The sequence below is a fragment of the Gopherus evgoodei genome, chromosome 3 (assembly GCF_007399415.2).
Source record: "Gopherus evgoodei ecotype Sinaloan lineage chromosome 3, rGopEvg1_v1.p, whole genome shotgun sequence".
Classification (NCBI taxonomy): Eukaryota; Metazoa; Chordata; order Testudines; family Testudinidae; genus Gopherus; species Gopherus evgoodei.
Genome location: NC_044324.1, coordinates 67,007 through 137,991, shown reverse-complemented (window position 1 = coordinate 137,991; position 70,985 = coordinate 67,007). Strand labels below are relative to the sequence as shown.

Below are 70,985 nucleotides of genomic sequence, written 5' to 3'. Positions count from 1 at the left end.
AGCTGGATGGCCAGAGAGTGGCAGCTGTTGGCCGGGCACCCAGCTCTGAAGGTAGCGTGTGTCTCCCCCCACCCCTAGCAGCAGCGCAGAAGTAAGAGTGGCAATACCATACCAGGCCATCCTTATTTCTGCGCTCTGAAGGCAGCACCACTGCCAGCAGCAGCGCAGAAATAAGGATGGCCTGGTATGGTATTGCCACCTTTACTTCTGCGCTGCTGCTGGTGGTGGTGCTGCCTTCAGAGCTGGGTGCTCAGCCAGCAGCCGCCAGTCTCCAGCTGCCCAGCTCTGAAGGCAGCGCCATCACCAGCAGCAGTGGAGAAGTCAGGGTAGCAGTACCTCATCCCCTGGAAAATAACCTTGCAACCCCCCTCCCCCAACTCCTTTTTGGGTCAGGACCCTACAATTACAACAATGTGAAATTTCAGATTCAAATAGCGAAATAATGAAATTTACAATGTTTAAATCCTGTGAAATTGACCAGAATGGACCGTGAATTTGGTAGGCTCCTACACATTGTGTTTGCTATGGCACCAGATTCCTAGGGGTTCCCCTGGGACATGTGATATTCCTGTCCCCATGGGCTTGGGGTTCCTGAGCGCTGTGCACTTTAGAGGGATTAGAGAGGAAGGCCAGGCTTGGGGCTAAGGGACAAGGCTGGAACTTTGCCTGGGTCTGCCAGGCTCCCTGCGTCATTCTGGCAAAGCCATTTGATGCTTCAGTCCCTCATCTGTAAAAAAGAGATAATCATCCTCTGTGAGGCTGTCTTGTCTAGTCAGACTGTGGCACTTTGGGGCAGGGACTCTCTCTCACTCTGTGTGCAGCACTTAGCACAAGGGGGCCATGATTCTGCTCAGGGCCCGCAAGTGCTGCTGTGTTGTAAAGAGGGGCAGAGGCAGGGGTTGAAGGAAGGCTCTGCAGCTACTGGTGCCCTGTGGAGCCGGCACCTTTCGCCAGCAAGAGACTGACTGTAAAAAGAGAGAGTGAGCGTTAATTGATTGTATCCCTTTAAGGAAGCAAAAAATGGACAAAAGCTGCAGCACCTGGAGCCCAGCTGGCAGCCATAAATCCTGGTGCTCTGCATGCCCTGCTGGGAAGGGAAGGTGGCTGCCGGCGGAGGGGAACACAGTGGTATGGCTGGCGCTATGTGCTGGCCCCAAGCACCCGGCTAGGAAAGCACGCCGCTGCTCCGTTGTGGGGAGTCACGAGACAGGAGGAGAGGAGCCAAACGGTTCAGGGCGAAATTCCTGAGCGCTGAGCGCGGCCTGCGTGCTGAGCAGAGGAAGCCGCGCACTTTTCATTGGCTGCTTCCACGTGCACATCTGCACCTTGGGCTGGGGCCATAAAACTCAAACTCAGGGAGGGGAGGAAGAGGAAGCCCCTTCGAACAGCTCCAGCTGGCCAGGCTCAGACACAGCACCTTAGCTTGGGCTGCACTCCACCTCTTTGGCCTGGCCCTGCATTCCACGCTGAGCACGCTGGGTAACAGCATGCCGCTATGCCACATCTAGTGTCCAATGGAACGGAGAGTGAAGTGGGGGGACGGTGACAGTAGTAGGCACGGGCATCAGGCTCTGATTTTCTGATCAATCAGGAGCATGTCCCCTTACAACCACTTCACTGAGGTGGAATTCAGTCCCAAAACAAAGCCACTGCACAGCCTCACCTCGGCCCCACGAGGCATGCCAGCACCTGGCTGGGTTGCTCTTTTAGGGCTGGGGAGCATGGCCAGATCATTAAGTGTAGTTAGCCACCTAAGAAGCAGAAAATTGGTGCTTTTGAAAATCCCAGAAGGTGCCCATCTGCCTTGTTCAGTGCTTGAATACCTGAAAAGCCAGCTCCTTTTGCCTAAACTTCAGCGCCGGCCACAGGGAACCAGAGAAGAGCCCAGGGAGCAGACCTGTGCTGGGAGCAGAGCTGCAGCAACCAGAGCCAGAGAGGCCAGAAAAGGAAGCAGGTCAGAGATGGGACTAGAGTCACAGAAGCAGCCTGCAGAGCAGACCTGTCCTGGGAGCAGAGCTGCAGCAACCAGAGCCAGAGAGGCCAGAAAAGGAAGCAGGTCAGAGCTGGGACTAGAGTCACAGAAGCAGCCTGCAGAGCAGACCTGTCCTGGGAGCAGAGCTGCAGCAACCAGAGCCAGAGAGGCCAGAAAAGGAAGCAGGTCAGAGATGGGACTAGAGTCACAGAAGCAGCCTGCAGAGCAGACCTGTGCTGGGAGCAGAGCTGCAGCAACCAGAGCCAAAGGGGCCAGAGAAACAGCCCAGGGGGCTTTGAGGCAGAGCAGCAGCAGCAGTGCTGGAGCTGGGGCTGGAGTAGTCCGGAGCCGGGTGCAGTGAGCATCTGAGTAGAGCAAGAGGGACCCTGGGCAGTGGGCCCAGTGCAGGGAGATGCCCCCAGCCAAGGGGCCTTGCAGGCCAGACTTGGAGGGGGATTGTAACCCCAGTGGGGTGGGACGACGCTGGGAAGAAGGGTCTGGCCACCTACAGCCAGAGGGCACGTGGCCACCACCAGAGCAAGTGTCCGATCTGCAGCATCCCTGCAGCACAGACTGGGCCTAGGCAGGAGGCCTGGGACCTGTGAGGGATGGACTGTGAACTGCCCTGACATTCCAGAGACACCGGTTGTGATGTCCCCGTGCCACGGAGCAGGTGACGTGTTTTCCTTTTACCTTTCCCGATTTCTCCTTATTTTTTAAAAATTGAATGCTGTTTAATAAATTGTATTTGCTTTGAACTGTATATGATGATCAGTGGGTCAGGGAAGCGTCCAGAGCAGAGAGAGCATCCCGGAGTGGGGACACCCTCGCCTCTGCCCACAAGGTTGGGGGTGGAGCCCGTCACGAATCCTGGGCCCAGCCTTGTCGGGGTTACAAGGACTCTGCCACAGGAGAGTGGAAGTGGAGCCCTCGAGGGCAGGGAGGCCTCTGGGTAAAGGGAGTGGGAGTGAGGACACAGATCTTTTCACCAGCCCATTCCAAAGGGGTCGTGCATAAGCCAGGAAAGTTCCCCACAATAGCGGGGACCAATCGCCTGCTTACATAACGAGAGGCCCAGGTTCAAGTCCCTTCTCCAAGGTGGCAAAGCAGGGATTTGAAAACAGGGGCCTGCCCCTCACAATGGCGTTTATGAGAAAGGTGTTCGGAGCTGTGCATCCTGCGGCACCTCTCTCCCCTTAGGCCACACCCCTGCCCCAGGCACTTCCTATGGGCTAGCTTCTGTGAACTGCTTTCTTAGGCACCTCCCTTTCCTCCCTCTGCCTGCCTGGTGTGGGGTGAGCGTTCCAGGGGGCACCAGGCGCTCGGCGTCAGGCTCTGCACTGCTGGAGTCCCTTTGTGGATCTCACCCTCAGTTCAAACCCAGTCTCTGAACAGCAAGTGCCACACATGAAGGGCAGTGTGTCACAGCTCCTTCTTGTGGCTCATCCACATTGAGGACACGTCTACTAGTGCCGCAACTCCATGGAGTCACTTGCTTAACTGAAGTGGCCATGGTCTGTGCATTGGTGTTGAAGGTCCCAGGTCCCGCACTTGCTGCGGCTGAGGTTGCTACTCCAGGCCTGCGTCCCCAGAGAAGCTTAGGCAGGGTGATGATCAGCGTCGCAGCACCTAGAAAATCACTTGGATTCACAAAGCTGGAATTGGGCATCTAGGCTTCCTGTGCAGTGATGGGCGCCTCTGAATGGGAATCCCAAAAGCCAGCAGACCGGGCAGCTCCTCACTAAGGTCCCTCATGTGGGGTGCTGAGCTAAGGGACGTCCGTTAAGTCTTGCCCCTCTCCCAGGCCAGGTGCCTAAGTCCTGGCTGCAGGGAGGTGCCTCCCTCTGCTTGGCATTCTCAGCTGTGAGCCCTCTCCTGGCGTTAGGCACTGAGTGTCCTTGAAAGCTTCTCTGCAGGGGCCTGATCCAGTAGGTGATCTCTGAGCCCACTTGCCAGAAGGGCCCTGCAGGGCAGATCCATCTTCCCCTTGGACATGCACGGCTCTGGGCTTAGGCATCCACACACTAGGCATGTGGCTGCAGGGCATGTGCCCAGCGGCAGCACGTGAGCACTTTGGGAACTCTTACTGCAGAAAGGTAGGTGCTGAGTGAGTTCAGCCCTCAGCGGCAGCTGACCGGGGCCTTTGTGAATCCCAGTGGGGCCTGATTCTGGCTTTTAGATGCATAAAATCATAGAATATCAGGGTTGGAAGAGACCTCAGGAGATCATCTAGTCCAACCCCCTGCTCAAAGCAGGACCAACCTCAACTAGATCATCCCAGCCAGGGCTTTGTCAAGCTGAGCCTTAAAAACCTCTAAGGAAGGAGATTCCACCACCTCCCTAGGTAACCCATTCCAGTGCTTCACCACCCTCCTAGTGAAATAGATTTTCCTAATATCCAACCTAGACCTCCCCCACTGCAACTTGAGACCATTACTCCTTGTTCTGTCATCTGCCACCACTGAGAACAGCTGAGCTCCATCCTCTTTGGAGTAAAGTGGCAGTTGGGCACCTAAATCCCTTTGTGAATCTAGCCTGCAGGGTCTGTGACTGGAATAACAGACCTGGGCGCAGCTGCAGCTGGCTGGTTTGGCTGACTCAGGCTAGGGCTTCAGGGCTAAAAGTTGCTGTGCAGACATTTGGGCTCATGTTTGAGCCCAGGGTCCGGTCCCTCCCTCCTCTCAGGGTCCCAGATTTCAGGCTCCAGGCTCAGCCTGAATGTCTGCATAGGAATTTTTAGCCCTGCAGAACAAGCCCTAGTCAGCAGAGCCAGGCCAGCTGCGAGTGTTGAATTGCTGTGTAGATTTATCGTGGGTTTTCCCCTTTGGTCTGGAAGCTGGGCTGCATGCCTCACCAGATCCGGCTCATGTCAGATCTGGAATTCTGCATGCAAGTTGGGGTCCACACGGTAAGAAGGAGGTTGGAAAATTAGAGAAGGTTCAGAAAAGAGCTACAGGAACGATCTGAGGTCTGGGAAACCAGCCTGACGGCGGAGACTGAAGCACTTTGCCCAAGAGGAGGTGAAGAGGTGACTAGTCTAAAAGCACCTGCATGAGGGGAGTTTCTGGGAGCAGAGCGCTCTCTAATTGAGCAGTCAAAGGCAGAGCAAGATCTGATGTCTGGAAACTGAACCTTAACAGGTCCAAACTGGGAATAAAGCCCACGTGTTTCACATCCAGGGGATCCAACCAGGGGAACAACTTCCCCAGACTCTCCACTTTGAGCCTTGGCACCAAGACTGGATCTTTCTCCAACATCTACTCTAATTTCCCACATGTCCCTGGGCTGGATGCAGGCATCCCCAGGGGTGCAGTGCAGGAGGTCAGACTAGATGATCTGAGTGGCCTGTCTAGTGTTGGCGTCTCTGAGAAGAGCATCCCTCGGCCCCTGCACTGTTTGGCCCTGGAAGGAAGCCCAGAAAGGAGAAGCGGACTCAAAAACTCTTACCAAAGGCTCTCCAGAACAGCCCCGGGGTCTGGCCGCAGGTTCATATTGGGTTTTGATTTGATCCAAGCCAGATTCCCCATTCTCAGCTGTCCCCCCTGGACCACCCTGTGCGGGAAGCCTGTGGTGTGGTAGACGCTAAGCAAGCCCAGCTGCTGTGTGGAGGAAGTCCAAGGAACCAGCAGCTCCTGTTGGGTGATGCAGACCCAGAGCAAGGAGCAGCAGGGAGCCTTCTGGTCTTGCTCTACCTGCTTCCGCCTGACGCTTGACACAGAGCCCAGGAAGAGGTTTCGTGGGACCCATTGATACCATTCCTGGACCAGCTGCAGCAGGACCGTGAAGGTAGGGCCAGGCTGCTGGGCAAGACTGTGGAGGAGCAGAGGTCTGTGCCCTCCACCAGGGCTGGCAACCTGCCTCTAGTAGAGGAAGGGGGCTTGGGAGAGACTTCCAGATGTTCCCCATTTAAGCACTGCAGGGGAAGGTGTCTTGGGGCTAATGGAGTGTCACAGGGACAAAGAAAGGCAGGCATGCAGCAGGCCCAGTGGAGACTCCATGCTGGTTCATGGCTGTGGCTCCAACACAGATCGGCCCAAGGTCAGCACCCAGGGCACTAGAAAATGCCCATGACAACTGGGCACTCTCTCCATTGGCCGATGCCTTTGGAACAGCTGCGTCTCCAAGGGCCACCGGCAGTTCCTGGGTTCCATTCGCCCCAGCCCCAATGGGGTTGAGCAGGCCGCTGAGGAGGACAGAACTCTGTGCTGGGGGGTCCCTCCTCCATGAGCAGGAAGTGTCATCAGATGATGAGGTGATCAGATGTGGAGGGCTGAGTCCTTGCCCCAGGGGAAGGCCCCAGGGGACATGGGCTCCTGAAGGGGAGAGCATGCTTATCTGCATGCATAGGTGCGGGAACGAGGGGTGCCAGGGGTGCAGCAGCACCTCAGGTTTTACACAGGACTCCACTCCCGGCCCTGTACATAGGTTGCTGGCCTCTCACCTGGGGTCCTGGCTATCACCCTGCATCCAGGGTCCTAGCTGCCAGCCTCACGCCCAGGGCTCTGCTGCTGGCCTCACGCCTGGGGCTCTGCTGCTGGCCTCATGCCCGCCCCCAGCTGTGGTCCCAGCCTTGGCCCCTTATCCCAGTCCGGATCCCCCTCAGAGACATGGCCTGCTCCTGGCCCCAACTGGGGTGAGGGGGTGGACAGGGGTAAGGGGCTGACTTGCAGCATCCCCACTATTAAAAGTGTTCCAGCACCACTGTTTGCAGGTAAGGATCCAGCATGCTCTGCCCCCCACACCCTCCAGCTCTCTGTCTGAGCTCCAGACCCACACACTGAGCGGGGGAAGTTGAGTTCTCAGAGGTGCAGCAAACAGCAATCTCTGACCTCAGCACCAGCTGGGAGGGCTCCTGGCCAGGGCAGGAGTTGCTAAGCCAGACACCATTGTCACAGGTCCCAGCCGAGCTCCCCGTCCTGGCCACCCACTGGACTGCTGGGAGGAACCCCAGTGCTGGCTCTCTGGGTATTTTAAGCCTCCAGATCCTAAATAGAGCCCAGCCACTGCCCCAGTGTTGGGGTGCCTAGGCCAACGCTGAGGGCACAGAGCCTCTGTTTAGCGCCCTCTGCTGAGAGCTGCCCCCCGCTGTCCAGCTGCCTGTCCCCATGGCACAGGCACTGACCTTTCAGACATGCCCAGAGCTTAAACAGAACCTCTCCCAGAACTCCACCCCACGGGGCGGGCCTGCTGGAGACCAGGCAGCTATAAACGCTTCCCACGCCCTCACCTCTAACTCATTTGTACTCTTCAATAGTACCCAGAACAACCAATCGACAGCCCGCCCACCCCGCCCACCACCCCGCCCATAGTGTCAGCCGCTCAGCCTCTAGGCCCCTGCCGGATGACTGCGTTGCCAAGCGACCTTGCCCCACTAGACCCCGTTTGACTGTCCCTTGGTCAGAGCTATTCCCTCTCAATGGGAGCGCTCAGGAAGCCAACGACCTTCTTTCGTCAGCTATGGAAGTCTAGCTCAGGCTGGAGGTCTGGGGACTTTGAGAAGGTCAAACCAAGCCTCACACCCAAAAGGGTCATCGCAGCCTGATGTGGCCATCCAGAGTTCATAGTCACCCACAGCACTCACAACCGGTGCAGCCAGACTCCCCGGCTTGTCCCCCCCTCGCAGATCAGGAGGGTGACAATGATCCCCGGTGACCCAACGGTCCCCATGTGCTGGCTCTGTCCTGCACACACGCTGCACCAGTGTAGAACAATGGCCCGGCGTGGCCAGGGGTGTTATTGCTCTGTTATTGTCTCTTGCGGTGTCCCTACCCCGAAGAGCAACGGATCTGCAGCCTAAGTTCCCTGTAAGCTGCCTGGCCGTGCAGCAGGCTCTCAAGAGTGGTGCAGGCAGGGAGAGGAGCCTCTCCCCTGGCTTAGCCCAGCCCTGCTGTAGCTGCCAGGGAGAGGAGCCCCTCCCCTGGCACAGCCTGGCCCAGGCCCATCAGAGCTGCTGGGGAGAGGGGCCCCTCATCCGGCCCAGCCCAGCCCTGCCAGAGCTGCTGCAGCTGGGGACAGGCACCTGTCACTCGGCCTCGAGCTGCTGCATAGCCCCATGGCAGCCTGCACCCCAAACCCCTCAGATCCTGAACCCCAACCCTCTACCTCAGCCTGAGCACCCTCTCAGAGCTCAAACCCCTCTCCCCAGCCCCACCCCAGAGCCCACACCTCCAGCCAGAGCCCTTACCTCCCACCCCCCAACCCTTTCTGCAGAATCCCCTAGACTTGGCTTGGGCTCAGCTTACGTGTGAGGGGGGCAGGTCCTTGATCCTGGTGGCGATTGGAGATGGGAGCCACTTCAGAAAGTCTGATTGGGTGTGACATGCTCAAGGCTGCAGAGTGTGTGAGGAATTAGGACCCAGGTGTCTGGGCTCCCAGGACTGTGCTCAAACGCCCAGCACTTGTTCCTCAGTACATAGGGAAGCTCCTGACATTTCTTTGAATTCCAAGGCCCCAGCCTCACTGCACAGACCATGCATAAGCAGCGGTTTTAGGGGGGCACAGCCCCCCCCCCCCCCAGGCTAGGCCAAGCAGCCCCTATGACTCCCCCTCCTCCATGGCAAGGGCACTAGCACGCCCTCATCAGTCTCCCTTAACCCATGCAGGGATCACTTCCTTTCTCCCATCGCCAAGATGCAGCTGCCTCTGGGATGGTAAGTGGCAGCTGTTTAATGACACTCAGCAAGACAGGAGCTCAGGGCAGGAAACGGAGGAGAATCCTGAGGCCTCTGGGCTGAGCTGGGGTTGGGGAGGCCACTGAGGGAGACCATGGACCTGCTCCTTTAGAACTATGTGCAGTGAACCTGCTGGCCCCTTCCCAACCTCTTCCTGGGAACGGACGCTCAGGGCAGCGGGGAAGGGACAGGCGTTCAGACGCGGGCTGCGGGGAAAGGACGGGCGCTCAGGTGCAGGCTGTGGGGAAGGGCGGGCGCTCAGGTGCAGGCTGTGGGGAAGGGACGGGCGCTCAGGTGCAGGCTGTGGGGAAGGGCCGGGCGCTCAGGTGCAGGCTGTGGGGAAGGGACAGGTGCTCAGGTGCAGGCTGCAGGGAAGGGACAGGCGCTCAGGCGCTGGCTGCGGGGAAGGGCGGGCGCTCAGGTGCAGGCTGTGGGGAAGGGACGGGCGCTCAGGTGCAGGCTGTGGGAAAGGGACAGGCGCTCAGGTGCAGGCTGCAGGGAAGGGACAGGCGCTCAGGCGCTGGCTGTGGGGAAGGGCGGGCGCTCAGGTGCAGGCTGTGGGGAAGGGACAGGTGCTCAGGCGCTGGCTATGGGGAAGGGATAGGTGCTCAGTTACAGGCTGCGGGGAAGAGACGGGAGCTCAGATGCGGGTGGTGGGGAAGGGACAGGTGCACAGATGCAGGCTGAGGGGATGGGACAGGCGCTCAGGGGCGGGCTGCAGGGAAGGTACAGGCGCTCAGACGCAGGCTATGGGAAAGGGATGGATGCACAGGCGTGGGCAGCAGGGAAGGTACAGGTGCTCAGAGGCAGGCTGTGGGGAAGGTACAGGTGCTCAGACACAGGCTGTGGGGAAAGGACAGGCGCACAGGCGCAGGCTGAGGGGAAGGGATGGATTCACAGTCGCAGGCTGAAGGGAAGGGATGGGCACTCAGATGTGGGCTGAGGGGAAGGGACAGGCGCTGAGATGCAGGCTGTGGGGAAGGGACAGGTGCACAGGTGCAGGCTGAGGGGAAGGGATGGATTCACAGTCGCAGGCTGAGGGGAAGGGACAGGCGCACAGGCGCCGGCTGAGGGGAAGGTACAGGTGCTCAGATACAGGCTGTGGGGAAGGGATGGATGCACAGGCGCAGGCTGAAGGGAAGGGATGGGCACTCAGATGTGGGCTGAGGGGAAGGGACAGGCGCTGAGACGCAGGCTGTGGGGAAGGGACAGGTGCACAGGTGCAGGCTGAGGGGAAGGTACAGGTGCTCAGATACAGGCTGTGGGGAAGGGACAGGTGCACAGGTGCAGGCTGAGGGGAAGGTACAGGTGCTCAGATACAGGCTGTGGGGAAGGGATGGATGCACAGGCGCAGGCTGAGGGGAAGGGACGGGCACTCAGACGTGGGCTGAGGGGAAGGACAGGAGCACAGGCGCAGGCTGAGGAGAAGGGACAGGTGCTCAGATACAGGCTGTGGGGAAGGGATGGATGCACAGGCGCAGACTGAGGGGAAGGGACGGGCACTCAGACGTGGGCTGAGGGGAAGGGATGGATGCACAGGTGCAGGCTGTGGGGAAGGGACAGGTGCACAGGCGCAGGCTGTGGGAAGGGGGACAGGCACTGAGACGCAGGCTGTGGGGAAGGGACAGGTGCACAGGTGCAGGCTGAGGGGAAGGGACAGGCGCACAGGTGCAGGCTGTGGGAAGGGGGACAGGCACTGAGACGCAGGCTGTGGGGAAGGGACAGGTGCACAGGTGCAGGCTGAGGGGAAGGGACAGGCGCACAGGTGCAGGCTGAGGGGAAGGGACAGGCGCACAGGTGCAGGCTGAGGGGAAGGGACAGGCGCACAGGCGCAGGCTGAGGGGAAGGGACAGGTGCTCAGATACAGGCTGTGGGGAAGGGACGGGCACTCAGACGTGGGCTGAGGGGAAGGGACAGGTGCACAGGCTCAGGCTGTGGGGAAGGAACAGGCGCACAGGCGCAGGCTTAGGGGAAGGGACAGGCGTTGAGACGCAGGCTGTGGGGAAGGGACAGGCACTCAGGCTGCGGCAGAGCTGGGTTCTGCAATGCTGGCATTGGCGCTGTAAGAGGCACTGTTCTCACCTGCTCTGACTCCGGTCATTGTGCGGTTTCCTGTCGCTCTCCGGCACAGGAAGACAGCACTCAGACAATGATTGTGGAGGCCTAGCTGTTGCTTTGGTGCCATTTCAACCTCTGTTGCCTGAGCAACGATGGTGCTTTCGTTCCAGCCTGGGGGAGGGTTCTAGAGCGAGGAGACCCCCCTTGTCAGTCCCCCTCTCTGGGCGCAGAGTCGCAGTGAGTGACTGTACCCCTGGATTCACTCCTTGTACGCTATTGTCATCATCTTGGGCGGGCTCATCTGAAAACTTGCTTTGCTAGTCACTATTGTCTTGGTAAAATGTGGGTGGCACCATTGCCGAAGTTGTAAGGTTGCACAGCATGGGGTTATTAACATGTTCCAAACCACAGCAGCTCTGTGTGACACTGTCCCTCAGAAGAGCTCCCGGTAACCCTCACAGCCAGCCTAGTTGTGATATTTCATACCAAGCCTGCCATGTAAGGTATGATATGAAACGTCCCGATCTGCTGGAACCCGTTGTTCTGCCCAAATGTGTATATCTTTAGTGTGCAGGAGATTTTGCTGTTTGTGCAGGGAGCTGGGAGCCCCAGGGCAGCCCTGTTTAACCCTGAGGCTCGATGCCTTGCCAAGAAGCCCTGCAATGAGCATTGGGCTGAAACCCAGCCAGCTTGTTTAACATCAGGCCCAGAACAGTGTCAGATGGAGGGAACGGGCCAAGGTGAAAGCAGAGCCACGCCCCAAGCCCCTGGGAAAGACTGACCTGCCTAGGGGGCGGGAGTGCAATTCCTTACTTCTCCCCACCCCGCCTGCTGTTAATGGGAGGGAAACAGAGACTGCAATAAACCCGTCTGGTAGGAATGAGCCTGCGCCACTGGGGAACGGAGCCACCCGGAGCGGACTAAAAGACCTAGTTCCGTGAGCCAGAGCAGGTGCTCACCTCAGGACAGCAGTTGGGGAGGCCATACGGGGCTGCTTTAGAGCCCAGGGTTCTCATCCTGGCGCTTCAGCTGCTAGTTACCTAGGCCTCCTTTTCTGCGGTGCTGAGTCCCATAGCTGCACTGACGTCAATGGGGCAGATCCACTGCTCGTGTACGTGGCCATGGCTCCATGAACGGGGCTGGAGAATGTGCTGTGCCCCTGAACAGGGCAGGGCAAACTGCCCCAGCTGAGGTCTGCCCCGATGGGAGCTGAGGGGACCCTGGTGTCCCAGAAGCAGCTGTTGCCGCCCTGCGGTTTGTGATGGAGAATGTGCGGTGACAGGGGTGGCAATTCAGCCTAAACAGCTCCCAACCAACCCAGTCCGCCTGGCGACTCCCCTCCCCAGTCGATCAAAGCCCAAGACGGGGATCTGAGGCTAGATATGGAGTTAATCCTCCGCAAGCTGATGTAACCCACACACCTCCTGGGTCTGGTGTTGTGTCCCATCTGCTGGCAGGGAGACACACAGAGATACAGTGAGTCTGCTCTACAGCCTTAGCTGACAGCCGGTTGGATTTTAGCTCATGTCACAGAGTCACCGGGTGATGCTCTGGAACTACGCCATATGAAGCCAGGCAGGACTCTGGGGGAGCCTCCTCTCTGAACAGACTGTCTCCAGGCAAGAAGTTTACGCAGCTTCGACCTTCCTGGATCTGACCTGGAGCATTCAGCATCCCCTTCCACACTGTGCGCTACCCCCAGCGAGTCCACACAGGTAGGGTCCTGGGGAAGCCAGAGGGCCCTGCACCCCCCACTCTGCAGTCAGACGTGACAGAAGGTTTATTAGATGACAGGAACACAGTCCAAAATGAGCTTGTAGGTACAGAAACCGGACCCCTAAGTCAGGTCCATCTTGGGGCCTCTCTTTCCCCAGCCAGCTCCAAACTGAAACTCTCCAGCCCCTCCTCTGGCCCTTGTCTCTTTCCCAGGCCAGGAGCTCACCTGATCTCTTTGTTCTCCAACACCTTCAGTTGGCACCTTGCAGGGGAGGGGCCCAGGAGGGGCCTTTGTTCTCCAACACCATCAGTTGCCAGGAGACAGGGCGTTGGTTATTCTCTGTGCAGACACCATCACACTGGCCCCCTGGGGCTCTGCAACAATCACACACCCTTATCCCACCACCTAGATACTTAAGAACTGCATAGGGGAAACTGAGGCACCCACACAGTATTCAGAGAAAACATTAAGAACATTCCCAGTTTGTCACACTCATGCACTAATCTCTAGAGGCCGCAGGTTTGATCCCGCCTGCCGACGACCAGGGTCTGTCAGTGTTACACTGGCTGGCAAATGGCAGCAGGAAGGGTTTCCACTGAGGGTTAAGGGAAAGGAACTTGCTGGCCGTGGCACAGTGCAGGGCCCTGCCAGCTCACCATCTGGTCTGCACGCCGGGAAAGGAACATGGAGCAGAGCTCCAGCCCTGGTTGCGTCCCCAGCTCTTGTGTTGGCCTTGTAAAAAGCTAACAGATGTAGCACGAGGTTTTAAAGCAAACACACCATGTTCTGGGCCTGGAGCAGAGGCCGGGAAGTGTTCCCAATAAAAATCAGTGCCGGGATCCCTGTAATCAGCACCAGAGTGCAGGGGGAGGGGAGGGAGCTAGAAGGCCTTTGAAAACACAGACAGCTTGATGCCAGCCTTCCCATGCTGCCTGAAGCTATTCCTCCAGAACCGTGCCACAAAGAGCCCAGTCCTGCAACGGGACAGCAGGAGGGTTGGTATCGCTATCCTCCTGTTCTACGGAGGGGGAAACTGAGGCACAGAGATGGGTAGCATCAGTGCACAGCTGGGGATGGAGCCCGTCGGATCCTCACTAGCTTCAGCAGCGTTAGGGCTTGTTTCTGCTCCAGGTATAAACACAGGCACCTGTGGGCAGGTACAGCATTCTGTCCCCTAGGGGGCAGCAGTGCCCAGGTGGGGGCACACACGCACACACCCCCCCTCGGCTGCAAAGCAGCCGCAGCCCCACTCCAGGGTTACGTTCTCCTCTGCTGTCCTGTGTTCTGGCTCCCTCCAGGACCCTTCACGAGGCTGGCAGGGGAGTGCCGAGCTGGGAGCCTGGCCAGGCTGGAGCTGGCCCAAATGAAACACCTTCACATTCTTTCCAGGCACCACCGGTCCTCTGGCGCCTGCAGGAAGGTTTGGGATAATCACACACACGCTGGGCCTCCCAGTCACTAGCGCTTTGCCCGGAGCAGATCCAGTCCAGCCAGCTTTGACTTCCCTCTCTGTGGAGCTGGGAGAGCGCTTGGGCTGCCAGCCCAGTCCTGTCTACTCAGCGAACCGCTTGCTGCTGCTCTTTCCAGGGACGACTCCTCCCCTCCTCAGCCCTGGAGCCAGATGAACACCCACACACAGGCCTACTGTGCCCATGGTGGGAGCTCTCCCGTCCTCCCTGCTGTACAGCGGCTGTGGGGCTGCAGCGATCGTGTCCTGGACATATATAAGGGGAGCCTGATGGGATTATCCAGGCAAGGAGGGCATGGGATGGGGCACCGTCCCCAGGCTGCTGCATCAAAGCCAGCCATGGCTAGGAGCGATCAGTGATGGTGCACTGGCTCATAGGTGCCATGAGCTGGCTGGTTCTCATCATCCTTCTTCGGGTGGTGCTGCCCAGGTGAGCTCCTAGACCAAGGGGGAGGGAAACCGCCACAGGGAAGGGAAGTGACTGCACCCCCCCCCCGCACCTCAACTCTCTGCCCCAGTCCTGAGCCCCATCCTGCATCCCAAACCCCTCATCCCCAGCCCCAACCCAGAGCCGGCACCCCCAGCCGGACCCCTCACCCCCTCCCACTCCCCAACCCCTGCCCCAGTCCTGAGTCCCATCTCACACTTTGAACCCTTTGGCCCCAGCCCAGAACCCTCTCCCACACTCCAAATCCCTCATCCTCAGCCCCAACCCAGAGCCTGAACCCTCAGCCAGAGCCCTCACCTCCTCCCACAACCCAACCCAGGAAGGCATGAAGGGTGAGGAGGGAGTGGGGCTGTGGTTGGGGCAAGGAGGCGTGTTGGTCAGTGGGGTGTGGCAGGTAGGAGGCATGTTGGTCAGTGGGGTGTGATAGGAAGGAGGAGATGCGTGGGTCAGTGGGGTGGGCGCAGGGAGAAGGAGGCATCTTGGTCAGTAGGGTGTGGCAGGGAGGAGGAGGTGTGTAGGTCTGGGGGTGGGTGCAGGGAGGAGGCATGTGGGTCAGTGGGGTGTGGCAGGTAGGAGGCATGTTGGTCAGTGGGATGTGATAGGAAGGAGGAGATGCGTGGGTCAGTAGGGTGTGGCAGGGAGGAGGAGGTGTGTAGGTCTGGGGGTGGGAGCAGGGAGGAGGAGGCGTGTGGGTCAGTGGGTTGGGCGCAGGGAGGAGGCGCATGGATCAGGGAGGAGGAGGCATGTGGGTTAGGGAGGAGGAGGCGTGTTGGTCAGTGAGGTGTGGCAGGGAGGAGGAGGTTCGTGGGTCAGGGAGGAGGTGTGTTGGTCAATGGGGTGGGTGTAGGGAAGAGGAGGCATGTGGGTCAGTGCAGTGGATCAGTGAGGTGGGTGCAGGGAGCAGGCATGTGGGTCAGTTGTTCCATGCCAGTCACTGAATCATTCCTGTGCCCCCCCCCGTGTGCTGCATCCTTATTGAGGACCCCGTGCCCCGCAGGTGACCAGGCCATTGAACAAGCTGCAAGAGGAGCCAGTGGGTGCCCCAGCTGGCGGAGGGGTGCCGGGTGCCAGGGTGAGGGAGAAGCTCGGGGGGAGGGGTGCACTAGACTGCTCTGGCTGCATTTCTGTGCCCTCTGGCTCTGCGGGGAGTGGGGGGTGTCTGTGCTGTCAGCCCTGTGCTGTGGGGAACTGGGCTGAGACCAGCTCACCTCAGCGTCTTCCGGGTCACCCCTCAGATGCCCTCTCCCCCCAGAAACTGAGCAAGTCAGCTGGGGGAGGACGGAGCTGGTGCGAGAACCCAGGAGTCCTGATGCCCAGCCCCCCTGCTCTAACCCCCAGACCCTGCTCCCCCCCCAGAGCCGGGACAGAACTAGGGTTGCCAGGTGTCTGGTTTGCAACCTGAATGCCTGATTGAAAAAAGACCCTGGCGGCACCAGTCAGCTCTGCTGACCAGGCCACCAAAGGTCTAGTTGGCGGCTAAGGGGCTAAGGCAGCTGCCTGGCCACGCTTCCGTCTAGGAGATGCAAGAACATGCCGGCCATGTCCAGGAGCTGTCTGAGGTAAGCACTGTCTGCACACACACACACACCCGGCCCCAGCCCAGAGCCCCATCCTGCACCCTGCACCCTGAACCCCTCATCCCTAGTCCCACCCCAGAGCCTGCACACACAACCACACACCCCAACCCGCTGCCTGGTGAAAGTGAATAAGGGCGGAGGAGAGCGAGCGAAGGTGTGAATCAATGAAGGTGCTGGGGTATGACTGGTTAAAGAATTGTGTTACAATGTGCTAGGATGAGTTAGAAAATTGTTTAGTAATAATTTAGTGAAATGATGGTTAAGGTAGAGCTAAGCAAGACTCAAGTTTCACTATCTAAAGGTTGGTTCTTTGGAACCAACTCCAGGACACAGCCCCAAGATCAGAGCTGCCAGACCTCCAGAAGCTGGAGTTCCCCAGATGACTTGATCCTGATTGGCCATCAAGAAAAGTTCAGGTGCCTTATTGGGAGCGGTGAGCATAGTATGCCTCATGTGTGCATCCTGTTTTGGTGACTGTCAATAAAGAGAGGTGAAGGATGTTACTGTGTAAAAGACCCCACAAACCTGCAGCGTGTAAGGTTACTCCCTGAGCCCATGGAAGGGTAAAGGTGGATGCCCTAGAGCGTGAGGTTATGCCTGAGTCCTAGGAACTGGGTGTGGGTGGGTGCCCCTAGACTGTGTGAGTAACAGAGAATTTTGTGCGTAACAGTCCTCACACAGCACTGGAGTCAGAATTGTCACCCCCATTTAACAGGGGAAACTGAGGCACAGGCTGGTGAAAGTGCTTAGAACCAGCCCAGGTGGCTGAATGGCACCAGGCCTGAGATATGCCCCTCTACAGGGTTGGATCTGGTTGCAGGCCAAAGAGCACCATGCCCCTGCACCCTGCCTGTCAGGGCTGGCTGGTGCTGGGGGGGGACAGACCTGGTGGGAGGGCTGACCCCTTGCGCCAGCATGGGCAGCGTGGCCATGGGGTGTGTGGCAGCCTGGATGTGGGGGACGTGGCCTGGGGAAGTGGGGAGCTGATGGGCCTGAAGCTGGAGGCGGCAGTTCTGTTTTCTCAGAATCACTTCCACCCGCTGCAGACTCAGGGTGTGATTCACCCTGTGAAAGCCACCACGTGCTGGCTGGGATCGGGGGGCAGCAGGCACCATGCTGGGGCCCTGAGAGGCAGGTGCTGGAGACCAATGACGCCGTGTCACCCTCCAGGAGAGATCGGCCCCCCTGCACCAGCCAGCCCCATCTGCAGGCAGGGCAGAGGGCACAGAGTACAGCTATGGGGGGCTTGGTTTAGCCTGGGGAACCCTCAAGTTCATCTTACTGAGGCATAGTTTGGGCCAAACATGGCTCCAGAGCCCCAGGTTACGCCCCCCCACAGCTGCCCCTCCACTCCCAGGGGTGCAGAAACGCCCCCCCACCCCGGCCGCCCAGGCTGACTGCAGAGGGGATTGTTCCCCCGCACAGCACATGGACCCTGCGGGACCCAGGCACTGGAGGTATGAGGGCCACCTTACCCAGAGCTGGCAGGATGGGAGTGGTGCTGGGTTTGGGTGTGCCCCACCTAGGGCTTGAAGAGCCACCTCCACTTCCCTCCCCAGAGCCCACAAGCCGACTGTTGTCGCTGTGGGTTTTACCCACTTCAGTGCACCATCCTGGCATCACCGTGCAGCAAAACAACCCCCTCCCTGCCTGGTGCATAGCTGAGCTAAGTGTGCTGCGGGGACCTGCCCTTTGCAGCCAGGTGGCTGCCAACTGCAACATAGGGCAGCTCTGCCTGTCTGTGCTGAGGCAGCAGTGCCAATGGGCTATTAAGGCCTGAAACTGCCAGCGCAGAAAGGCCTGTGTGCCCCTTTCCTCTGGCGGGCACCCCAGTACCCTGCGCTAGCAGGGAGCCCCCGGGTCACAGCGAGAAGGGCAGAGCCACAGACATGGGGAGAAGGAGCCACAGCCTTTGGCCGTGATAGCGGATTGTGGGAAACAGGGTCACTCTCCACTGGGGCAGGGTCGCCCCTCTGCCCTTCCCCCTGGGGCTAGGCCGAGCAGTTTGGGTCAGAGAGTCACAATCTGAATCTGGGCTGAAGGGCTACGGGCTGCACTGAACAGGCAAGCACAGCAGCTGGGCCTGGCACTTTGTTCAGCTTTGAGCAACACCTCCGCCACAGGGGCACTGGGCTGCGGGGGGCAGTGCCAGGGCTGCTCAGCACCTGCGCCGGTGGGGAGGCACCTCCTGCACTCTGATGTCCTGTCAATGGGACTTCTAGGCAGGCAATGGAGGGGTCGGCCAGGGAGGGATGCTGCGGGGGCATGACAGAGGGTTGGGCTGGGCTGGGCTGAGCTGGGAGGATCGTAGAACTATAGAATATCAGGGTTGGAAGGGACCTCAGGAGGTCATCTAGTCCAACCCCCTGCTCAAAGCAGGACCAACCCCAACTAAATCATCCCAGCCAGGGCTTTGTCAAGCCTGACCTTAAAAACCGCTAAGGAAGGAGATTCCACCACCTCCCTAGGTAACCCATTCCAGTGTTTCGCCACTCTCTGAGTGAAAAAGTTTTTCCTAATATCCAACCTAAACCTCCACCGCTGCAACGTGAGACCATTACTCCTTGTTCTGTCATCAGGTACCACTGAGAACGGTCTAGATCCATCCTCTTTGGAACCCCCTTTCAGGTAGTCGAAAGCAGCTATCAAATCCCACCTCATTCTTCTCTTCTGCAGACTAAAGAATCCCAGTTCCCTCAGCCTCTCCTCATAAGTCATTTGCTCCAGCCCCCTAATCATTTTTGTTGCTCTCCACTGGACTCTTTCCAATTTTTCCACATCCTCCTTCTAGTGTGAACACAGGATGCTGGGGGGTGATGGAGGGTTGGGCTGGGCTGAGAGGATGCTGGGTGGGTGATGGAGGGTCGCAGGGTCTGGGGTGCACTGGGAGGATCCTGAGTGGGTGATGGAGGGTTGGGCTGGGTTGAGCTGGGAGGGATGCTTGGTGGGTACCAAAGCTGGTGGTTGTAGAGGAGGAGAGAGGTTGTCTTTGCGGTGTTGCTCAAGGATTGTCTTGTAGCAGGTTGGTGTGGTGGGCTTGTGTGGAAGAATCAAGGTTGTAGGCAGTAGAGGTGACTGGGTTTGCAGAAGCAAGCTACCTGCCTCCACGGTGCAGCAGCCAGCTTGGCCAGGGAAGCACAGGGCTGAACTTATAGCTGATGTCCCCGATCCAGGCCAGGTAGGTGCATGGTGCAGTGGAACCCGATGGGTGGTAGGAGATTACTTCTCCCCCCATGGCGCCCTCACAGACAGCCATTCGGCAAGGAGCAGTGGCCTGTGCCCGGGGGGCTTGGTGTTTGCAGTGTAGCTGTAGCCAAGTAGGTCCCAGGATATAGACCGGAGGGGGCGGGGGGGGGGGCGAGGAATCTCTTTCATTGGACCAACTTCTGCTGGAGCCACACCAAGCCCTTCTTCAGGTCGGAAGTTCTCCCAGCATCATGGCAATGGGCGAGTGCACAGATGGTTCAGCGTAAGGAGTTAGCACGTGTTGTAAGTGACCATGTGAGGTGAGGTGGCGCGTTAACATCGCTGCAGGTGCAGGAGAACAAGGGGACTGGTGGGTTACAGGTGGTGGTAAAAAGCCAGAGAGCCAGTGTTTGTTTAGCCCATGATTTTCAGTGTCTAGCACAGGGGTGGGCAAACTTTCTGGCTCGAGGGCCACATCTGGGTGGGGAAATTGTATGTAGGGCCGTGAATGTAGGGCTGGGGCAGGGGGTTGGGGTGCGGGAGGGAGGGAGTGTGGGGTGTGAGAGGGGGTGTGGTGTGCAGGAAGGGGCTCAGGGCAAGGGACTGGAGTTTATGAGGGGGCTCAGGGCCAGGGGTTGGGGTGCAGGAGGGTGCAGCAGGGGGTTGAGGTGCAGGAGGGGTGCAGCTGGGACTCAGGGTCAGGGGTTGGAGTGCAGGAGGGGTGTGGCAGGGAGTTAGGGTGCAGGACGGGTGCGGCAGGGGGTTGAGATATAGGGTGCAGGAGAGATTCGGGATGTGGATTCTGGCCCGGCACTGCTTACGTGGAGCGGCTCCGGGGTGGCAGCGATGCACAATGGGCTCAGGCTGGCTGTCTGCCTGCAATGGCCCTGAAGCAGAGGGCATCACATCCCTGCAGGCCAGGGGGGAGGGCAAGAGGGCTCCACGTGCTGCTGTTGTCGCCTGCGGGTACTTCCCCCAAAACTCCCATTGGCTGCGGTTCCCCGTTCCCAGCCAATGGGAGCTGTAGGGGTGTAGTGCCTGCAGATGAGGGCAACATGCTGAGCCCTCTGACCCCCCCCGGGGCCGCAGGGACTTTGTGCCAGCCGCTTCTGGGAGCAGCGTGGGGCCTGCAGCGCCATGGCAGTGGCAATCCCACGGGCCGGATCCAAAGCCCTGACAGGCCGAATCGAGCTCACGGGCTGTAGTTTGCCCACCCCTGGTCTAGCAGTTAGAAATTGAACCTGTAACCCACTAGCCCCCGTTTGTCCTGTGTTAACAGGCCACTCTACCTCGCCTGCCCCCTTCCAGCATGTGCTAACTGCTCACGCTGAGCAATCCCTGCACCTTACGCGTTGCTGTGACGCGTGGCCTGCTATGCCCAGCCCTGAAGCAGGGCTCATGTGGCTCCCACCTCGTCTCTAGGGGTATCGGTAACAGCTGTAGTGACAGGCAGGTCCAGGGCATGGGGCAGGGACAGCCCCCTTCCCACTCCCTCCAGGAGAAGGCAGCATCCCAGCATCCCCTGGGGCAGGTGTTTATGTGACTTCTCTACCCTGGAGAGAGCCCCCAGCCCTGCCCTCCCACATGCTTCACCAAAGTCCAGCTACTGGGAGCAGGTCCCCTGGGCTGCTCACCTCACAATGGCCCAGACCTGCAGGGCTGGGAGAGACCCTGAGCGATGCCAAGGGAACCCCCCTCTTCCTCCCCAGCAGGATGCCCAGCCCCGTGGCCTGCAGCCTGGAGAGAACTCTGCAGAGCCGCCCCCATCGGGAGCCAGCCCAGGACAAGGGCTGATCCCAGAGTCACCACTGCACTGCAGCCCCTCCACAGCGCGGCGCATGCTGCTACTGTTACCCCTAACCCACTGCTGCCCCCTTGCCCTGACAGCTCCATCCCCTATGCTGCCCTGCTAAGACAGGATGGGGTGGGGGAACCAGGCAGGGGCTGGGTCAGTGCAGGTCCCATTTCATCCATCTCCTCTCTGAGTCAACCAGTTTTTCCAGCCTCCCGCAGCTGGCCTGGGCACCGTCTCTTGCTGGCAATGTCCAAGGCTCCTGACCCAGGGAGAGTTAGGATTTCAGGCAAGGAAATGCAGGTTCTGGGTGGGGGGCACTGGGGAATGGAGCCCCCCTGAGCCTGGCAGACAATCCCTTGGGCCCCCATCCCTGGGTGGTGGTGGGGTGCTCTGTGCACTCTGGAGAGCCATGTTATTGTTGTGGGAAGCCGTGTTCACCTCCCCAGACCACAAAGCCAGGAAATAGAACCCAGGAGTCCTGACTCTCAGCCCCTTCCCCTTCCTGCTCTAATCACTTAGACCCCACTCGCACCCCAGGGCTGAGAATAGAACCCAGGAGTCCTGGCTCTCAGCCTATCCTCCTGCCTATTCTAATTGCTAGGCCCCACTCCCACCTCAGAGTTGGTAACACAGTCCTGGAGCCCTAATTCGCTGTTCCTCTGCTCTAACCACTAGACCATCCACCCTCCCAGCACTGCAGAAGGCAAGGGAGACTTGACAAAAAGGGATTCCCTCTACCAGCTCTCCAGCGCCATCTGCTGCCTCAGCAGCCTGGTTCGTTTGTATCCTCAAGCTGAAAGTGTTTGTTTAAACGCAAGAACAAAATCAAAACAAGTGTTTCTATTGAAACAGATTCAGCAAAACAACCGGAGTTAAAACGTATTGCAGCCTTTTTTGGAGGCAAAATGTTTAGTCTCTTATTTTGATGACCATCCTTTGACAAAAAGGGAAGGGGGCATTTCACCTTTAGCCGTGCTGCGTGCCGGGTATTCGTTGTTCCCGGTTTTAAGCCAGGCAGACCCACGGTGCGGGAGGGAGAGGACAGAAATGTGGGGGAAATACAGTGTTTGTTGCTGTTCTTGGAGCAGAGGACAGCAGGCTGCTTTAGACTGGCAGGTCGGCCACAACACCTGGTCTGGTCTCAGGCTCACATCCTGTCAGGGACACCATCTGGCTGGGTCTGTTCTCCTCAGACAGGACTGGGTGGTCTCATCTCGCTGTGACGATGCCGCAGTGCAACTGATTTCAGGAGTCGCGGAAAAGCCGAGGGAGCGAGAGGGAGGACCAGCAGGAAGAAATAGGGGGGGCAGACAGTAACCCAAAAGGGATGCAAGGTTCTTACATGCCCCTGCCGTGCTGCCCATCGGCTGTCCCCACCGCTGGGCTGGGGATTGGGTGCCAGAAAGGTTTTCAGGAGTCTCACAAATGAAAAACAAAGTTCCTTGAACAAGAGCAAGGCCTGCTGGTAGGGAAGAAAGTCCTCTGGTCAGGTCAGCTCCCTCCACCTTGGGGGCTGGCAGGATGAGATGAAGCGAGCTGGACAAGCTGAGCTGGGATGCTGGGATCCAGGTGTGGGTCCAGGTGAGAGCTGGGCTGGTTTTTTTTTTTTGCCTTCTCTTTTTATGAACCCCACAAGGGAGGCCACGGGGGGCACAGTTCCTCTGCTCAGCATTTTGTCTGCCACTTACCCCTAATACTCACCACACCAATTTTGGCCCATTACTTTCCGGCCCCATCGCTTGTTTGTTAAGTTCGACTTCAGCCCAGTTCTTGAGTCGCCCCAGCCGGCCGTGCTTTGCTTGCACTGACTCAGCCTCCCGGGTCTGTTTGTCCTGGTTCATCACATTGATTGACCCCATTTGCCTTCTGTTTCCATGGTTCAACTCCAAACAGGCAATGAACAACAGGTTCTTGTGCCATCAGAGCAGCAGCCCTCGGAGACAGGACAGAGCCTTGAACCCTTCCCCTCCTCCCAGCCAGCCAGGCCCCCTCCCCTGGAGCAATATGGAAAGGGCAGGGAGGTCATGACCCCTCAGCTAAGAGCCCTGCACTAGCTGGAGCAGAGCAGCAGGCAGACCCCAGCCCTTCTGGGCTCCCCTTCGCTGCTTTCACTGCAGGCTCTCTGCCCGCAGGGCCCTGGGAGGGTGTTGGAATCATGAGTCCCCACATCGCTCAGAAGGAAATTGATAAACTTTTGAATTAATTGATAAACTCAACATTAACAAGTCACCGAGACCAGATGGCATTCACCCAAGAGTTCTGAAAGAATCAAATATGAAGTTGTGGAACTATTAACTAAGGTTTGTAACCTGCCCTTTAAATCGGTTTCGGAACCCAATGACTGGAAGTTAGCTAATGTAACGCCAATATTTAAAAAGGGCTCTAGAGGTGATCCCGGCAATTACAGACCGGTAAGTCTAACGTCAGTACCGGGAAAATTAGTCGAAAAAATAGTTGAGAATAAAATCATCAAAGAAAAACATAAACTGTTGAACAATAGTCAACATGCTTTCTGTAAAGGGAAATCGTGTCTTACTAATCTATTAGAGTTCTTTGAAGGGGTCAACAAATATGTGGACAAGGGGGATCCGGTGGACATAGTGTAATTCGATTTCCAGAAAGCCTTTGAAAAGGTACCTCACCAAAGGCTCTTACGTAAATTAAGCTGTCATGGGATAAAAGGGAAGGTCCTTTCATGGATTGAGAACTGGCTAAAAGATAGGGAACAAAGGGTAGGAATGGTAAATTCTCAGAATGGAGAGGGGTAACTAGTGGTGTTACTCAAGGGTCAGTCCTAGGACCAATCCTATTCAATTTATTCATAAATGATCTGGAGAAAGGGGTAAACAGTGAGGTGGCAGAGTTTGCAGATGATACTAAACTACTCAAGATAGTTAAGACCAAAGCAGATTGTGAAGAACTTCAAAAAGATCTCACAAAACTAAGTGATTGGGCAACAAAATGGCAAATGAAATTTAATGTGGATAAATGTAAAGTGATGCAGATTGGAAAAAATAACCCCAACTACACATACAATATGATGGGGGCTAATTTAGCTACAACGAGTCAAGAAAAAGATCTTTTGGAGTCATCGTGGATAGTTCTCTGAAGATGTCCACGCAGTGTACAGAGGCGGTCAAAAAACCAAACGAGATGTAAGGAATCATTAAAAAGTGGACAGAGAATAAGACTGAGAATATATTATTTCTCTTATATAAATCCATGGTACGCCCACATCTTGAATACTGTGTACAGATGTAGTCTCCTCACCTCAAAAAAGATAATCTAGCACTAGAAAAGGTTCAGAAAAGGGCAACCAAAATGATGAGGGGTTTGGAGAGGGTCTCATATGAGGAAAGATTAAAGAGGCTAGGCCTCTTCAGCTTGGAAAAGAGGAAACTAAGGGGGGATATGATAGAGGTATATAAAATCATGAGTGATGTTGAGAAAGTGGATAAGGAAAAGTTATTTACTTATTCCCATAATACAAGAACTAGGGGTCCAAATGAACTAAATTAAATTAATAGGTAGCAGGTTTAAAACAAATAAAAGGAAGTTCTTCTTCACGCAGCGCACAGTCAACCTGTGGAACTCCTTACCTGAGGAGGTTGTGAAGGCTGGGACTATAACAATGTTTAAAAGGGAACTGGATAAATTCATGGTGGCTAAGTCCATAAATGGCTATTAGCCTGGAAGGGTAAAGAATGGTGTCCCTAGCCTCTGTTCATCAGAGGATGGAGATGGATGGCAGGAGAGAGATCACTTGATCATTGCCTGTTAGCTTCACTCCCTCTGGGGCACCTGGCATTGGCCACTGTCAGTAGACAGATACTGGGCTAGATGGACCTTTGGTCTGACCCAGTACGGCCGTTCTTATGTGGCGCACGTCCTTGGAGCTGGTCAGCTGAGGGTCTAGTGTCTGCACAGGGGCCGAGGAGTCCAACAGGCCCAGAGTCCAGAGCTGGCCCTGCAGGAAACTACCCTGAGCCCCATGGCGGAGGGGCCAGTTCGTTTGGTCTGGCCTGGCTTGTCCTGTCTGTCTGTCTCCTCCTTTGTGTTCTGGTGCCATCCTGAGCTCCCTCGGAAGCAGGGATTCCTCCCTCTGCTCCCCATAAGGCGTGTGCGAGGCTGCATAGAAATTCATATTGCCCTCTGGTCCAGTTCTTCCCTGCCCCGTTCCCCCTCTCTGGTCCTGCCCATCCTTCACTGCCCCTGTTCCCCCCTCTGGTCCCATCCTGTCCTACCCTGCCCTGTTTCCCCATCTGGCCCCATCCCATCCTACCCTGCCCTGTTTCCCCCTCTGGTCCCATCCCATCCTACCCTGCCCCTGTTCCCCACTCCCCCCCTCTGGTCCCATCCCAGCCTTCACTGCTCCCATTCCTGCCTTCTCACTGTGTGTCCCGTCCTGCCTTGCCACCCTCCCCACCTGCCCCTCTGGCCCCATCCCATCCTTCTCTGCCCTGCCTGGCCCTGCTCCCCACCTTGCTCCCCAGCCCTGTGCCATCCTTTCTTGTCCCCGTCCCCGCCGAACCCCTCTGTGCCCCATTCTGTCCCATCCTTCCCTGCCCCATCCCCGCCTCCCTCTTCTGTGCCCCAGCCCATCTTTCCCTGCCCCTGTCCCTGCCTTCTTCTTCTTTGTCCCGTCCCTCCCTATCCCTGTCCCCGTCTCACCTCTGCTCCCATCCTTCCCTGCACCCGTCCGCCCTCTGCATCCCATCCTATCCTTCCCTGCCCCCGTCCCAGGCTCCGCCTCTCCCCTCTGGACTGTCTTGTCCTTCCCTGCTCCCACCTGTCCCCTCTGCACCCCATCCTGTCCGCCCCCGCCTCCTCCCCCATTTTCCTGACATCTCCATTGGCCCAGGCACCAGGAGCAGAAGGGACAGCTCTTCTGCCCCCCCCCCCCCGCCCCCAGTTGTGGGTTACAGGCACAGGGCCTGCCAGCTGCTGCTCCCGGCTCAGGGGAAGAAGCAGCCGCAACACGAACTACGCCGCCATCCTCCTGATTTCCAGAAAGGCTCAGCCGGCGCGGGGCCCTGCTGCTTGGCAGAAGAGGGAGAGGGCTTGTCTACACTGGCACTTTACAGCGCTGCAACTTTCTCACTCGCGGGTGACAAAACACCCCTCTGAGCACTGCAAGTTTCAGCGCTGCATAGTGCCTGAGGTGGAGGAACCAGGCCATTTCCTCAGGAGCCAGGGGTGCTTTACCCTGAGGGAGGCTGCTGCGCAGGGCACGCAGATCTCTGCTCCCCCTCGTGCCCACAGGGTGGGCTGTGCTCTGCCATGGCTGGGGAGGGGTCGCTGGTGTTAGGGGTGGGCTCAAACCCTCCCTGCAAAGGTCACTCCTGACCCCTCTCCCACAATGCACAGGGCCATGCCTACCAAGGCAGCATCTTGAGAGGTAACTGCCAGCTTGCCGCCCTCCCAAGCCAATGCCAATGGGGAGTCCCCCAGGGACCCAGAAACAAACCAGGCACTTTAAAGCTCATCCTTCCATGCCCCAAACTAGTGACCCCAACCAGCTGCCCCGCCTTAGAATCTGACCTCGGCTCAGCTCACGGGGCAACATCCTCCCCAGAGCTCAACTCTGTCCCCCCACTCCCACCCTGCTGTCTCCTTGTATCTGCAGTAACAGGATAAGGCCTCTGGCTTGCCCTCGACAGGGCCGGCTCCAGGCACCAGCTTATCAAGCAGGTGCTTGGGGCGGCAACTCCGGAGCTGGGCGGCACCTTCAGGTATTCGATCCAAGTGGGAGTGAGGGACCCGCCGCCGAAGGACCTCCCACTCAATTGCCACAGATCGCGATCGCGGCTTTTTTTTTTTTTTGGCAGCTTGGGGCAGCAAAACCCTTGGAGCTGGCCCTGCCCCTCGAGCCATCAGCTGCAGCTTACCTCAGGAACAGGCCTGCCCTAGTGCTTGCTGATTATGGATAAATGCCAAATTAACAGTTGGGTTGATACTTTATTTTTGCAGTTAAGAAGTATACCTGCCAGCCTCCCTGCACCTGCAGGGCTTTGTGGGGATTTTTCATTCCACCGTGGAATGGGTAGTGGCTAAATGCTTTTATCCTCTCAGGCTGAAACACAAACACAGAGGTTGAGAAAAGCAAGTCTGCAAAGAATCCAATTTAAACAAGTCTGGAAGCAAAGCCCAGAAGGAGATTGCACAGCTAAAGCCTCAATTGCAGCCTTCCAGCCACAAAGCTCCTCAGAAAGCGTGGAAAGAAAGAAAAGCAACTCTCAGCCCCGCAGGGTGCCTGCCACGGGTGAGAGGAGCGAATGTGAGAGCTGCGAACGCTGCCTGCCCTTCAAAGCTCCCAGCGTTGACGTTCTGAAATAAGGTTTCCATCAGGTGGCCTGTATTTCATAGCCAACATGAAATAGACAACGCATAATTTGCTGAAGGTATTGACAGAAATATGCCGCTACTTAAGGTGCCATAAAGGGGTCAATAGCATTTGAGATGCTTCCCCAGCCTGGTGGGAAGGAAGCTCAGCTTCCAGGCTGCTGTAAATGCTCCGCACATAAATAAAGGGGATTTCACACTCCTGTCTGACAAGCACAGCTGCAGGCCTTGGAACTGTTTGTGCTTTAAAAGATTTAGTCACAGGCAGCAAAGATAAACAAGGAGTCACATGCATTGTGAGAACCCCAGGACTGCAGGGACCTCGGAGGGGGTATTTAAAAGTTTATTTTCCACCCTCCCCAAATCAGACATTTTTACCTGGATTAATTCTGGCAGGTGCTTGAAGTGTTTGTTTCCCTTTGCAGTACCCAAAACACAATTTTGAGACTATTTTAGACTGACAGCTAAAAAATGCAATCAAAGCAAAGGCAGCAGAGCTAATGCACTGCACCACCAGGGAACTGAATGCTTCCTTAAAGATCTTTCCCAAACCAGAATCATCCCAGGGCCCATTCAAACTGTGAGCTCTCGCTTCAGCTCAAGTTCAAAGGGACACAGCACTAATCACCAACAGAATGAACCCATCGCAAAGTAAAAGTTCTCTGCTTCTGAAAGCCAAACTCATGTGACATGCACGGCTGACTCACAACCCTGAGTCCTGCAAATGTGCATTTAACGCTATGTGCAGAGTCCCATTCAATAGGACCACACGTGCCTACAGAAAAGCACGTTTAGATAAGCCTTCGCACAACCAGGTTTAAATCACCTTCTTCGTTATCTCTGGGCCAGAGCTGGCTGCCGATACAGATTGCCATTGCTCCAGTGTAGAGCTCTGACAGTTTCCCCTAGCTGATGTTGTCCTTCTGTTTTAAATTTTGCATCACAGGCTTCAAAATTATGTAGATTTTTTCTTTCATTCATGAAAGATTTTAGAAACAGCTTCCAAATGAAAAGAGTGAAGAATTACAGACAAGTGTTCAAGGATCAGTACTTTGGATCACCACAATCTGTTTACACTAAACTGTTAATAGGTCCATATTTTCAATAACTGACTTAAGATGGTGAACGCCTTTGATTTTCACTGAGCTTAGGCTCAAGTTTCTCATTCACTTTTGAAAATGGGATTTAGGTCTTGACTATCAGGGGAATACCATGACACTGACTGATACCATGTTTTACAGACTGCCAAGGCTGAAGATAGGTTAGTCACTGTGACTGGTATTTTGTTTACACGTAAGGTCAGTGTCCAAGTTATACACACTGATGAAGATACTGTAGCTCTTGCACTTCAGACTCAAAATTAGGTTCATCAGAATTGGTAATTTGGCTCAAGCTAAGGCTGGCGGTACGGGGTGGTTTTGTGATTCTGAATTAGCAGTCTTGCTGTTTTCCGAGACAATGGAATTCACATTTAAATCTTAATTTTGTATTTCCTAATACTGTATGCTTTGGAAACTGAGAAATGAGTGATGGGCATGACTGGAACTCAGGTCAATGCAGCTGTTTAAGACTAGTGATGCCGGTGGTGTAACCCCCTCCAGGAGCACTCTTATTCCAGTAGAAGAGTGGCTTAGTGGGAATGGTTTAGCTTAAATCCCTTCTCAATTGATATAAACCAAACCAACAAAGGCCTTTTGGATACTGAACTCAATGGCCACAATCCTCAGACCCATGCAGCTCCAATGGTTAAAATTCAGATCTTCACTTAAACCAAAAAATCTTTTCCCACACTGACAAGGCCAAAGGCTCTTAGGTAATTTAAGCATTGGAAATGTTACCTATAGCCTGAAACCCATTTGTGCTGTTCTAGGTTGCCACTACTGGGGGCTCATTTTCCTGTTGCTAGACTGGATCAATTACTTCCTTATATCAGATTTTATTCTCCAATGCACAGCCTCGTTAAAGGCATACACAGCTCAGTCACACCAATCTCACTACAATCTAGAATTCACCACTCGCTGCTGGAGGTAATGTAATCTACCAATCTGAGATGATGGAATTCTTCAGCGCAGACAGGGCTGGTTATAGGATTAGCAAGCGAGATGCTATAAAAAGGCTCTCTCTCTCTTCATTTTTGTGTGGGAAGACAAAGGAAAAGGAAATAAAATGGCCTGCTAAAGTGGTGTAAGGCAGTCTGAGCAACCCAAAACACAGGTTTTACTGAAATACAAACAAAACTACAGCCAGGGACAGCTTTTAGGAACAGCATTTCCAAAACATGGGAAATAAAAGTTGCTGGGTAATCTTGAAAATCTGGTATCAGAGGGGTAGCCGTGTTAGTCTGGATCTGTAAAAGCAGCAAAGAATCCTGTAGCACCTTATAGACTAACAGATGTTTTGGAGCATGAGCTTTCATGGGTGAATACCCACTTCATCAGATGCATGTAGTGGAAATTTCCAGGGGCAGGTATATATATGCAGGCAAGCTAGAGATAATGAGGTTAGTTCAATCAGGGAGGATGAGGCCCTGTTCTAGCAGTTGAGGTGTGAAAACCAAGAGAGGAGAAACTGGTTTTGTAGTTGGCAAACCATTCGCAGTCTTTGTTTAATCCTGAGCTGATGGTGTCAAATTTGCAGATGAACTGAAGCTCAGCAGTTTCTCTTTGAAGTCTGGTCCTGAAGTTTTTTTGCTGCAGGATGGCCACCTTAAGGTCTGCTATAGTGTGGCCAGGTAGGCTGAAGTGTTCTCCTACAGGAAAATCTGGTACCAAGCTGTGGGACCCCCGTTTTCAGAACTGCACCTAACTAGTGCAGGAATGGTGGCCCAATGGCTATTAACTAGTTACACTGTTGCTAATGGCCCTGTGTATGCATAATCAGACTAGCAAATTGTAGGTTTTCAGCCCATCCTGAACACTTCCAAAAATAAAACTTTAGCTCAAATGCACTTTTTTTTTTAAAAAAGGAAATCAGAGAGTAACTTTTGCCAACAGGCTTCTCAAACTTCCCCTTGTTTCTAACCCTGGAGGATCATCAAGTTGCTGGGTGGTCAGGTGAAGCTGTCTTGTAAGGAAGACCACTACTGATTTATCCTGCGTACAGACATTCTGCCCCAGCTCACCGCTGTCCTGTGCCTTGAGACAGTCACTCCCACCACCGCAAAGCTGCTGTGACAAGCCACAAGTGCAAGGGCACCAATGAACTGGGTCCTGTGTCTCTCTGCAGGAGTCACTGTCCAAACACTAGATCTGGCTCCGATTAGGAAAAGGGCTATATTGCTGCACAAGGCAGAGGATGCTGGATGCTCTCTGACAGTATAGTCCTGGTTTCCAGCTCAGGAACAGGTTCCTTTGGTGGGTCCATTTCAGCAAGAACACAGCATTTTAGAGCTAGATATTCTGGACCAGATCTTCAGCTGTTGTATACATGCATGGCTCCGATTCACACTAGAAAAGGATCTGGCCGACTGTATACAGTTCCTATGTGTACCACTAGTTACAGCTGCATCTGGGTCCCAACAGGAACCACTATTTTCAGGGGATTAAGATTCAGTCACAGTTTTGGTCCAGACTGATACTTGGTCACAGACAAGCACCTTCCAGCTGCCAGTTTGAGGGTGACAAACAGAAAAGCTTCAAATACTTTCCCATACTTTTTGAAGTGGTTCTCCTGTTCATTCCCCAGGCCATTCCTCTACAACCTCAGCCAATGCCCATGGGGCTTTTGAAGACATGCAACGGAACAGCTTTTCTAAGCAAAGCAGATGCAATTTTTCTCTGAGTTCATGTGAGATTGAGACCTCTTAGGGGAGTGATGTATCTTTGGGCTGCCTACACTACCAGCACTGCTAGAGACCCTGCTAGAAAGGATTACAGCCCGGTTTCATTTTGGAGCACACTTTCCTAAGTGCCTTGAAAGTCTTTAACAGGGCCAGGCTTCAACACGGCTCAGGGATACGCTGCTGTCCTGTGTTTTAGCAGAGATGGATCCCTCCAGCACTTGGTGGGGGTGACAGACCAAATGAACTGACTGCTCACAAACTAAGGATAACGAACGTGGAGAGTGGGTTGAAAAGAATCAAAGGGATTGATTCCTCATAATCCATACTCACAAATAAAAAAAAATGCAACAAAAAAAAAAGCTTGTGGGTGTTAGAGCAGCAGAGAGTTTGTAACCTCAAGAGCAGCTGAGTGCAAAGTTCAGCAGCGCTTTGCCTAGCTCTGGCAGAGCAGAGGGGACATCAGAGTAGGTGTCCTCTTCTCCAAGATGTCCCCTTTCAAGTTAAGGTCTTATCTTTCAGAGAGTTAAGAACAAAAACACCCTGCAGTTGCAGTAACTTATCTGCAACCTACGAGATAAAGGTTATAAACAGCTTGCTTCTATTTCAGTTATGCACCCCCACGCTGCCAGACCCCTTTTGGGTATGCTTTGAAAGGGGCGTGAGTATGTTGGTTATTTATTGCATGGATCTTTTAGATCAAAACTCAACCCAGCTTCTGATAACAAGTTAGCTGTAAGGTCACAAGTCCATGTTGCTAACACCCTGTTAGATGAACGGGCAGAAGGTGGGGCAGGCAGGGTAAGGTCAGAACTTGGCAGTATGAGTGCTGCAGGTGACAAGCACTGACTGAGAACAGGGGATTATTTCCTTGATCACACAGTGGGGGGGACGGGGTACTCTGCCCTAAACACAACTGAGAATTTCCTTGCCCTTTAATACTAGATAGCAGGAGTATGAGACACTTGCAGCTTTGGCCTAACTGCTCCACTGAAGCCAGTGCCTCCCACTAGCATCACCTGGAGCAGTCAGGGTCTCTGTGCATGGAAGTTTCCCCAGAATAGCTACATCTGTTTAAGACCCTGTGTAGACATTCTGTTCTAGAATACAGAGTGCCTTTTTCTCATTTAGCTTAATCCACTTTGGATGTGGATTAATCTTTAAACTAAATTAGAAAAGGGTACTTTTATTCAGCAGTAAATGTCCACACAGGGAGTTAATCCGGAACAGCTATTTCAATAACTTCCCCACTGTGGACAAGCCTGAAGGCCAACACCAAGCCCTCTGGGTAATCCCAGAGGTAGCTCCAGGGAATGCTGTTTCAATTCCTGACCTGGAGCTGACAGGCACGCTCAGTGTCTGAGGTCTGTGCACCTTCCTGCCTCCATAAGTCTTTGAGGCAATGTATCAGAATCGTTAGCCTAAAAGCAGTCCCATGACACCTGTCCTCTGGAGGAGAGCATGCTGCCCTAACAGGACACTGCAGAATGCATTCTTTAGAGGCGTTATAGACTGTGCCAATCTGGAGTGTGGAGGTTAGAGACATGCTACCACTACATACAACTGTTAGGGAGAGTTATTCTGCATGCACTGGGATTTTCACAGACTAATTTTAATATCCAAATTAACGATGTAGAGTTTGCTTTGCTGCTAAGAGGCTGACTATTTAACTCTGCCCTCAAGAGAAATACTTTCAAGTTGCAAAGACTTAAAAAAACCCTACCCAGTAAGTTTTATAACAGAGCTGATGCTAATAAAGGGGAAGTGCTACTGACCCGTTATCACAAGTTTTCAGACATTTCTCTCATCGGATTTGCAAGTGGGACCTACTAAACCACAATGCCAGGTGTGGAACACTGAATTCCCTCCCAAGAGAGTATCTCGTGGATGCAGCAATGGGTGCACGGAGAGCTCACGAACTAGAGCACATTTTAGTTTCTTGTCAGAATGGCAGGGTAGCAAAAGGGGATTTTGCTACACTTGCCTTCTGACCGAACACACTCCACTCCCTCAAAGGGCCAGCCCTATATGTGTTTCCATGGTGACAAATGGATGTCAAGCGCAGGATTATTCTTCCTGTGCAGGATCAAGTAGTGATGCTAGGCTAAGAGTGAGGAGAGGCCTTTGCTCTTTACTCAGAATATCAAATCTCTTTTGTGCAGTGGAGGGGAACAGGACAAGGCAGATCTGATTAGAATGTGATGGGCCAGATCCTATGTCTGGCTGACACATCGATGCTGGAGCCAGCTGGGGACAGAAATCTCTTTTAGCGTAATTAATGCAGCCTAAGGACTACTTGAAACTATGCTGACTACAGCAGTTCTCCTGAGACTGCTCTTTGGGCCAAGAGTGGCTGGAGTGTACCATGCTTTAAGGAGGCCCACTCCTGCACTTCTTTGCCCCAGGAGAAGGAGGCAGGTAGCATGAAACCTGTTATGCCAGCTTGATGTCAGGGAAATCCCTGGGACAGAGCTATGGACCAGGATATGGCTGGATATTCTCATGCTTTAATGTTATCTAGCTCACCTGACACCAAGTGCTGGACTGGGGGGACATTCCAGCATGCATAATACTACTCCTGACATCCCATGACATCCCAGCCCAGTCCTTAACAAAATTAACATTCCCTCACCTTCCCAAGAAGCCCAAGGACACCTACACACACCCCTGCTCAGAACTAAATGCCACCGAGTATAAAAGCCCCCACTGCACAAGATAGTCTGAGTGAGACTAGAGAGGGGCGCCAGGCCAGAGTTGCTCAAGGAGCAGCATGCACTGGGCATCATGTACGTGAGGTGTGGTGTTAGGGTGCCATGGTGGGAGGGCACAGTGCAACTGTTTTATTGATAAGGCCGCCATTTCAAGAGACTCAGACTAAACTCCCTCTGTGTTGGCTAAGCAGTCGCCACCCTAACCTCACTGAATCCCCCATCCCAGCTCCCTTACAGATGAACTTTTAGGTCTAAACAAAACAGCAATGAGAATATTTTGTTTTAAAAGGCTTTTTGCTTTGACTCCCCCATACACCATCTACAGTTTGAATGGCAGCTCTTTGTCACATCTAGGTGGACCGGCATAACAGGCAGGCCTTAGAGCTGTGGCTGATCTGACCCTGGGACACTCGAGGACTAGTACACATTCAAGGTCTCTAAGAGGGACCCAAACATTCAGATGCCTAACTCCTCACCAGGGAGAGACGTACCACTTTGAGAGCTCACTCCCAGTGTGAGGGGGCCCACATGGACCAATGATCTGAGCTAGCACTGCAATCCTTATGAGAGAAACATACCATCAGTACCATGCAATGGTAAACAGCCACAACACATTTTAATCCAAAGACATGCAGGAGTCCAGCAATGATTTATGCAAACACCCTACAGGAAGTAACTTGTAAAGCATGCTGATCCAAACCGTTTAAACTCTGCTACCTCCTTGGCACCAGCGTGTATGGAGTTAATTTTTGAGAGTCTCTGGTATCAAGGGCACTCAATAGCAGCCTCTTCTCTTCTCTGGTCTTCAGTTACCAGCTCCTGCAATTAGATTAAAAAGCAAGACATTTTAGATAATCAATAGCAGCAGCTCTAACACCATCCCCCAGTTGTAAGCATCAGATAAACTGCTTCGGACTCAATGAAGCTACCACCCCACCCCACCAAGTCAATCACTATGTTGAAACTTTGAGACACTTGGACTGTTCTTCCACACTTATGCTCAGAACCAGGCACTTTGCGGTCTCACCAGGGCAATGAAGCAGCACTCCTCATGCTGCCATCACAAGAGCACAAGCAACACCTGTACTAGCACAGGGAACCTAGTGTTTTGCTCCTTGGTCAGCATACCAGGGAGCAGGGGAATGGGGCTGGAGGCCTGAATAAGGGCTTAGGGGCTCTTTTATATACACACAGAAGGAGGGAATTGATTCTTCACTTTAGACAAACTGTTCTGTTTACAAACAACATGCAGGAAAAGCTTCCTTAACTGGGGGAAGCAGACGTCTCACTGCTCTATACAAAGTCCCAATGTATGGTGGTGCTGCCCAACCCGAGCAAGCTCAGCATTAGTTCCTTCCCCAAAATAGACCCAGCCTGTCTGGCTGGAGCTCCAATACCTTCAGTGGAATCAAAACCGTCCTTACTGCTATGACTTTACCCAGCAGAACAAGGCTGATCCCGTGCATCAGCCCGTAGTGCAATGATTTATTAGGAAAGATCAAATATGAAGCACAGGTACATTCTGTAGGTCTCTAGGAAGCCCTGCTAGACTGGATCCTCACCACACCTTGGCTAGAAAGCTGGCCAAAGCTTTCAATGACCAGCTGCTCTATTTGGGCATGTTAAGGATCGTTACCGCATACTTGGAATAAGTCCTTCTGCTTTAACTCACTCTCAACCAATCCAAATGTACACAGACACCTCTGAACTCATCTCCAATGTGTGTTTATCAATGCTGTGACCTTCAAGCATTGAGCTAAGCCATTCCCCCTTCCTCTCAAGCATCCTTCTCAGAAAACCTCATCTCACAAGATCAATGTACTAGAAAATCTAACCAGATACAGGTGCACACACTCCCATGGTGGCCTGCCCATATAGTGACAAGACCAAGGGCAGGTTTTGTCTGTGAAATGTTCCAGTACCTGTCCAATGATTCCAGGTGGAGAGTCTACATGTAGCAGGATACCTACTTTCCAGCATCTGGAAAGGGTCTATTATTCCATAAAACAGCCAGCCAGCCCATAGTGATGACTGTAGCAAAAGCTGATGAGCCGTTGTTTTGCCAAGTACCAAATTTCCCATCCATGCACCTCTGCATTAAAAAAAAAAAGGCAAAAAAAGCAGGGGACTGCCAACAATGCATCCTCTACTCCCTAGGCACATGCACTCAACAGGTTTTATTGTGAAATTGGTACAATATCCTGGGCTGGCTGGCTGGCTTTTTAAATGTGGGAGGTGATTAAGCATCTGGTTATACCTAACAGGTTTGGTTAAAAAGGAGTCCAAAAGACGAGTGTTTTGAAGGCAAAATGCAAACTTCACTGCTGATCTAAGTACATCCACTTAATGGGACGTTTTAAAAAGTATAGTACTGGCTTGAAAATCGAGGATATTAAACAGTTCCCTTTACTCTGACCTGCTACTTAGGTGCATTTGTTTGTTATCTTTCTGCTTACTTTACTGACCAAACTACTTCTGTTAGCACTGCAAAGCCAGCGTAGCCGAGAGTGAGAGCTGGCTTGTGTATAGCCAGATTAATCAAACTGAGTTCTAGGTGCAGAATTTCTAATTCTTGGCAATGCACAAGCCAGCGTGACTTTCAGATTCTTACTTGGATTCAAAGCTCTTTGGGGAAGGGACTGTCTTTTTGTTCTGTTTGTACAGCCCTTAGCACCATGAGATCCTGGTTGTAACAACAACATAAATAATATCACCATGAATTTGCAGGCCTAACAGCTGCGGAAACCACATTTCTTGGGAATTAATCACATCTCTCTCAGCTCCCCTCCCCCATAACATAGTGTATTATGATTTTCAGATTTTTCTTAAATGAGAGTATTACAGCCCGACTGTTAGACATTATGCTTTTGAAACGTATTCACCACTCAACACTTCAGAATTACAGTTACATGAATCCTGACCTGCTAGCTCAAAACACAGTGATAAAAATAAAGGGTGCAAAAACTACAGAAATAAGCTTCACACCAAGCCCCCGTTTATGTGGAGTGTATTTTGCACTGCAAATAACTGCGCCCACGATGCTGCATCCTCAGTTCATTCATGCTTTTGCCTGGCAATTTACAACTGGTATCAAGTAACGGGTGTATTTCAATGGGGATCTCCTGCAAAGTGCAGGCCTGCTTTTTTTAAAACTGGCAAATTCCTACCCAAAGCGTAAATCCTAATAATGCTATTTTGTGCTTCTCCATCACCTTTCAGCTGAGGATGCTTCGTAAGTTGCATGTTTATCTTCTCAGATAGCTAGTAATACTTAGCTTGCAGGGTAAGTATTACTATCCCTCCATTCTATAGATGGGGAAACTGAAGCACAGGGAGCTTAAGTAACTTGGCCAAGATCAAGGAGAAAGCTTCTGTAGCTGGTGGGGCTTACACTGGGAACAGATGCCCAGATCACAGAAACTCTGTCATATACTCAGAAGTAAAAGATCATAATCCCCCCTAATGTTTAAACTAATGGCCACTTGAAAGAAAACAAGATATTGCAAAAGAATTCCTTTGAAGCCTCAGGCATCCCCAGAACAGGACAGCTGTATGGCCAGGACGTCACAGCCACAGTTTGACAAGGGGACCAAGACAAACGCTCAATGGGTCATACCTCCTTCCAGTTAGTGCTTGTTTCTGCCTATGGGGTAAAAGATTTTCAAGTAAATACAGTGCAAGTACATGAAACTCCATCCCTACGATCCGAATGGCATGGAATACAATGAGGCTGTTTAATAACAGTTACCCTGAACTCCATGCTTTAGGGATTGGGCTATTAGGACACTGGGCAACTGAATCAGTTTTTAAAAGAACAAAACCTTGTCAAGAGTCATATGTGGCAAAGTTCATAAGAACATAAGAGCTGCCATATTAGGTCAAATCATGTTCCATCTTGCCCAGTATCCTGTCTCCATTGGTGCACCTACCAAAGCTTCAAGAGGAATAAACAGAAGAGAGCAATTATGGAGTGATCCACCCCTCTCCTCCAGGCCCAGCTTCTAGCAGTCACAGGTTTAGTCACCTAAAGCATGGGGTAACATCTTGGCTAATAGCTACTGATGGATCTACCCTCCAGTTCTTGTTTAAACCCAGTTACACTTTTGGTCACCACAACACTCCAAGTCAATGAGTTCCTCAGGTTAGTTGTGCACTGTGTGAAAAAGTACCTCCTTTTGTTTTGTATTAAACCTGCTGGCTATAAATTTTATCAGGTGGTTTTTGTATTGTGTGAAATGGTAAATAATGCTTCTCTATTCACTTTTTCTACAACAGTCATGATTTTATAGGCCTCTATTGTAACCCCCTTAGTCATCTTTTTAGTCTCTCCTTGTATGGAAGCCATTCCAGACTCTTGATCATTTTTGCTTCTCTTTTCTGAACCTTTTCCAGTCCCCACAACCTGACATTAGTTTCAGAGAAACCCCATCCCCTCCACTGGCATGACATGTAGCTGACAGGAAAGCAGGACAGCCATGCAGCAAAGGGCTGGGATAGAGCATTCACAGTAAGGCGTGGAGCTGAAGCCCAGGATCAGATTCTGGGAGGGGTAACAGCCATTTCAGCACATCAGGGATGGACTCAGATGACTGGGAAAAATACCAAGTCTTGAGCTACACTCGCCAACAATGACAATAGACTCATCCATAGCCACTGCTGTGCACAGACCCTGGCTTGTATATAGGGGAAATTTTCCAACATTTCCTCCAGGAGGAATTTTGAGCCACAACACAATGCAGAAATTCATTTCCTCCCCTTCACCCGCCCTGCCCCCCGCAGACACAGCAGAATTAGCCAGCAGCTCTGCAGCACCATAACTAGCAGATGCAGGACCTTCCAGACCCTGGCTCTCCAACTTGCAAATACATGACACTGCCAGGGCGGCAGAAGCTGGACTGTTCCATGCAGGTGCAGTTCCCAGCATGTCCTGAAGGAAGGAAATGGCATGCAGGAAACGCTGTACAAGCCTGGGACCCAGCATCAGGCTGTTTCTCTCTCTCAGTGGCATAGCCAGATTCTAACATCAGGGGAGCGAATACATTAAAAAAAGGTGCCACCCGACATATCAAATTACTAATTATACACTTTTAAATTCGCTATACATATTTATTTTGTACTTAAAATAAAAACACAAGAATGATCCAGGACATGGAAGGGTTTGCACAGCCAGCATTTCACAGGAGCACTTCAGATTATACTTAGATATACTTTAGATTCTAGAAAGTAAATGACAGAATAAAATAGTGTATAATTGTCATAGGTTTAAAAAAAATACTGGCCATTTTTCTGGTTACTAATTTCATTTTAAAAATCAATGAAATGCCCTTTATTTATAATAGATCGTAATACTAAAGTCACCAAAAAGGTATGACAAATACAAGAATGAGAATTGGTAAGCAAAGATCTCATAGCTCTTTGGGATTGGACAAAGCAGTAATTTCCCTTAAAGTAGCTTTATTCATGGGTTTTTTTTTAAACAAATGACATCTCTACAGCACAAGTTGGCAGTCTAACATTTCTGAAATACAGAGTACTGAAAGTTAGGGTTTGTAACCAATTTACGCTGTGTACACACACACACTCACACACACACACACACAAACAACAAAAAACAAACTTCTTCCTGCTTTCCTATCACCAGTTCTGTTACTATAGGAATGAAATCTAGACAGCCCATAAAATAGCTAGTTCCACGTTGTTCTTCAAACCTCAGATCAGTGAAATGCAGCTTTGCATTTGAGATACTATATGATTGCAGTACATTTTGCACTGCCTGCATCTACAATGACTTCAGGAGAGGAGAAGAGGACAAGACTGTCCCCAGCAGATATAATTAAAAAAAAAAAAAAAAAAAAGGAGCGAGACACACCCACCCACTAACAATGCAACAAGAAGGGAGAACAGTCACTGGGGTCAAGAGATAAGATGCAATGAAACCCTCCTGTACCCACAACTGATATCAGGAAGGCATCAGTCGCTCTGCAGATCAAAGAAAGAAAGAACAGCCAGTATTCAGCCAGATAGGATCCTTATGACCTATATAGGAGAAGTGTACTTTCAAGTAAACTGTAGCAGTTTCCCAAGAGAGCTTTCTTATGGACTTATTTATTAAGCAAAAATTAAGATTAGGAGTCTGATTTAAATTATGTAAATTTTCAGTTTGAGTTAACTGTGGAACTATTACAGCAACTTTTATTTTACTCCTGCCTTCATAAAAAGCTACCGAGTTATAACAGATAATTACAAAGACTACAGTACATGCTTTAATATAATTAGGACCAGGCCACCCAAAATGAAAACTACCCCAGGTATCTGAGGCTAATCCCCTTATCAATGGAATCCTCAACCAAAATGTGAGGCAGGAGAGGTGTACACCCTCTAACTTTTGACAATAATTCAAGGTCAGCCAGCCACCAAGAACAGCACCATGCATATTCTGGTTTTGGACAAAACACTTGATCTTGTCTACATCATAGAAACCTTCCTCCCTCCAAGCCTACACCCCACTACACCCTTTAGCAATAAAGTAACCATCAAACAAGTTCTGAATCAATCATCTTTCTTCCCAATTTAGTTTTAACAAAAAAAGCTGCAACATTAAGTAGCTATGGGAGATAACAGTGCAACCACTAGGTATCAGTGGGGGAAGTGTGCTAGTTATGTTCTGGATACACTGGTCTGTTAAGTGTTATTGCTTTTAATATGCTAATGCGAACACTGTAATAGAGTATTAGTGTCCCAATGTACTGTAGCTTGTTTTAACTTACCAAAATACGAGAAGTGGTGCATGTAAAGCTCTCTAAAAGTTGACACTACAGCAGTGATATTCCCGAGCCAGCACGCATAGGGCTGGGGGTGAGGAAGGGGAGTGCATCTAGGTATGAGACACATTACTTACACTAAACAGGAACTTTTCCATAGTTCATTGCAACTTGGAAGTATGATTATTAAACCTTGTCTTACAAACACCAAACACCATTACATATGCACAAGGTCAATAATTCCTCCCTCTCCCCCCATATAAAGAGTTGTGCTTCAGCATATAGTATCTATCTGAGATTAATATCGAGCTCCCAGCTCTTCAGGAAGCAGCAAAGAGTCAGCAGCCAAGCCACTGGCTGAATCCTATTGCCAACAATATGGGTGATGCATGAGGCATTCTCAAGCAAGAGGAGATTACAGGAAAACTTTAAATAAGACATAGAAAGAATAAAGTTTTCCTAAGTTTTGTTTCTGTCGGATTTATTGTATTATGTATAGTAAGTGTTTAATATAAAAACCAGGTAATAGGGTTTACAGTGTATAACAAGAGATTATGCTATTACCATTATCCAGTCAACTTGCCCAGTACTATTTTGAATTAGTGATAATTCACAGAGAGAGAAGGAAGAAAGCTGAATTTAGAGAATAATTATTAACCGGATTCCTGATTATTCACCAGCCACCAGGGCCGACAAGAGGGTAGGGGGAAGCCAGAACAAATTACTGGGGCCTGGCGGTCCGGAAGGGGGCCCGGCTCCCCTGGCTTCGTCAGCCCTTTTTAGCTCAGATTTTTCTGGATGTGATAGCTATGGATTTCTTCACCAAGTAGTTGAAGAACCAACAAGAGGGGATGCCATTTTAGATTTGGTTTTGGCGAGTAGTGAGGACCTCATAGAAGAAACGGTTGTAGGGGATAAACTTGGTTCGAGCAAGCATGTGCTAATTCAGTTCAAACTAGATGAAAGGATAAAGAAAAATAGATCTGGGACTAGGGTGTTTGATTTCAAAAGGGCTAACTTTAAAGAATTAAGGAAATTAGTTAGGGAAGTGGATTGGACTGAAGAACTTGTGGATCTAAAGGCAGAGGAGGCCTTGAATTACTTCAAGTCAAAGCTGCAGAAACTATCAGACGCCTGCATCCCAAGAAAGGGGGAAAAAATGATAGGCAGGAGTTGTAAACCAAGCTGGACGAACAAGCATCTCAGAGAAGTGATTAAGAAAAAGCAGAAAGCCTACAAGGAGTGGAAGATGGGCGGGATTGGCAAGGAAAGCTACCTTATTGAGGCCAGAACATGCAGGGATAAAGTGAGAAAGGCCAAAAGCCATGTAGAGTTGGACCTTGCAAAGGGAATTAAAATCAATAGTAAAAGGTTCTATAGCCATATAAATAAGAAGAAAACAAAGAAAGAAGAAGTGGGAGTGCTAAACACTGAGAATGGAATGGAGGTTAAGGATAACCTAGGCATGGCCCAATATCTAAATAAATACTTTGCCTCAGTCTTTAATAAGGCTAATGAGGAGCTTAGGGATAATGGAAGGATGACAAATGGGAATGAGGATATGGAGGTAGATATTACCACATCCAAGGCAGAAGCAAAACTCGAACAGCTTAATGAGACAAAATCGGAGGGCCCAGATAATCTTCATCCAAGCGTATTAAAGGAACTGGCACATGAAATTGCAAGCCCGTTAGCAAGAATGTTTAATGAATCAGTAAACTCAGGGGTTGTACCATATGACTGGAGAATTGCTAACACAGTTCCTATTTTTAAGAAAGGGAAAAAAGATGATCCGAGTAACTATAGGCCTGTTAGTATGTGAGGCCTTGGAAAAAAATTTTAAGGAGAAAGTAATTAAGGACATTGAGGTCAATGGTAATTGGGACAAATTACAATATGGTTTTTTACAAAAGGTAGATGGTGCCAAACCAACCTGATCTCCTTCTTTGAGAAGGTGACAGATTATTTAGACAAAGGAAATGCAATGGATCTAATTTACCTCGATTTCAGTAAGGCATTTGACACGGTTCCACATGGGGAATTATTAGCTAAATTGGAAAAGATGGGGATCAATATGAAAATTGAAAGGTGGATAAGGAACTCGTTAAAGGGGAGACTACAATGTGTTGTACTGAAGGGTGAACTGTCAGGCTGGAAGGAGGTTACTAGCGGAGTTCCTCAGGGATCAGTTTTGGGACCAGTGTTATTTAACCTTTTTATTACTGACCTTGGCACAAAAGGCAGGAATGTGCTAATAAAGTTTGCGGATGACACAAAGCTGGGAAAAAGAACAGGAGTACTTGTGGCACCTTAGAGACTAACAAATTTCTTTCAGCATGAGCTTTCGTGAGCTACAGCTAACTTCTTTGGATGCATAGAATGGAACACACAGACAGGAGATGTTAGTCTCTAAGGTGCCACAAGTACTCCGGTTCTTTTTGCAGATACAGACTAACACGGCTGCTACTCTGAAACAAAGCTGGGAGGTTTTGCTAACACAGAAAAGGACCGGGATATCATACAGGAAGATCTGCATGACCTTGTAAACTGGAGTAATAGTAATAGGATTAAATTTAATAGTGAAAAGTGCAAGGTCATGCATTTAGGGATTAATAATAAGAATTTTAGTTATAAATTGGGGACACATCAGTTGGAAGTAACAGAGGAGGAGAAGGACCTCGGAGTATTAGCTGATCACAGCATGACTATGAGCTGCCAATGTGATATGGCCTTAAAAGAGCTAATGCGGTTTTAGGATGCATCAGGCGAGGTATTTCCAGCAAAGATAAGTAGGTGTTAGTACCGTTATATAAGGCACTGGTGAGACCTCATCTGGAATACTGTGTGCAGTTCTAGTCTCCCATGTTTAAGAAGGATGAATTCAAACTGGAACAGGTTCAGAGATGGGCTACTAGGATGATCTGAAGAATGGAAAACCTGTCTTATGAAAGGAGACTCAAAGAGCTTGGTTTGTTTAGCCTAACCAAAAGAAAGTTGAGAGGGAATATGATTGCTCTTTATAAATATATCAGAGGGATTAATATTAGGGAGGGAGAGGAATTATTTAAGCTTAGTACCAATGTGGACACAAGAACAAATGGGTATAAACTGGACACTAGGAAGTTTAGGCTTGAAATTAGACAAAGGTTTCTAACCATTACGGGAGTGAAGTTCTGGAACAGCCTTCCAAGGGAAGTAGTGGGGGCAAAAGACATATCTGGCTTTAAGACTAAGCTTGATAAATTTATTGAAGGGATAGTATGATGGGATAGCCTAATTCTGGCAATTAATTTTGGCAATTGATCTTTAATTATCACCAGGTAAGTATGCCCAGTGGTCTGTGATGGGATGTTAGATGGGGTGAGATCTGAGTTACTACAGAGAATTCTTTCCTGGGTACTGGCTGGTGAGTCTTGCCCACATGCTCAGGGTTTAACTGATCACCATATTTGGGGTTGGGAGGGAATTTTCCTCCAGAGCAGATTGGCAGAGGCTCTGGAGGTTTTTCGCCTTCCTCTGCAGCGTGGGACATGGGTCACTTGCTGGAGGATTCTCTGCAGCTTGAGGTCTTCAAACCACAATTTGAAGACTTCAATAACTCGGACATAGTTAGGGGTTTGTTATAGAAGTGGATGAGTGAGATTCTGTGGCCTGTATTATGCAGGAGGTCAGATTAGATGATCATAATGGTCCCTTCTGACCTTAAAGTCTATGAGTCTACGGTCTGCCCTTGCTGGGGTCCTCCCCATTTTTTTTCCTACCGGAGCCTGAACCCGCTCTCAGTGGTCCTGCCAGCCACTTTTCTTCAGTCCATAATACAAAGCATAATAAACGCAGTAGAATCTGGCCAAGAGAATATTCACCTCAAGTTGGCATCTGCTACACAAAACACCCCCCTTTCCCAGTCACCACTATTCAAAATATAGCTAAGTGAAAAGGTGGCATGGCTGAAGCATTTAGCAGGCAATTGAAAGCTAGTCTAGAGTACAGTAGCCCTGAGAACACTGCTTAATTCTGAGCACTGGATCTGTAGTGAGACTGAGGAGACATAACTGGCACCTTAAAGCCCATTTACTCCTCTTTCCTTCACAAGCTGCACTAAACACAGTTTCACAGCCCTGGGAGCAGCACAGGAGGGGGGCAATAACCCAAAGTCACTCCTCTGACTCCTGGTCCTGCTGCTCCCTCAGCCCCCTTGGGGGAAAGCCCGGCGGCGTCCTCACCTCCCCGCTCCCCGACTCACCTGGGTGTTGACGTCCACCTGGCCCGTGGCCAGCAGCAGAGAGACCATGGCCAGGTTCCCGCACTTGGCCGCGTGATGGAGGCAGGTTGAAACATCCTCCTCCTGGGGGTGGGGAGATTATGTTGTGACTGGCAGGCAGGAATCCCACCGCCCGCCCTGCACCCCCCTCCGACCCCCTGCGCTCTGGAAGGTCCTGCATCAGAGCGTGGTTACAGCAGTGGTTGGTGGTCCCGCACACCACCTGGAGCAGAGCAGCGGCTCGGCTGCAGCAGAGTCATTCCCCCGGCTCTGCTGGTCATGGAGAAAAGACGCGGCTCAAGAAAGACCACAAGAAAGACCACAAGAAACACCCTCCTCCCCAAACTTCCTTCCTTCTCCACCTCCTCCCGCGGCACCAGCTGGGCTTCAGAGCCACCTTCCCTGTCACATGGCCGCCTCGCTCTGCATGGGGCTGCTGGAGGTCAACGGGGCTGCTGCCTCTCAGGCCCCCTGCCTGCTGCCACCCCTCCCCCTTCCAGAAGAGCCCACCTCTACCTGGGCAGCATGCACCAAGCAGGGCTCAACTTAGCAAGCCAGGCAGCTGTGGGTGGGCAGGTGCGAGCCTCCTCCTCCTCATCCCTGGGGAGCCAGGCAACTAGCCGCTCCTGCCGGCAGCCCCGGAGCAAGCCGGACTGGGGATGCGGAGCCATGTGCCAGCTGGCAGCCACATGCAAAACCCGGCTCCAGAGTCCAGTGCTGGCTGCACGGAAAAGCGCCACTTTTGGAAAATGTGCTCAGTGGGGAGCGGCCGCTCCCCCTAGCTATGCTCTGGGTGGTAGGCGGTGCAGGTGTCTGGGCTCGGGGGCTGCCCCACAGCTGGACTCTGGGGGCGTGGGTGTCTAAGACTGGAGCAGCAGAGATTTCTCCCAAGATGTGTCTAGCTGACACGTGTGACAAACTGACAGGTGCCCAACAAAAGTATAACAGAGAAACAGTAACTGGGCTGTTGTAGGAGTTTCTTTGACTCTCTGCTCCTGGGGGAATCTTTTTTGCTGGCTGACAGGTATTTTGAATTAAGTAACCAAAAAAGTGGAAACTGTTGTGATTATATTGTGTTATATTGATGAATAAAATATGCAGAATTTTAAAACAGTGTGCGCAGAATGTTTATTTTTTTAGTGCAGAATTCCCTCAGGAGTACACTTTACTACACCACTAAGCACGTGGCTTCCTATGTGAACACTTATTCCAAATAACAAAGGCCTTTTCAGTTTAGGTTACATCCCCTTGGAAGTAATAGTGGTAGGTTTTCTTGGATAGACACACCCTAGCTATGAGATTTCAATCAGGTTTTGCAAAACCAAACCAAATGCTACAGCTGCTACACACGTGTACAGCTTCCACTGACTCCAGGAGCAGCTATACCTGAAGAACTACAACTGTGTTGAGCTCCACTGTGCCAAACTCAGACCTGTTTGTAATCCTCGACTTTTGTTCAACCAACAGCGGTGAATAATCTGACATAAGTAATGGGGGCAATACATGGAACTAGACAACCTTTGCCACAACAATGCCTACAGTGAAATAAAACCTGGACACAGAGGATACTCCACCCACCACGGAAATGCAGCTGCGTCTAGGGAGGACTGTGTTACAGAGCTCTCCCTCTCCACTTGCTGATTGTGGGAATAAAAGCATTTCAGTTTATGTAGGACAATGTTGACACACGGAATACAAATACAGAGAAAAGTTATCCCATTCCACTTTGAGCTAACATGTAGGCCAGGCCCCAGCTTACAGAATGGGGAGACCACCTGCCTTTACACTTACTGCTTTTCCAGGATAGGCTATATGGCAAGGACCTGGGTGCTCTCATGCCTGGCATTAGGTTATTCTTTGGTTCCATCATTACGCTGGACCCAGGGCTGAAAGAGATCAAATAAGAATTATCCTACACATGTGTACTACTTCTAGCCAAGTATCTTTTACTATAAATATTTGAGTATTTTTCTAACACTGAAGAAGACAGAGTATGTCACTTTAAACAAATCTTCATGCAATCAGAACAGTTACTTCTCCTCACAAAGGCTAGACAGAAGAGTGTAGAATATGTTGATGCCATTTACTTCTTGACTAAAATCCCCAATGAATCAGTTATCCAAACAAGAAATAAATAAGCCAAAGAGAGCAAGAAAAATCAGAGTTAAAGCTTGATTATAAATATTGCACTGCCCTCAACTGTAAATGGCATCTCAGCACACATGCCCTAGTAGTCTCTATATACGCAGACTTCATGCAGATGTCGAACAGTAAATGCCAGTGAAAATGAGGTAGGATCAGAGGCTAAAATAGGGAAAGAAAAAGTTAAAAATTACTTAGAGAAGTTGAAAGTCTTCAAGTTGGCAGGGCCTGATGAAATACATTCTAAAATACACAAGGTGCTGACTGAGGAGATATCTGAGCCACAAGCGATTATCTTTGAAAAGTCATGGAAGACAGGAGAGATTCCAGAGGACTGGAAAAGGGGCAAATTTAGTGCCAATCTAGAAAAATGGGAATAAGGACAATCTGGGGAATTACAGACCAGTCATCTTAACATCAGTACTTGGGAAGATAATGGAGAAAATAATTAAGCAATCAAATTGCAGAATACTAGAAAATAAAGCGATAAGTAACAGTCAGCATGGATTTGCCAAGAACAAATCATGTCAAACCAACCTAATAGCTTTCTTTGACAGGGTAACAAGCCTTGTGGATGGGGGAGGGGAGTGGTAGATGTGGTGCATCTTAAGTTTAATAAGGCTTTTGATTCTGACTTGCATGACCTCCTCGTAAACAAACTAGGGAAATACAACCTAGATTGAGCTACTATAAGGTGGGTGAATAACTGATTGGAAAATCATTCACAGAGAGTAGGTGTCACAGTCAAGCTAGAAGGGCATATTGAGTGGGGTCCCACAGGTATCAGTCCTGGGTCCAGTTCTGTTCAATATCTTCATCAGTGATTTAGATAATAGCACAGAGCACATTCATAAAGTTTGCAGACGATACCAAGCTGCAAGGGGTTGAAAGTGCCTTGGAGGATATGATTAAAATTCAAAGTTATCTGGACAAACTGGAGAAACGGTCTGAAGTAAATAGTATGTGACACACTACACCCCATATTCATCATAGTAATATTATTAGGATATGATCATGGCATAATTATGAAGCATTTTGTACAAGATGGGTCATGTAAGGAGTCATTGGGAAAATTACGATTTGCTGAATACAATTATCCTATTTGTATGTATGTATCATTTTTGTATCTGAAGTTATGAATATTGACTAGGTATCTATATTTCAAATGGGCTTACTCTAGAAAACACCCACAGCCAGCCTTTCAGATACAACAATGAAAAAGCCAAAGAGAGCTACTGGCTCATCAACAAAGACAATGGGCTGTGGAATAGCTTAGCCTTCCTGGAAGGCCAGCCTGTAAGTTATGGCTGCTACGATTCCGCAAGGGCGTGTGACCAGATCACATGTCTCTGGACTCCATTTTGGATACCTGAATTTTTCCAAAAACTGGTCTGGAAACCAAGTTTGAAACAGAGTTCCTGCCATATGAAAAAGCTATATAAGGCAGAGTGTGACATCATCGGTTGTTCTTCACTCCCCTACAACTCGACAGAAGCTCTGAAAGAAAAAGTCTTGGAATGGGGTACGAGATCCCAAGCTCTAAAACAAATGCAACTTGTCCCTTAAGGATCTGCAAGCCTGCTTATATTGTCAGCCAGGGTGAGAATTTGCTAATTCATATCCAATCTTCCTAGAATTTTAGGCTTAGTTTGCAGTTCTGTTTATTTACTAGGTAATCCGCTTTGGTCTGTGTTCTATCATTTATAATCACTTAAAGCAAAAAACAAGTTTATTAACTACAGAAGATGGATTTTATCTAAACCGGTGTGCCTGTGACCAAAGTGTCTTGGGAAAAATCTCAGCCTGGTTAACACGAGTATGCATGGTCCTCTCCACATTGAGGGAGTGGCAAACTGGCTAATAAATTCATACTGGTCAATGTTTTGATCGGGGCAGGATGGTACAACTCTGGGGTCCCAGGCTGGGGGTTATTTTGGCTGTAGCTTCTCTATTGTTGGTTCATGCAGTGGCTGTCCAAAGCCTGCATGCAACTGCAGCTGGGTGTGTCCTTGCCTCTGTGAATGCTGGTGGGAGTGGTCTATACCCTGTCACAGCAGTGCAGTGCAGTGCTAAGAGAGCACCCAGGCAGGTGAGCCATAGTGGAACCCCAGTTCCAGGTGGCACCCCCAAGGGAACCCATGACAGGATGAAATTCAATAAGGACAAATCCAGAATACTCCACTATCAATTGAACACATACAAAATGGGAAATGACTGCCCAGGACGGAGTACTGAAGAACGAGATCTGGGGATCATAGTGGATCATAAGCTAAATATGAGTCAACGTAATTTTGAGATGCATTAGCAGGAGTGTTGTAAGCAAGATCCGAGAAATAATTCTTCAGTTGACATTTAATCAGCATGGAGTAGAGCAGGGGTATTGTGTCCAATTCTGGGTGCCACATTTCAGGAAAGATGTGGACATATGGAAAAAAGTCCAGAGAAGAGCAACAAAAATGATTCAAGGTCTAGAAAACATGACCTATGAGGGAAGATTGAAAAAAAAAAAGGGCTTATTTAGTCTGGAGAAGAGAAGACTGAGAAGGGACGTGATAACAGTTTTCTAGTAGATAAAAGGTTGTTACAAGGAAAAGGGAGAAAAATTGTTCTCTTTAACATCTGAGAATAGGACAAGAAACAATGGGTTTAAATTTCAGCATGGTTTAGGTTGGACATTAGGAAAACCTTCCTGTCAGGGTGGTTAAGCACTGGACTAAATTGCCTAGGAAGGTTGTGGAATCTCCATCACTGGAGATTTTTAAGAGCAGGTTAGACAGACAGCTGTGAGGGATGGCCTAGATCAGTGATTTTCAAACTTTCTTTCTGGCGAAGGGTTGATCCAAGAGAGCTGGGGATGAGGGATTCAAGGTGTGGGGGTGTCATAAACAGATAGTTAAGGGTTAATGTCTCTTTTACCTGTAAAGGGTTAACAAACAGGGACCCAAACACTTGACCAGAGGACCAATCAGGAAACAAGATACTTTCAAATCTAGATGGGGGAAGCCTTTGTTTGTGGGTTTTGTTTTTGTGCGTTGTTCTCTCTGGGTCCTGGACGGGACTAGAGGTGCAACCAGGTTTCTGCCAATCTCCCTGCTACAGTCTCTTGTCTATTCAGAATAGTGAGTAAGTAAAAAGGCAGTTATAGTCTTTTAACTTGTTTTTCTTTATTTGCAGATGTGTACTTGCTGGAAGTAGCTTAAATTGTGTTTCTGTTGGAGAAAGCTTCTTTCTATTGTCTATAAGCTATAAAAACCCTGTATATTTACCATCTTGATTACAGAGACAATTTTTATGTTTTTCCTTCTTTATTAAAGTTTTCCTCTTTATTTTAGAATCTAATTAAATTTTTGGTTATCTTTTATAAGACTCCAGGGAAGGGAATCTGCACTCACCAGGGAATTGGTGGGAGAAAGGAAAGGGAGGAGGAAAGAAAAACCTGCTCTCTGCATTTCTCTCTCTCTCCGGGGAAGAAGGGAGGGGGGAGGTAACATTCCTCTCGGTGTAGTGATTCAAGGAATTGAATCATGGTGGTCTCCTAGTGTACCCAGAGAGGGAAAGAGCTGGGAGGAAGAAAGGAGGGGGAAGGGAAATGGTTTATTCCCCTTTGTTGTGAGACTCAAGGAATCTGGGTCTTGGGGGTCCCCAGGGAAAGTTTTGGGGGGACCAGAGGGTATCAGGCCCTGAAATTCCTGATTGGTGGCAGCGCTACAGAATCTAAGCTGGTAATTAAGCTTAGAGGACTTTAGGCTAGTACCCATATCCTGGACGCTAAGGTCCCGAGTTGGAAATTATACTATGATGGGAGGGGGGCTCTGGGCTGGGGCAGAGAGTTGGGGTGTAGGGGTTAGGGCTGCGGGGTAGGGCCAGGAATGAGGGATTCAGGGTGTGGGAGGGGGCTCTGGGCTAGGGCAAGAGGTTGGGGTGCAGGAGGGGGGTCAAGGCTCTGGGCTGGGGCCAGGGATAAGGAGTTGGGGTGCAAGAGAGCTCTGAGTTTGGGGGGCTCAGGCGGAGGCACGGGGTTACCTCCGGTGGCTCCCAGTCAGTGGCACAGCAGGGGTGAAGAGGAAGGCTTCCTTCCTGTCCTGGCACCACGGACCATGCTGCACCCCAAAAGTGACCAGCTGCAGGTCCGGCTCCTAGGCAGAGGTGTGCAAGCGACTCTGTGTGGCTGTTACCCACAGGCACTGGCCCCCACCAGCTCCCAGTGCAGAGCTGGTGCTCGGGGTAGGGGCAGCACATGGAGCCCTGTGGCTTCCCCCCCACACCTTGGAGATGGACCTGCTGCTGACCACTTTAAGGGCACAGCACAGTGTTGGAACAGATAGGGACTAGCCTGCTTTAGCTGGGCAGCACCCCTGACAGGACTTTTAACAGCCTGGTCAGCAGTGCTGACCAGAGCCACTGCAACCCTGTGCCTTCTGGTCCGTGACTCACTTCTGGGCCACAACCTATGGTTTGAAAAGCACTTGTCTAGATAATACTTAGTCCTGCCATGGGTGCACGGGCCCGGACTAGATGACCTCTCGAGGTTCCTTTCAGTCCTTCAATTCTGTGTCACTGTTACAGGCTGTAGAAGGCCGAACATTGATGACCTTTGATTAGACAGGTAAGGCATAGTACAATGATTTGGTTATTCAGGGGTGAGACAGATAATGACCAGACACATTATGCTTTATTTTCCAAACCTGCACTATGATTACACTTCAAAAATAAAATTATTTCTGACTCAGGGCTCTAACTGCCTGCAAAATCTCCTGGCTGTTAAAAGTTACTTGTAGCAGGTCATGAGAGATCAGATTAGTGTCAAAAGTTTAAGCCTAAATTGCCTAAGAGCTGACATCAGTCTGCATTTCTATCATGCCCAGCATAACAGTTTAGTGTTTAGTAACCCCCCAATAAATATATAACCAGTGGGGATTGAATCCAGGACCATCAGCACTAATAGTACTACAGCAGAACTAGAAGAGTAACCATTATCTGGTAGCAATAATATGTTCTTATACTCTCATATGGATCTGCAACTAAAAGGAGACAGAAAACACTGACCAAGAGGCATAGGAATGTTGATTCATGCCAGTGGCAACTCCCTCACCATCACCCCAAAAGTAGGATTCATAAAGTGAACTGCAACTGCCCATCAACATAGCAGCATGAGTTAAAAGTAGTTTGAAAGCACATCTTCTATGAAAAGCATTGTCACAAGAAATACACCTTTTGTTACCTGTTGTTTATGCCACTACTGAACGTGCCCCAAACGAACACAGAATTTGATTGCTCCTGTAGCTCTGCCGAAGGAAACAGACATCATTGTGGCTCAGTATTGAGTAACTTCTGCAAGCATCATAGCAACACAAAATGAGAAATATGGCACAGACACTGCTAGGTTTACAAAATGGAATGAGAATTGAGCTAAGACTTGGCATAAGTGACAGCAAAGGAGGCATTTAATTGAGAAACGTAAAGTGTAAAGATCATCATCGTTTTCCATTTTCATCAAAGCACAGATGGTGCAACAGACTACATGGAAAACAACAGATGTTTTGTAGTGAATAGCAGGCATGTGGTAGAGCCTGTGAAGCAGGAGAACTTAATTTGTTCAGAGACAGTATAATTGGGTGTCCCAACATATGATCTGTGCAGAAGGATCTATGGGACCTCTCTCTCAGTCCATGTCACTTCTTTGGGGGCAAGAAGAAGGGAATAGCAGGGGCTGAAAGCCACCTTGTGTCATCAACCTCCTCACCTTTATCCCAGTCTTCGTCACATGGGGGCGGCTGCCACATGCTGACAGTATTCATCATCTCTCTGTGGCAGGTATTTGACTGACTCACTTAAGGCAAAGAAAATGCTTAGTGAGAAAATCTTTTCGGATAAAATACAATCCTATTTTAGGGACATTAATCATTTTTTGACCTAGCTGAAGAACAGCTCTAGGCTTTGGAGAGGAGCAGCATACGCTGGAAGCTGATCAGTACTCCCCTATTCTTAGGAGCAAAAAACTCTTTAGGCCAGGGATGGGCACCTTGAAGGTAGCACAGGGACACAAAATCCATGAGACCCTTTTGGTGGGCCATACCTTAAGAGGCTATATACTGACTAACTCTGAAAGTTTGCTACAACTAACTCTGAATGTTTGGCAGGCCAAATCAAATCTGGCAGGACTGTTGCAGCCCCCGCATTTGCTAATCCCTGTTTTAAGCCTTTTCTAATGCAAAACAATTCTGCACACATTTTTCAGCAATGGTGCAACTGCTCCAACATACGCATTGGGAGAGGGTTCAGGTGTGTTTCTATTGTCACATCACAAAAATCTGCTGAGGGTTTTTTCACTACTGTCATGCTCTAAGCCCTGTCTACATTAACATGTGCATCATTGCTAGCTTCAGTACAACTCTACTTTTGCCAGAGAACAGATATGTTTTCCAGTGTAGTGACAGACACATAGAAATCAGTGTGGGGAGACATTGGAACACGACCCACATAACCAAGTGCTTTAGGTGCTGGGGTGACAGACCTGGACAGTGAACTCCTCATCAGAGCCGACAGCATGGGCAGTGGTAGGAAAGCTTCCCCACAGTCCCCTCCCCAACTTGCCCCACTCTGAACTGGAGGAACCCACCTTCAACTGGGAAAGTTATTCAGCCTCCCTGGCCCAGTCACGGCTCTTCTGCTAAGACATTCAAGTAGGATGTAACAGAAGTGAGGATTGTTATGATCTAGACACTTGTCCATTAAGAACTGAACTGAGACCAATTTATTTCACATAAGCCACTAGACAGGCTATGAAGATTTTTGGTCACTATCAGATCAGATCTGCATTGGAGACACACCTATCTCATGGCCGCTATCTTTCTGCTCTAAGCGGTCCAGATTACCAACTTGAGCTCATTTCCACGCACACAGTTTAGGGCACAATGTACAGTTCCCATTTTAATGCTAAAATCTCTGGCAGATAACACATGTAATGCAAGCCAGTTGCCTCTCAGATGCTTAGGAGAATTTGCATGGACACAGAATGAATGAAACTCAAGTCTCCAAGGGCTCCTGCTGCTTCTGTATCACATAGCACTATAGGTAAAGGGTTGCTTATGGAATAATAGAGTATTAAAACAATCTTTAACAGCAAAAATTAAGTTAGAACGCTGTTAGCCCAAGAGTTCCAGCAGTGACTTTACACAGCCAAAGGAGTCTAATATTTTCTCACCAATGTCTTGCTCAATGCAGCTTTTGTCATCACAGCTTGATATGTGATGGCTGATCTCAGCTCTGGGAACCTGATGGCGGGCATTAAAGGGGCATGTGGCTAGCTGCTCTGCAATATCAGGGTGGTTCTAGAGAAACAGAAAAAGTACTCTCTCACTGAATTCATCCTAACTCTTGTATTTTCTAGTCACTAGTGGAGGGTTTGTGCAATCTGCATCCTGAAATAGGTTGAAAACATTTAAACCAGGGGTCGGCTATCTTTCAGAAGCGGAGTGCCGAGTCTTCATTTATTCACTCTAATTTAAGGTTTCGCGTGCCAGTAATACATTTTAATGTTTTTTAGAAGATCTCTCTCTATAAGTCTATATATTATATAACTAAACTAGTGTTGTATTGTAAAATACACAAGGTTTTCAAAATGTTTAAGAAGCTTCATTTAAAATGAAATTAAAATGTTGATCTTACGCTGCCGGCCCGCTCAGCCCACTGCAGGTCTGGGGCTCTGTTCACATAGGCCAGCAGCGGGCTGAGCGAGGCCTGCGGCCAGGACCCCAGCTGGCAAGGGTCCATCAGCCAGAACCCTAGACCAGCAGTGGGTTGTGCGGGGCTGGCGGCCAGGACCCAGAGGGCTGGAGTCAGGGCTAGAGGCTGGGCATGGGGGTGTGTTTAGGTGTCAGGGCGGGGGGGGTGGGGCTGGGTATGGGTGGGGGTGCCAGAGTCAGGGCTATGGTTCGGGGAGGATGAAGGAGTCAAGCAGGGGGCTGGGTGTGTATGAGGGAGGTACAGGGCTCAGGCCAGGGACCTGGGGAGTGTGCGGGTCTCAGCACAGAGGGCATGGTGTGTGTGTGTGGGGAGGTCAGGGCTCAGGGGAGAGGGCTGGGTGACTGCCTCCCTAAGAACTCCCAACCCTGCTGCTTCCTGTCCCCTGACTACCCCCTCCTGGGACCCCTCCCCCCCAGGATCCCACCCACTATCTAAGCCTCTGTGTTCCTTGTCCCCCGACTGGACCCTGCCTGTCCCCTGACTGCCCCAACCCTTATTCACACCCCCGTCCCCAGGGAGGCCCATGCCCCATCCAACCACTCCTCGCCTCCTGACAGGACTCCCAGAACTCCCAACCCATCCAACTCACCCCCAACTCCCTGCCTGCTCCAACCCTTCTCCACACCCCTGCCTCCTGACAGGACCCCCAGAATCCCAACTCATACAACCCCCTGAGCTCCTTGTCCCCTGACCTCCCCCTCCAGAGACCCCCCCACTCTAACTGCCTCCCAGGACCCTCCTTGCTCCTGGTTCCCTGACTCCTATCCACCCCCTGCCCCCTCACAAACCCTGGGACTCCCATGCCCCATCCAACCCCCCCTGCTCCTTGACTGGCCCTTCCAGAGACCCCCACCCCTAGCCACCCCCCCGGGATCCCACCTTGCTCCCTGTCCACTGACTGCTCCCACCCCTTATCCAACCCCTCCAGCCCTGGGCCCCTTACCATGAGGCTCCATGCACAGCCAGAGTCGCTGCCTCGCAGGAGCACACAGCCCTGCCCCTCAGAGCACTGCGCGCGCGTCAGCAGAGCTCCGGGTGAGTGGGGAGCGTGTCTGCCTCCCCGCGGAGCCAAACGCTGCCCCATGGCAGTGCGCAGCCCCGACCCCCAGAGCGCTGCGTGCAGCAGCAGGGCTCCAGGGGAGGGGAGAAGGCGGGGGAGGGACCAGCAGCTTGCTGAGCTCGGCCCAGTGCTCCGGCCCAGAAGCATGGACCCCGCGGCTTGCCGTGCAGGGAGAGTGGGGTCATTTGCCCTCCCCATGTGCACGGCTATGCTTCTGCTCCCTGCCCCCGTCGGGGGAGCAGAGGGCAGAGGAGAACGGGTCGGGCTGGCCAGGATTTTTAATGGCACGCTGTAGCCCCGGCAGGCTCCAGTGTGCCATTAAAAATTGGCTTGCGTGCCATCTTTGGCACGCGTGCCATAGGTTGCCAACCCCTGATTTAAACAAAGGAAAGCCAAAACTTAGCTCAGGTCCTGAGCACAAATGCAGTGTAGAAACAGTGAAGCATATGCATCCTTTATGATACAGGCTATGTTTGTTCATTTTTACATTTAAACACCACCCTGAATTTATCTGATTGAAGATCAGCCCCAGAACAAACACAGCGAAACTGTTGCAGTGTCATCACTTGCATGGTTTGATGCACAGATGAAACTGCCCTGAAAAGCCTACATGGGGAGTAAGTGCCTTGAAACCCTAAATAATTCAGCCTTTATTTTTAAATTAAGTAAGCGACAGACTAGAGAACAAGTTCCTGCCTGCACTAGAGCTTACGTCTTTGCAGTTAATTTAACTCTCCTGAAACAGCAGGGAAGTTACTCAATGTTCCAGCTGAGGCCACATCTATATTCAAAGCACTTTGCCAGTATAGGCAAACTAGTGTGGACACAGAAGAGCACTACTATCCCCCACTGAATGAAGAACCTTTACCCTTAGAAGAGAGCAAGAAGACAGAGAGGAAGAACACACACTGCTCGGGCTTGCTCTGCATGGCTTTTATATTACTATAGCTATGTTGGCTAGGGGTGTGATTCCTAACCAATACAGTTACACAGTACATCATCTTAACATGTGGATGCAGTTATACCTGTATAAGTGTGCTTATATCAGTACAACTAATATACACTAGCACTGGAGAGGTTAAAATAAGATCCTGACTGAGAGGACAAAAGAAAGGAGCAGCTTCTCCTGTTAAATATATAGCATTCTAGCCCAGAATAGAAGACTGAGGAGATAAAAAGTTTCAGACAGATGTAAAGTGAATGGAATTATAAGCCATATAAAAAAGATGGTTTAGCAGCTGCACTGCTCTGATTGCAAAGTAAAGAATTAACTGCAACATCAGATCATTTTTGCTTTGGCCAGCCAGAAGGCATCCATATAACACTGGCTGCATTTGCTCCATGGCCTCAAGTGGGAAGCAAACACGCTGGTCCCATGAGTGAATTGCTGGAAGAGAACAGGATCCCGTCACTAACCTAGGTATTCTGAAGAACCCGTATCATCTTTCTTCAGGGTAAATGCATTGATCTGAAGTGCATTACTAAATATGAACTGGATGCTTTCACTAAGTGGTAAATGGATGACAGATATAAATATGAAATAAAGACAGCTTCTTCCAGCCTAATAGCAAGCGAGTGCATCCTTCTCGCAAAAAGCAACAAAGCATACTGAGCTCACCATGCATTAGCATTTACAAAAATATGATTTCCCAAGTGCATTAGAGATCTTAACACCCTGTCCTACCTTCCTGCACTTTACAAGATGATAGGGAAAGCGACAGGCTCGGATTTGATGATAACGATCATATGGACATTGTATTAACTTCTCTGGATCCAAAGCATCAACTGGAGGAGAAGGAATAAAAAGACAAGAAAACATTCTGTAAAACAATATCTAAGAATGTCATCAACACAATTAATAAGTGTGGAAACATACTAGGTACTGGAGCTTTCCTCTAATGGGGTTAAGCCATCAATTTTTAACAGCCTAGACAAAAAATTAAAATTGCTATGTTGGGACTCATTGTGTACTCTCAACCAAATTCACTTTGGATTTTTGGTGAATGGAATATTAAATTAAAAATGAGGAAAGAGTAGTCAGTAGTGCAGAGTGCCTGTACATATCAATGAGGACACTTATGCAGAACAGTGAGGTGGAAATACACACATTACTATAAAAACCTTTGAAGCTACCAAATTAGCTAGTTGTACAGTAGTGACATGCTAAGGGTCAGCAGAAGCATGGCATTCTGAAGTAAATCCTTTTTGCATTTACCTTCAATGCTCAAATGCCATCTCTGCTGGAGTAAGAAAAAAATCAAACTTAAACAAACATGGCTGGAGTTAAGGCTGCAATTTGCACTACAGTGCACTTGGCCCTATAAAGTGCAGAGGTTGGCAGGTGCTTAAGCGCCCAACACCCACTGAATATAGTGAGGGCCTAAGTCACAGGCACTTTTTGAAAATGTTCCCTCCTAGTCCACATTAGGACTCAGAGAGGCACGAGTCACCTTAAACCACTTAAAAGTTACATAGACGGGACAAGGTAGGTGCGGACCAACTTCAGATGGTGAGAGACACAAGCTTTCAAGCATACACAGACCTCTTCTTCAGGATTCAGTTTGTGTTCGTGCAGCAGCTTTCCTGCCATTACAAATGTGTCTCCCCTCACACCTTCCATGCTATTTACCCACATTTCTATCGGTGTACAGAGGCCATGCAAACAAAGGAACAAGGGACAACAGACTGTGGGAAGTTCTCTAGAGAGCTGGAAGTAAGGGGACGGGCCAGATTGATTACATAAATCAAAGTGTTTTTCAATTTTTTTGATACCAAGGACCAGCTTGCAGCCTTTCTAAACAGTGTCAGAGAGATCAGCAGGACACGTCACTGAGAAAGACTGACACAGGTAATTAGGACAAAAGGCCACTTGTGACAAAGTGGGAATTGTCGTGTTTGTATGAATACTGTGTGTGCCTCAGTTTTCCCTCTTTGTTGCACAAGTATCTAAGCAGTGGGATAAGAGTGAGAGAGCTTTGCAGATAGCCCAAGAGAGAAGGTACAAGTGCCATCTAGCTACCTGGGCCCAGACAATGGTTGGACATTCTGTACCCTGGCAACTGATGGCTGGGGCCCATCCTCTGCAAGAGCAAGTTGGATGAATTAGAGAACAAAGAGGTGGAGGCCATGTGACTGGTTTCCATGGGCAACAGCATACAGGATGGAGGAGGGGCAACTGGGTGTGACTGAGAGTGAGCTGCTGAAAGCTGGTCAGTCTCCTGGTTTGGGACTCAGGGGGGAGAACCCAGGGCTCTGGGTCTCCTCAAGATGGACTTTGCTTTAACTTCCTGCTTTCTGTGCTAACAAGATTCTACTCTATGATTTGTTTCAGACGACTAATAAACCCTTCTGTTTTACACTGTCGGGGGTTCATGGCCCCTTAGGGAGGCATGCAAGGTTTCCCCAGGCATAGGGGTGAGATATATGGGCTCGCGGTGCCCAGGCTCCAGCAATATTCAGGGCTGGGTGCCCGGCTCCAGCAACCCCGGCCCTGCCTGGATCGGGCCCCAGCCCCGGCAGCCCCCCGCGGGTCTCCCCCCACCGCCCCACCCCGCCACGTCCCTGCCTGGATCAGGTCCCGGCCTCCACCTTCCACCCTCCCTCCTGCATCCGCCCTCCGCCGTTTCCCTGCCTGTTCCGAACCTGCTGTCAGAAAACAGTTTCCGGCAGAACTGGTGTCTGCTGTCCCAGGGTCCAAGCACCTGCGAACCGTTCATGACAAGGCAGGCTGCCCTTACCCTGCTCTTCTGCCCTAGCCCTGAGCCTCTTCAACACCCCAAACTCTTCATCCCCAGCCAGAGCCCTCATCCTCCCCGCACCCTGATCCTCATCCTCAGCCAGAGCCCTCATCCCCCCACACTCTGATCCTCATCCCAGTCGAGACCCCCCGCATCTGATCCTCATCTCCAGCCAGAGCCCCATTCCCCTCAGCTGATCTCTGCCCGGTGCACCCCCTCCTGCACACCCACCCCCTGCTCCAGCCCGGAGCCTGCACCCAGCACCCAAACTCCCTCCCAGAGCCTGCATCCCTAACCCCTTCCTACACCTCCACCACCAGCCCGGAGCCTGCACCTGTCATCCCTTCCTACACCCCCACCACCAGCCCAGAGCCTGCACCCAAACTCCGTCCCAAAGCCTGCAGCCCTCACCCCCTCCTGCACACCCACCCCGTGCCCGAGCCCGGAGCCTGCACCCAGCACCCAAACTCCTTCCCAAAGCCTGCACCCCTCCTGCACCCTAATCCCCAGCCCAGGACCTGCACCCCAGACTTCCCCCCTGAAACTCCGCCCAGAGCCTTAGGCAGGTGGAGGCAGCGTTTGAGGGGGTGGAGTTGGGGGAGCGGGTTCTGGGCACCACCAAAATTTCTACAAAACTTGCCTCCCATGTCCCCAGGTGTTCTATTCAGGTGGACTCGCTGCAGGGAGCTTAGGGCGTGAAACAGGGATGCTGAATGCTCAGAGGTCAGACCCAGGAGGAGCTGAAGCCCAGGAGGCTTGTCCTAATGAGTGTGCGCCCTGAGGGGTAGTCACACTACAAAAGAGTCTGTCCGAGGGCCAGTCTACACAACTGCGCTGCTCTAGTGAGTCTGGTGAAAAAGCACTATGCTGACCAGAGAGCATAATTACTCCACCGCAGCAAGAGGCGGAAGTTATGAAAGCAAGAGAGTGTCCCCCACTGACTTAGGGCTGCTGTGGACAACTCAGATGGTGCATTGCTCAGGGGGTGGCTTTTTCACACCTATGACCAACATAAATCATATCACCTTAAGTGGTAGTGTAGACAAGCCCTGAACTTCATCCAATGGTTCCAGAGCACCAAGCCTGTGTACCCATGAATAACGGGGGGGGGGGAGGGGAGGAGTCTCCAATGCATCAAACCAGCGCCATATGCCAAGCTAGGCCTCTGAAGAGGGCAGCTCCCTTACCTGACCATGGTATTACCAGGGCTGTATATTAATCACAATTAACTCATCCAATTAACTAAAATCACAATTAAAAAATTAATCACGATTAATCGTAGTTTTAATCATTGCACTGTTATACTTCAGTTGGTATACTATTGTGTAAAATATTTCTGCATGTTTTCTACATTTTCAAATATATTGATTTCAATTACAACACAGAATACAAAAAGAATATTGTTTTTATTACAAATATTTGCACTGTAAAAATGATATAGTATTTTTCAATTCACCTCATACAAGTAGTGTAGTACAATCTCTTTATTGTGAAAGTGCAACTTACAAATGTAGATGTGTTACATAACTGCACTCAAAAACAAATCGCTAAGAGAAATAAGTTTGTTTACATTTATGAGAGATATTGCTGCTTGCTTCTCATTTACAATGTCATCTGAAACTCAGAACAGGAGTTTGTATGGCACATTTGTAGCCAGCATCACAAGCTATTTACATGCCACATATGCTAAGCATTCATATGACCCTTCATGCTTCAGCCACCATTCCAGAGGTCATGCTTCCATGCTGATGACACTTGTTAAAGAAATAATGCGTTAAATAATTTGAGACTGAATTCCTTGGGGGAGAATTGTTAGGTCTCCTTCTCTGTTTTACCCACATATTGCCATATATTTCATGTTCTAGCAGTCTTGGATGATGACCCAGCACATGATGTTCATTTTAAGAACACTTTTTAACTGCAGATTTGACAAAATGCAAAGAAGGTACAAATGTGAGATTTCTAAAAAATAGCTACAGCACTCAACCCAAGATTTAAGAATCTGAAGTGCCTTCGAAAATCTGAGAGGGATGAAGTGTGGAGCATGCTTTCAGAAGTATTAAAAGAACAATACTCCAGTGTGTAAACTACAGAACCCAAACCACCAAAAAGAAATTCAATCTTCTGCTGGTGGCATCTGACTTAGATTATGAAAGTAGACATGCATTGGGCCACGCTGCTTTGGATTGTTATTGAGCAGAACTTGTCAGCAGCATGGACTCACGTCCTCTGGAATGGTTGCTGAAGCATGAAGGGACATATGAATCTTTAGCATAGCGATCACCAAACTTTCAGAAGTGGTGTGCCAAGTCTTCATTTATTCACTCTAATTTAAGGTTTTGCATGCCAGTAAACACATTTTAATGTTTTTAGAAGGTCTCTTTCTATAAGTCTACAATATATAACTAAACTATTGTTGTATGTAGAGTAAATAATGTTTAAGAAGCTTCATTTAAAATTAAATTAAAATGCTTTCTTCCCTGGACCAGTGGCCAAGACCCAGGCAGCGTGAGTGCCACTGAAAAATCAGCTTGCATGCCGCTTTTGGCGCACGTCCCATAGGTTTCCTAGCCCTGCTTTAGCGCATCTGGCCGTAAGTATCTTGCAAGGCTGGCTACAACATTGCCATGTGAATGCCTGTTCTCACTTCCCGGTGACATGGTAAACAAGAAGTGGGCAGCATTATCTCCTGCAAACATAAACAAACTGGTTTATCTTAGCAATTGGCTGAACAAGAAGTAAGACTGACTGTACTTGTAGACTCTAAAGGTATACAATGTTTTGTTTTAGGATGCAATTTTTTTGGTACATAATTCAACATTTGTAAGTTCAACTTTCGTGATAAAGAGATTGCATTATATTACTTATATTACATGAATGGAAAAATACTTTTTTTTACAGTACAAATGTTTGTAATAAAAAAATATAAGTGAGCACTGTATACTTTGTATTCTGTGCTGTAATTGAAATCAATATATTTGAAAATGTAGAAAACATCCACAAATATTTAAATAAATGGTATTCTATTACTGTTTAATCGTTTGACAGCCCTAGCACTAACAGGATATTAACCATGTTGCATCTGTAGCCAAACACATTTTGGAGCCAGCCACTGCAAATAAAGTCAGTTATGAATTGTGGCATGGATAGGGCCTTAAGAACTGTCACTTTACTGGGATGATCCCCAGGAAACTGATTTAGACCCTGTCTGCACCAGACATGTGTGGGGTACAAACTGGTTACAAAACTACAACAAATCTGATCTGCTAGTTGGATCGTCCATTTCTCCAGACGGCAGACATGCTGCAGCTGGTGGACATAGTCCACTAGGTCAATGTGGGAACCCACAAACACGGTGGAGGACTGCAAAATGACAACTTCTTGGAAGCCTTCATGCCTTGAACATTATTGATAAGAACGCTGTGGCTTAGCCAGATTGCATATGGTAAATAAATAAAACGAACCACACACAGCTGAGCTACGCCCCCACTCCAGCCTTCCTGGCTCACAAAGGCTGGGGTATGGTGTTGCGTGTCTGCACCCAATATGCTGCCTAGAAGTGTTTGTCTCAGTACACCCAGTCACTCACCCAGCAACTACATATTACCCAATCAATCTCACACACAACTTGCAAAACCTAGGTTGTTTTTTTTTTGCTGTGATATTGACCCACATCATCCTTTATTGCCTCTAAAGTTTGCGTGGTTTTGAACTGCAAGAAGACCATGAATTCTTTCATTCTGGGACCCAAAATCAGGTGCAGTGAACCACTGCCCTAATACACACATGCATATATCCACCAAACTTAATGCCTAGAGGGGAAAGTTACTTCCCTAAAAGCCACTCCCTCCTTTAACCAACTTTAAGATACTTTAATACTTTCAAAGATCTAAGCGGTCTCTCACTGTATCTTTGCAGGAACCATGACTAGAGTCAGAATTGTAGGATTGGAAGGGACCTCCAGAGGTCATCTAGTCCAGGCCTCTGCATGAATGTTACAAGCCAGCAAAGAAACACTTACCATAGTTGTCTTCTAACTCCATTTTACTGATGCTAAAAGAATGCTGACTTAAGTTTCGCTGGAGGACTCTTTGAGTCAGTCTCTGAGTGTCAATCTCCTCCTTAAAATATCTACCCTATAGACCAAAAATGAGGAGAGTCAGATTTCTATGGCCAGAAGAGACAATTATAATCATCTAGGAGTTTTCAACCTGTGATCCGCAGACCCATGGGGGTCCACAGATTATACCTAGAATTTCCAAAGGAGTCCTGCACCTCCAGTTAAAATTTTTTAAGAGTCCGCAAATGAAAAAAGTTGAAAACTACTGATCTAGGCTGACCTTCTGTATAACACAAGGCATAGGACTGCCCTGAATTAATTCCTGTTTGACCTAGTGCAGATTCTTTAGAAAGGCATCCAATCTTAATTTCAAAAAATTGATGGAAAAATTACCAACTGTTGTGGTAGATTCTCCAATGGTTAATTCCCCTCACTGTTAAAAATAAACCTTATTTCCATTCTGAATTTTTCTAGCTTCAACTTTCAAGCACTGGAAATAACTTGAAAGTTATTTCAATTTATTCATCACAGCGACTAAGGGTCAAAGATCAACCGCATGACAGCAGCCAGTAGACTTTATATCTATACTACGTATGCTTAGGACACAAGCTTATTCTTAGCCGCCCACATATAATATAGGATACAGGGAACCCCATATTCTTCTGCTCCACAGAGAAAGGTTTCCTCCAAGATGCTAAAATCCAAAGATTTTTGTCTGAAACATCCTCTTTGCTCAATACATGTAAAAGGGTTAAAAGAAACAGTTCCCAACAAAAATTAAGCCACCTATTTTGGCAGTTCAGTTATCTCTTCTTATACACGCTTTAGTGCTCCATCCTGAGCCATTCCACCTGCCTGACAGGTCAACACTTTTACACCTACCTTGTGGCTTATGATCTGCATGAAAGAAAAAAAAAGGCAAAGAGTTAGATTCTCTCCTGTCTTCACTGCAATTCATACAATTTGAATGGATCACTCATCTAAAAAATCCTTCCTCACAAGATTATAAATCTAAATAAGACAATTTAAAGGACTGCGCACACTCTAGAGACAACCTGAATCTCAGATTTGGTTGCCCACCAGAAAATATGCTGGTTGCTTTTAAAAAAAAGCCAAAAAGGAGATGCCTAATAAAACTGGTACACATGGGCCGTGGGTGTCAGCTGCGTATCCCTCTCTAAATTGTGAGCTGCAGATCTGACCCAGAACCAGTATTTCAGAGGTGCCTTTGACAAACTGGTATGGTCTGACCTAGGACACCCCAGTAAGGACATTGGTATGTCCTAACCCACCTGCCCCCGGCCCACAGGGCACTATGGGGGACATGCACCAGTCAAAGGATGCTGCAGGGGGGGCACGGCCCACAGCCTGAGGGGTGGCGCCGTGTAAGGCTGATGCACGGGCAGCCAAGGACCCGCACTCCACCATCCCCGGTGGCGTGGGACATTCCGGCTACACCGTGAGCCGGGGCGCTGGGCAACACAATCTCCACGGCCCTGTGCACGCTCGCAGCGCCCCGCACAGCCAGGACCAGGCGGGGCACGGCAGCCGGTGTCAGCCCAGGGACCAGCAGCAAGGCCCGAGCCCAGGCCCGCCTACGCGGCATGGCTCGCCCCAATCACCCACACCTAGCGAGAGAGAGGTGAGAAGAGCCCCCGCGCCCCTCCCCAACCACCTGCACCTAGCGAGAGAGGCGAGAAGAGCCTCCCTCCCCTCCCCAACCACCTGCACCTAGCGAGAGAGGCGAGAAGAGCCCCCGCCCCTCCCCAACCACCTGCACCTAGCGAGAGGCGCGAGAAGAGCCCCCCGCCCCTCCCCCAACCACCCGCACCTAGCGAGAGAGGCGAGAAGAGCCCCCCGCCCCTCCCCCAACCACCCGCACCTAGCGAGAGACGCGAGAAGAGCCCCCCGCCCCTAGCGAGAGGCGCGAGAAGAGCCTCCCACCCCTCCCCCAACCACCCGCACCTAGCGAGAGGCGCGAGAAGAGCCCCCGCGCCCCTCCCCCAACCACCCGCCCCTAGCGAGAGACGCGAGAAGAGCCCCCCGCCCCTCCCCCAACCACCCGCCCCTAGCGAGAGACGCGAGAAGAGCCCCCCGCCTCTCCCCCAACCACCCGCCCCTAGGGAGAGACGCGAGAAGAGCCCCCCACCCCTCCCTCTACTCGGCCGGGACACCTGAATTAAGGGGGAGAAAGCTCCCGGCCCCGAAGCGTCAGCCGTTACCAACCAGGCTTGCGCCGAACCAGCGCGTGGCCTTAATGCGAAGGCGGCTCCTTCGGCTCGGGAGCAGCCAGTAGGAAACTCCTCCCCCTTCGCCACTCTGAGCCCACGGTGAGGCTCTAACCCCCGCCCACGTCGGGCACCATAACGAGGCTGCTCAATTCACCCCTCCCAGCTGAAGGGGCGGGGCTAGGCGGGCAGCGCAGGGAGGGGTGGGCTGTGAGGGAGGTGCCTGATCACTGTGCGCCCCCTGGGGTTGGGGTTGGAATGGAGCAGGGCGTAGGGGGAGCGCGGGGTGGCAGTGTGGCTCAGGGGCCACGGTGGATGCTGGGACAGTGGTGGTGGAGGGACTCCAATGCAGCCTGCATGGGAGAGCAGTGCATGATGGGACTGTGCCCTGAATGGGAGCAGGGCATGCTGGGAACAGGGCTCAAGGTGAAGCAGTGTATGCTGGGACAGCAGCTGAGGGGGAAGCCGTGCACTCTGGGAGTGCAGTTTGAGGGCCAGGGAACTGTATATGCTTTGGGTTGCCAATTTTCTAATTACACGAAACCAAACACCCTAGCCCTGCCCTTTCCCTGAGTCTCTGCCCCCCCAATCACTACATTCCCCCCTACCTTGGTGGCTCGCTCTTCCCCATCGTTTCTCACTTTCACTCCGCTATGGCAGGGGATTGGGATGCGGGAGAGGGTGAGGGCTTTAACTGGGGGTGCAGGCTCCAGGTTGGGGCCAGAAATGATGGGTTTAGGGCATGGGAGGGGGCTCCAGGCTGAGGCTAAGGGATTCAGTATGCAGGAGGGGGCTGCATCTTGAGACAAAGGGTTGGGTGCAGGGAGCATGAGGGCTCCAACTGGCAGTGCAGGCTCTGGGGTGGGGCCAGGGATGAGGAGGTTGGGGGCAGGAGGGGGCTCTGGGTTTGTGGGCAGTGCTCAGGGCTGGGGGTGGCTCCCAGTAAGGGGCACAGCAGGGCTAAGGCAAGCTGCCTGCCTGCCTACCTGTCCTGGCTCTGTGCTGCACCTGGAAGTAGTCCCCAGAAGGTTCAGCTCTTAGGCCAGTGCCAAGGCCTCTGTGCACTGCTCTCACATGCAGGCACTGCCCCACCAGCTCCATTGGCCAAGGTTCCCAACCAATGGGAGGGTGGAGCTGGTACTTGGAGTGGGGGCAACACACAGAGCCCCAAGGCCCCCCTGTCTAGGAGCTGGACCTGCTGGTCACAGCGCAGTGCCAGGACATGTAGGGACTAGCCTGCTTTAGGCCTGCAGCACTGCCGACTGGACTTTTAACAGCCTGGTTGGCAGTGCTCACTGTAGCTGCCAGGGTCCTTTTTTGACTGAGTGTTCGGGTCAAAAACCTGATGTCTGGCAACCCGCTGTATGCTGGGAGCATGGTCAAGTAGGGAGGGCTGCCCCGCTTAGACTAAGCTGCCCAGCACACGCTGGGGCCTCTGGAAGATGTCACTTCAGTACTATGACGTGCTTTTGCTCTGAAACATGACTGTCTAAAAATGGCCTCTCCTTAGCTGGCCTGCTCTCTGTGTGTATTGGAATCAGAGCTGTGACAAAAATGAGAAGGGGAAGGATTTGTTGCATTTTGATCCTCTTCACTCTGCAGAGCCAGCCCAGGTACAGGAGGAAGAGCTTGGGTCTATTCTGCATCATCATTGTTATTATTTGTCTTAGCATAGTGCCCAGGAGCCCTAGTCATGGACAAGGATCTGTTGTGCTAGGCACTGTATAGTGACTAATCAAATGCAACATTAACAGAATAATATCATATTGCCGCTATATAAATCCATAATACATCCATATCTTGAGTACTGTATGCAGCTGGATTTGCCCCATCTCAAAAAAGATACATTGGAAATGGAAAAGGTGCAAAAAAAAGCAACAAAAATGATTAGGGGTATGGAACAACTTCCATATAAGGAGAGATTTATAAGACTGGGAATTTTCAGCTTGGAAAAGAGATGACTCGGGGGGGGGGTAAGATATGATAGAGGTCTATAAAATCATGACTGATGTGAAGAAAATAAATAAGGAAGTGTTATTTAAGCCCCTGGACTCACCGCCACAGCACCTCCTGCTGGTGACTTCTAGGAATTAGCTTATTCCAGCTCCAGAGTGCCCTCTGCAGGCCAGTGATCCACCTTACCTGTGACCCTCCCAGTACCCCAGTGCCCCTTTTACCTGGGGTGCTACCCCCTGGCAGTAACCCTTCACAGCCTCAGGGTCTCCCCATCCCAAGGGAACCCCCACCCACTATCCCCACTTCACCTCAGTGTTTGCCTACTGCCAGTCCCCATCTAGCCCCCTGCTCACTGGGGCAGACTGCAGTGTAAGCCACTCATCGTAGGCAAAGGGGGTTCAGACCTGCTGCCCCTGCCTACCCATGGGCTGCCCCCTGCAACCCAATACCTGAGGGGCCTTACCATCCTAGGCTGGAGCTCCCAGGGCCTTTCCCCAGCCCTGCTCCACTCTAGATTCCCTTCTTGACACCTTGCAGACAAGCCCTTCTCCCTCTACAGGCAGAGGAAGACTGCCTAAGCTGCTGGCTCACAGCCTTTTATAGGGAACAGCTGGGCCTGACTGGGGCATGGCCCCAGCTGAGCCTACTTTCCGCCAATCAGCCCAGGCTTCTTGCCCCTGCCACAGCCCTCTCCTGGGCTGTTTCAAGCCCCGCAGGGCAGGAGCAGGAATCACTCTGTTACACCTTCTCATAACACAAGAACTAGGGGTCACCAAATGAAATTAATGGACAGCAGGTTTAAAACAACAAAAGGAATTATTTCTTCACACAATGCACTCAACTTGTGGAATTCCTTGCCAGGGGATGTTGTGAAGGCCAAGACTATAACAGGGTTTAAAAAAGAACTGGATACATTCATGAATGGCTATTAGTCAGGATGAGCAGGGATGCAAAACCATGCTCTGAAGTGTCCCTAGCCTCTCTTTGCCAGAAGCTGGGAATGGGTGACAGGAGATGGATCATTTGATGATTATCTGTTCTGTTCAGTCCCTCTGAAGCACTGGGTATTAGCCCCGTCAGAAGACAGGATATTGGGCTAGATGGACCATTGGTCTGATCCAGTATGGCCATTTTTATGTTCTGATTGCTCATAATCTTAATCAGTTACTACTGTGCCAACTAAGTGCATGTGTCATTGAAATTGACCTACAGAACAGTTATTACAGTCAATGATGCATGAGGAGAAAAGCCCAGCTTAACTCTTTGATCCTGGCATTAGTTTGCAGGGTGAGTAGAAGAAAACCTCTGCTTGCTTGCACTGTGAGCACATTTACTATGGCATCTCAGAGAGATGATGGACATGGGCCCCCTTGATGAAATTTAGAGAGTCTCTCTTTTCAGAGTCAAAAGCACTTTGAAGACAATAGTTCCTGCAGTATGGTTCATTTGATGCAAATTAGTTGCTTTCTGCTGGCTCTGCTCGTGTCTCCTGTAGCTTTGTTTAAAGTTGCCGTGGAAAATGTAAAGTTCCCAAATGGCTGTCTGCTGGCTAATTACAACCCCTTTCATGCAGGCTGTGCATGGAGCATCTTCCCCATGTCTCCATCAGACGCATCTAAATACGACGTTCCATCTTCAGTCTGTAAGCTGCGATAATCGCAAAGAAATTGTTCATACTGATCTTCGCTGACCCATAAATGTTATTTGTTTAGATCCCAAACAGATTGGAATTTCTATAGAAGGAGATATAGGGCCTCCTAAACAAACACACCAATGTCAGGCTTCATTACATTCAGTAATGGCTGTCTCAAAGCAGTGGTGCCTGACTAATCTGCTCCTTTGTGCACTCGGCAAACAAGTCTGATGAGTGTTCAACAGCCCAGAAATGAGTGACGTTCTCTTGGACTTTCAGTAGAGGTTAAAATATTGGACCTGATTCTGATCACAATTGTACTGGCATGATCAAGTTTAGCCCCTTTGAGCTAGATGCAGTGTCCCATTTTCATTGAGTTCCTCACTTAATTTTTAACATAAGAACGGCCATACTGGGTCAGACCAGAGGTCCACCTAGCCCAGTATCCTGTCTTCGGACAGTGGCCAATGCCAGGTGCCCCAAAGGGAATAAACAGAACAGGTAATCACCAAGTGATCCATCCCCTGTCACATTCCCAGCTTCTGGCAAACAGAGGCTAGGGACACCGTCCTTGCCCATCCTAATAGCCATTGATGGACCTAATGGACCTAATTAATTTTAAATTAAATTATTTTCTAGTTGCCTTTAATAAGATAAAGAAAATTCAAGGCCTGGCCCCTATGAAGCATTGGCTCAGCCAGGGTCATGTCTTGGGAATCTTCCACAGCTGTAATCACAGCACCCAAATTGCAAAGGGATTGCTGAGCATTTGCATCAGCCCCAACTGAAGCCAGAGAGGTCCAGCATTTTGAAGGTCATTGGCCATTCATTAGAATTTGACCAAGGGACGGGTATTTGGACCAATCTGTTCCCATTTGGGTGCTTTCAAGTTTGGTACCTACATCCCTATTTAGGCACTTAAATAAGTGGGCTGATTTTTCAGAGTTGCTGAAATCAGCAGGAGTCCAGTATCTCCAAATAATCAAGCTGCTTCTCAAGGTGCCTAGATCTGGCTTTAGATACTGGACGTTAGATTCTTTGAAAGCTTTAGCCATAGTTTTTCACCCCAATGCTGGGTTTTGGCTAGTGGGTCTGCTGCGTTCAGCCCCCTTTCTTATATGTCCACTGGGGCTTCGGGTTTAGAGCACCAAATTCATGTACAGCACAGGCAGCTGGATGGCTCCCAAAACTAAGCGCAGGTAGTTGGGGCAGGATTCCCTCTTAGCATGGAACAAGCTGGAGATCACAATGGATGAAGTGGTCACAGACCCATTGGACTGGCAGCAAAGGACAAAAACCCTGGAAAAGTGGTTCAGTGTTGCTGCGTGGTGTGTGATTTGCACTCTGTTAGCACCCTTGCTGTGCTTAGCACTGCCTGCACGTATAGAGATGAGGGTCCCTGCCCCAAAGAGTTTACATTCTGTGGAAAAGACCAAGAGTGGAGTGAGAGGGATAAAATATAGAGTCAAGTGTGTCTCGGCTCTTCCCCTTGGGGTCCCTGCTTGGCCAGGGCTAATTCCTTGTTGGGGGGGCCTGGAAGAAGGATGTGAAGGAAAGTCGACTGGCTTTATGGATGAGTTCTTGGAGGACATTCTATGCATAAGGACAGCCTAAATCAATTGGAATATACCTATTGTACTTACATTTCAGTGTAGAGTCTATAGAGCAGTATAAACAC

The 70,985-nt window shown here is 50.6% G+C and overlaps 1 protein-coding gene across 4 annotated transcripts; it reads right to left on the bottom strand.

Annotated features, from left to right (window-relative positions):
• Positions 1-34,312: 34,312 nt before the first annotated feature.
• LOC115647692 (gametocyte-specific factor 1-like) lies at positions 34,313-64,814 on the bottom strand. Of its 4 annotated transcripts, XM_030554381.1 has the most exons (9): positions 64,373-64,814; positions 63,452-63,566; positions 57,378-57,478; positions 54,092-54,218; positions 52,631-52,717; positions 52,109-52,172; positions 46,537-46,631; positions 44,728-44,829; positions 34,313-34,542 (listed from the first exon to the last, which is right to left on the bottom strand). In XM_030554381.1, exons 1-9 carry the CDS (start codon positions 64,391-64,393, stop codon positions 34,529-34,531), a joined length of 726 nt encoding a protein of 241 aa, XP_030410241.1. In that variant the 5' UTR covers positions 64,394-64,814; the 3' UTR covers positions 34,313-34,528. The 4 variants fall into 4 exon arrangements, with proteins under 4 accessions (XP_030410241.1, XP_030410244.1, XP_030410242.1 ...); XM_030554384.1 differs by lacking the exon at positions 44,728-44,829; XM_030554382.1 differs by lacking the exon at positions 63,452-63,566.
• Between the last annotated feature and the right edge of the window lie 6,171 nt (positions 64,815-70,985).

What these genes read in the sequence shown, in the direction of transcription:
- LOC115647692 (XM_030554381.1), bottom strand. Translation starts at nt 64,393, where the DNA reads ATGCAGATCATAAGCCACAAG. An exon ending in GGAGTTAGAAGACAACTATG is followed by an intron (nt 57,479 to 63,451) that starts GTAAGTGTTTCT and finishes CTTCTCCTCCAG; the next exon opens with TTGATGCTTTGGATCCAGAG. An exon ending in CTGCATTGAGCAAGACATTG is followed by an intron (nt 52,718 to 54,091) that starts GTGAGAAAATAT and finishes CTTTGCCTTAAG; the next exon opens with TGAGTCAGTCAAATACCTGC.